Genomic DNA, 69786 nt, shown 5'->3' with positions numbered 1-69786 from the left:
TTTAAAGTTACTTAAAACTGAATCAGGAGATAGGGATGCCATCCCATTTGTGACTTGTCCACCTAAAAGCCTGACTGGTCTAAAATCCTTGCAACTTTGTTTGAAATGCGAATTCACACGTGAGGGATGCAAAACTTCAACCAGAACATCGGAATTGATGCTGACTCAAAACAGAGATCGGTAGAAAAAGATGGGAGTGACCAGGACGACAGAAACTATATTTACGTAGGTGAATAAATAGCTGTTTGAAGTTGGATTGATCTGTTGTAAATCAATTCTCCCCCTCATATAATACTATATTTTCGGTAGAACATGTCTAAGGCCCCGTTTGGATCATTGGAATTGAATTCCATCCTAATAATCATAATTTAGACACAAATTAATTAAGCTAATATAATTGTATGTGGAATATAGTTGTATATTATAGTTGGTGATATGGGAGAGATACTTATATGCTGCACTTCTACTATAGAGAAGCGAGTCCAAGAACGTGCTATAAGAATTGAATTCCATTCTAATAACCATAATCTATAGAATCAATTTCCATCTCCCACCCCATGAATTTAAGATAGGCTTATATCTAAACTTTGGAAAGTTGTGGAATGCCACATTCCAACATAAATTAGCATACTCCATTAAATAGATTCCAATTCCTTCAAAATGAAGGGACCCAAACGGGGCCTAAAGGATTTTCTGCTAGTAGACCTGTCAGAATTATACGCTTTCATATTCAGTGAGGATTAGGATTTACAGAACCTTGTTCTTTCATAATTTAAACCTTGTTCTTGCATTTACAGAACTACTTTTGTCACATTAGCTATATCTGGGACCCAATTGATTTCTTCTTTTTGTTGACGCTTGACACTTTTTTACACCCTCCGTTCCAAATTATCTATGAACCTAGAAAAATCAAAACGAAAAAAGGGAGTACCATTTGAGTAGTGTTTTTGGATTTAATCTTATACTAACCCGCCACTTTGTACCTGAAATAACCTCATATTTGCATATATATATTGTGTTTTGGACCATATTGCAAAATCACAGGAAATGTGACATAAATAGAAGGTTTGTCTACAATTTGGACTTGGGTCCGAACTTTGGATATTGAAAGGCCCAAACATGAACATTGAACTGCAGGTCCGCAGAAGGAGCTGAACTTGCCGGGTCATATCTTCCTCATCCGAACTTTGATTGGGGCGAATTTACAAGAAAAAATGCATGGCTCGACGAGGTCTGCAACTTTCGTATAAAGCGCTCGGGCATTGGAGACCAATAGAGGGTAGGACCATCGGCTTGGCCCATTTTCGGACCTGATCGACCTCCCCCTTTCACCAGGAGGAAGCTCACAACATTCCTAGGATTTTTCTCTAGGTACTTCGCCTCAAAGGCACCCAACCGACACCGACAAGTATAAATACCCAGGACATTCAACAAGGAACATAATCCCGACGAGTTTAGACCTAGCCACCGCCGCCACAAGATGAGAAACAAGGATTAGATAAGATCACCACAACGACCAACGCCAGAGGAAGTTAGGAGGTGCGAAGAAGGCCTCAGGCCTCTGATTGGCCTGAGGAGCCTAAGGTCGATCGGCCTAGGGTGTTCCTGCGCCCTCTCGCCGCCATCTTCGGTGATGACATTCTCCAGAGTTTTCATCACCCCTTTGTGCATCAATCTCTATAAGATGATAGGGTAAAATTCTCTGTTCATCCCTAGGATTGTTTGGATCCTTGATATATAACTGCTACATGTACATTATGCCTATCAGTGCTCTATGTCATTGCAATGGTCTATTTACATATGTGAGCGGTTCATATGTCCTTAGTAGAGTTTGTAGTAATCGTGGTGATTAGCTTAACTTTGCGGATGCTTTGATATAGATATGTGAGTGAGGTTATTGATTATCCCTGTGTAGTGACGGTATGCATGAGGGAAAGGATCGAACGAGCATGTAACTGCTGTGAAGCTAGAGAAGGCAACCTAGGGATGGCAATCGGGCGGGTCTGGACCCGAGACCTGCGGTTTTCAGACCCGATGGGGGCGGGGGCGGGTCCGAAATTCCTCCCGTGGGTCTCGGGTTTGGGACCCAACACATGGCGCGTGCAGGGACGGGTTTATACTTCCCCCGCGGGTAACCCACGGGGCCTCGACTTATACATTTCAGCCCAAAAACTAGCCCAGCCCAACAACAACTTAGGTATATAATCTCCGTTCACACAGTCATCTCCCACTCTCCCCATCTCCCAGCCAGTGCGCACGCCCACACCCCCGGCCCCAAATCCCCATCGCCCCTCGCCCGCGGCGCCGCCGGCCGCTCGCGCCTCGCTCCCTGTCATTGTCTTGCTCAGGTTTCGGAGGGTCCGTCGCGTTTCAGGCACCCGGGGTTTTGGGAGTGGGTGCTCATTGTCACTCGAAATAAGGTTCTGGTTCGGGGCGGGTTTTATTCTCGAGTTTTGAGGGCGGGTCCGCGGAAGCTCCACCTGACTCCAACCCGCCCCGTTGCCATCCTTAAGGCAACCCCTTTTTATGTAGTAGATGCATATTCATATGAACATAAATCCTAGGGAGAGAACGCATATCTATCTTTGTTATCTATCTTGTATCAACCTTTGCTCCTTGTTTAGTTTAGATTAGTTTGTCTCTCTACACAACTCATATTGTCTGGCTCCTTATTTAGTTTAGATTAGTTTGTCTCTCTACACAACTCATATTGCCTGGTTTTATTAGTAAGATTAGTATAAAGTGAGAGCCAGCATTTCATTTGCTCTACGGATTGATAAACCTTGGGGAATACTCTAAGAAAAAATCTACAACTGATCCGTGCGTTTGCTGTTCACCAATTGGCACGCTAACTACCGTCAACACTTTTGCAGAAAAAAATAACAACTATGTTCTACCACTACGAGGGGGCAATGGTGTTGGGTGCATCAAAACCGGAGGAATCTAGGAGCTCCTATTTTCCAAAGCTACATTTTGAGCATCCATTTTTTTTGAGACATGAGCATCCACGTAGACTTAGTGTAAACGAATATTTTAATCCATAATAATGCTACACAACAATCTAAAAAACTCGGACGATTAGATAGGTGTTGCAATAGTTAAATATCGATGTTGCAACTATTATTTGTGCATGTTTCATGAAACATTGTGTTTATATTGCGGTGGGAGTTTTATATCACAGAATCAGATGCCATAGTCATATTTACACATTATTTTTTTATGTTGCAATAGTAACCACTAATATTACATTAGGTAATTTTTAATGTTTCAGCGAAGCATCCGATGGAAAATTTCCCATCAAACATCCGAGCGCTAGCAGTAACGTTTAATCAATTCCAGTGATCCTTATCCATCGGCATATATACTTTGTATATGTCGCTCTAAATCCTAAATCAATCCCCTAACATCCCAAATCTTGTTTAATTAAATTTATATTTCTAAGTGGAATCATCTACTCTTTCTGTCCCAAAAACCAAGTCATTCTAGATTTGTCTTAAGTCAAATTTTGTCACCAAATTTATAGAGAAAAGTATCAATTTTTATGGTATCAAATAAGTATATTGTGAAAAATATATCTCATGATAAACCTAATGTCACTTATTTCATACCATTAATATATGTAATTTTTTCTATAATCTTGATTAAATTTAAAAAATTTTGATTGAGGATCATTCTAAAACGACTTAGTGGATACCTCTGGCTAGCAGCTAAAGTTTAGCAACTTTTAGCTGCTAAACTGCCAAACACCCTTGCTAAAAGTTGCTAAAGTTGAGTTGCTAAAGTTTAGCACTTTAGCAAGTTTTTGGTTGCTAAAACTTGCTAAAAGGTGCGATGGACACCCTTTGCCCCTCATTATTGCTTGTCTGGTTAGCATTCATTAAGGGCAAATAGGTCATTATCCACCTCATTAAATATTGTTTAGCAAAGGTATCCAAACAATCTTGATAAAGTTTAGCAACTTTTAGTTGCTAAAGTTTAGCGAGGTATCAAACATCCCTTAGTTTTTTTTAGTTAGTACGTAGCAATTAGCAAAGGTAAGCCTGTAACGCACTTCCTCACCTGATACGGTAAATCAGGGGAAATTAGAAACTGACGGTGGCATGGTGCAAAGATAAGGGTGGAAAAAAAAGAAAAAAAGAAAAGAAAAGGGGAAGAGTGGCAACTGACAATGAGGACAGACATAAACACACCAGGGTACAGCGACGACTCGTACGAGGAGTCGACTGGCGGAGGAGGCGGGGAGTTCCAAGAAACCGCCACCACCCTCGCGCGAGAAATACTCAGGTCGCCTTCTCCCTCGATTCCATCTCCAGGCCCTCTTCTCCGATCCGATCCGATCGATCGCGGAGCGTTGGGTTTCCTGGTTGCACAGGTTTCTTGGGGGCTTTCTTCGTAAGTTAAATTCTCCCCTCTTTATGGTGCGGGGGAAATTCGCCGGGGGGGGGGGGGGGGGTGGTTGGGTTGTTGATCTGGGGTTCGATCGGAGTCGAAAGCTGCGATCATTGTGTTGTTCGGCCGTTGATCCCCCCTCCCGGAGCTGGAATTTTTTTTTATTTCCCTTCCTTTTATTTGCGGTTCTGTTGGGATCCTTCTTTTTTCTGTTTCTGTTTGTTCTTTTTTCATATGTTTAGGTTTCGGTTTCGGTTTTGATCTTGTAATTTTGGGAAGTCCGTCTCGGGGGAGCGCGATTTGTTTCCCGAGTCTGCCCTTGGATTTGATCAAGAGATGGAAAAGGAAACCCTGTTTCCCCTGTTCTTGAGGTCGAAATTGGCATTTGTTTTTTCAGAATATGCGATTTCTATCTGTCCAAATTGCAGAGTCCATGTGAGCTGGTACTAATTTTTCTACTTTCTGATACCGATCCGTGATCTGATTCCTGATCCGTATCACCTCTTGTCAGTTAGAATTTTAGAACCAAGTGCTACTCTGTGCACATTCGCGCATAGTAACACCAAATTCGTGTTGATTCCTGCAAATGATCACCAGCTACTGCCTAGTGCTGATATCAAGAGTTCGTCCTTGTTGTTTGTTTGTGAGCAGGTAGCATCTGGGAGCTGTGCGAGTGATGGAGGTTTATTTAGGATTCTAGGGGACACCACCATGGCATACTTCCCGGAGGAAGTAGTGGAGCAGATCCTTGGCAATGTAACCTCGCACCGGGACCGCAACGCCGCGTCGCTGGTGTGCCGGGCATGGTACCACATTGAGCGCCGTAGCCGCCGCTCGGTGCTTATAAGCAACTGCTATGCAGTGCACCCAGAGCGTGTACATGTGCGGTTCCCCAGCATGCGCTCGCTGAGCGTGAAAGGCAAACCGCACTTTGCTGACTTCGACCTTGTCCCTGCGGGGTGGGGCGCCATGGCTGATCCATGGGTGGACTCATGTGCCCGTGCGTGCCCTGGCCTTGAGGAGCTCCGGCTGAAGCGGATGGTTGTGACTGATGAGTGCCTCAAGCTGATTGCTGGCTCTTTTACCAACTTTAAATCACTTGTCCTTGTCAGCTGCGAGGGGTTTAGCACTGCCGGGCTTGCTACTATCGCCGCCAATTGCAGGTGACAATTTTGAAAGCTTCAAGATTTTTATGTCACACTTCTTCAATTTGAGAAAGAGCGTATTGAGTACTGTTGTAGTTCATCCAGCTTGGCCATTTAATTACCAGCAATGTGATTCAATTCAGTGTTATCTTTGCAATCTTCTTTGTGCTTAGTTTATTGTTTGTGCACCATCTTATAACGGATCATGTATGCCTTTCGATCTCTTTATACTTGGTTGGATCTTGATATTAATATTTATCTATTGTGTGTTTACTGATTAAGATTTGTTAATGTGAATTGTGAAGACAGTGCAAAATCTACTGAAAAAAGTTCTCTAGAATTCCAGTTGTATTTCATCTGCAGGATTTGAACTTGTTTTTGTGTAATTTTTGGCCGTTTCTTAGCTCTATCTGTATTAGCCTTCTTTCATTGTTGCAGCCATGAAATTTTGTAACTTTCATTTAAGTTTGATAAGTACAGATCTACTGCCTCGCAAAAAAGGTACAGATCTACTGCATGAGTGCTTATATGGTTTTCCATCCCTTGCTTCTATTTCTTTGATTGCATAATTTGCATTTATATAGTATTATTAATTTCCAGGTCTGGCATATTCTGTTGTGTGAAGTTTATTTTCACTGTCATCTTCCTGTTTAGTTTTGCTCAAGATTACTTATGGTTGTCTACTCCTTACATGTTTTACAACTCTTTGCTTCAGGTTTCTTAAGGAACTGGACTTACAAGAGAGTGTTGTGAAACATCGAGGCCATCATTGGCTTAATTGTTTTCCCAAGACTTCTACATCACTAGAATCCTTGAATTTTGCTTGCTTGGCTGGGGAGGTGAATGCTTATGCATTGGAGAGACTTGTTGCAAGGAGTCCGAATCTTAAAAGGTTAAGGTTGAATCGTGCTGTTCCATTTGATGTTTTGTCCAGAATACTTGGTAGCACACCTAAGCTGGAGGATTTAGGAACAGGATCTTTTGCAAGAGGCAATCACCCTGCTGGATATGGCAGTCTATTTGCTGCTTTCGCAAAATGCAGTTCACTAAAGAGTTTATCCGGTTTTTGGGACGCTACGGGCTTATTTCTTCAAAGAATTTTTTCTGTTTGCAAGGACCTTACATGCTTGAATCTCAGTTATGCTCCATCGATTCAAAGTACCAATCTTATCAGTATTATTCGTCGGTGTACGAAACTCCATGTCTTATGGGTAAGTTTTTTTTACTAGTGATGTTTTCTCCCCTTCAAACATGCAGGAGAGTTTTTTTTTTTTTTTTGAAAATGACATGCAGGAGAGTTTACTAGCAGTGTTGCTATGAAGTTTTAGGCTCTCTCATAACTGATTCCTATGATTGGAAAGACGGGTATTTTTGCCATTTGACTCTAATTCCTAAAATTTAAGTGTAGTTGCATTTGTTCTGGAACTATAAAAGTTTTAATTAATTTTAGCTGTCAACATCTAAGCCTAATAAAATTGCATGGTGCATCTCTCTTTTCTCTTGATTAATAAGAATTTCTCTTATGTTCATTATTTTCCCTCAGACATCTCTGATTTTAGGATTATTGTGGTGCCTTGACCTCACCTGTTGTTTTTACATATATAGGTCACCTGATGCAGTTTTTGAGGGTTTAGCTTGGTAGGTCAAATTAGATTTGTCAGCTTACAGAATATTCTGGTGCATCTATTTTTAAGGTTGATTACACGAGTGATAAAATTGGGAAAATTTTGTTCATGTATCTAAACAGTTTTTTTGGCAACAAATGTTCTACTTCTACATGCTTAGATCTGCATACTGTAACAAATTGAAATGGATTTTGTTCAACATCTGGTAATTCTTACAGTTAAGCAGGCCTACGGAGTCCAAAAATAGCATACGTTTTGTTAAACTCTAGCTTGTAGCAATATAGACATGTCACAATCTTACTACCTGCCAATGCAGCAAAATATGTTCATGTATTTTATTATGATGAGATAGCTGGGTAAATGCAAGGGACCTTTAAAATAACAACCTTTTCAACTTCCCTTTTTATGTTTAATAAGGTCACGACTGTTTGTTATATTATATTTTACTGCCCTGCACAAGAAAAAATTTCCCCTCAACAAGGTCAGCATGGTATTGATATCTTTACAAAGGCACTTGATATGATGCAACCTGTATGGATTTGATTCCTGTCACATCTAAGTGCGTTGGACTAGAGTGGCAGTGTGACCTAATAAGTAATACCTTCACTGGGTGACTGCTGCTTAGATTTCATTAAATTGCAATAGCACTTGCACGGTTATGCTCGGAGAAGCCTCATTTCTAGGTTGATTACAACAGCTTCAATTATAACTTCAGCCTTATTGCACTAATTGCCATTGATAGTCCTAATAAGTGGATTATTGTGGTTAAACATTGGTGAACATATATTTGTTTCATTTGGTGACGGCCTTACTGTTTGCCTTTTTACATAGTTGCTTATGCTTAATCCTTGTCTGCAGCTGTTGGACAACATTGGTGATGAAGGATTGAAGGTTGTGGCCATGTCTTGTCCTGATCTCCAAGAGTTGAGGGTATTTCCTGATAATTCAAACGCAACTACTGTGACAGAGGAAGGGTTGGTTGCCATATCTTCAGGCTGTCGGAAGTTACAATCTGTGCTATACTTTTGCAATCGAATGACCAATGCTGCACTGATTACTATAGCAAAGAACTGCCCACAATTGACGTCCTTCAGGCTATGCATTCTCGAGCTCAGTTCAGCAGACGCTGTGACAGGACTGCCATTGGATGAAGGCTTTGGTGCAATAGTCCAGTCCTGCAAAGGCCTTAGGCGTCTCTCCATGTCCGGCCTCCTCACGGACTGCGTGTTCCTGTACATCGGAATGTACGCTGAGAAGCTGGAGATGCTGTCAGTGGCGTTCGCGGGGGGCACTGACGATGGTATGGTCTACGTGCTTAATGGCTGCAAGAACCTCAAGAAGCTGGAGATCAGGGACAGTCCCTTCGGTGACACCGCCCTCCTTGCGGGCGTGGACAGGTATGAGGCGATGCGCTCGCTGTGGATGTCCTCCTGCAACATCACCCTAGGGGCCTGCAAGACCCTTGCAGCGAGCATGCCTAGTGTCAATGTGGAGGTCATTAATGAGGCAGGAGCGAGTATCAACGAGGTGGATGAGGATGCCAGCAATGCGAAGAAGGTGGAGAAGCTGTACCTCTACCGGACGATTGCCGGACCCAGGGGTGACACACCTGGATTCGTCTCGATATTGTAAGTGCTATCTGCTGTGGTGGCTAAAGATGGTTCCTCTCTGAAGCTGGCTTCCGGATGAACTCATCAGTTTTCTGAACCGTTGCTTGCTGTAGTTATGCTACCCTGTTTTGCTAGCGTTGGAAACTTATGCACTCTCTGTTGCGTTAGGTGAAACCTTGGTGCTATCTGGACCATTTGTGAGACCAACTAATATTATGTTTGTGGAAGCTTCTCATGCTGGTTGGCGCTCTTCCAGTATCTGGGTAGTTTGTGATGTTGAACTGTTGGTTGCCTCGAGTTGTTTTTTTTTTTAACTTTGGGAAAGGAGTTGAAAGATTTTTGCTGATGAATAATCTTCTTCTGTGAAGGTAAAGGTTCCCAGATGGTCCTTAAAAATTAGACCCAATTGATACCTGTTGTTTGATGTCCTGAAATCCTCCCTGTTTAATTACAATCACTGAAGCTTGCTAGTACTTCCTTAGTCGTGAATGTAAGGCGTGTTTTGTTAAAAAAATTTTGTCAAACTTTGCAAGTCTGGGCTAAGTATAACTCAAATCAGATTTTTAAAAGTTGTGTCGATAGGTTCACTTTCAAAGTGGTTTTAAGACATGTAGATCTTATAGCAATTGACAATATATTTCAGGAGAAGTAAATGACGAAATTAAATATACCTTTCAAAGTCTTAGAGGTGAAAATATGGAGTACTTTTGAATGTATCTCGTACCAATTCAAATTACGCCTTACGTTGAGGTTAGCAGATGATTGAGCCGCACTCGCCTTTCCCTTCGTTTTACCCCTGTCTGACGTGTGAACAGTGAAGTTTGCAGTTGAACTGAACGATGTGTGCAATTGAGGAAGAGCTCGATTGTCAGTTCACGTTACATTTCTCCTCTTGATGGAGTTGAACTGCCGTTGACTACGAAAGCATGCGTCGATCGATCCTGCATGACGCGGTCAAAACCCATGTGCAGGCAGGCGTTTGGTGCGATCTGGATTCCCATTCCCAGAGAGACGTCGCTTGTTGTTGGTACGCGGATCAGAGGTGGCTCGGGGCATGCTCAAGCTCAGCTGCCCTGCTCCACTTTTACCTTGTCTCCTCTTAAACATGCCTAGCTAAAAACCCTTGTAGCCATCTATAAGTATTCAGCTAGCTGGTTTAACCAAGCTAATTCCAGTTAGCTAGCTAGTTAATGGATTAGCTGGATGGATCAAAACGGGAGCTTACAACCAATCTCATTTGCTATAATTTACTCCCTTCATCCTAAAAAAAGTGCATTCTTAGGATTTTTAGAATAGATTAGCAGTCATGAAAAATTATATGGATGCTCCTAATTAAAGCAGATAATCAACCAGATATTTTAAACTAGTAAAATCTTGAAAAAAGAAAAAAAGTTAAACATTTAAATGTGCACGGTAAAATACATCTTGGGAAAGACAAAAAAATCTGTCAACTAAATACGCATGCACCTTGGTAAAAGAAAATTTTAAGCAATTAAATGTGAATACAATCAAATCTAGCTAGTCCAAAAGCTACATGCACTTTTTCGTAGGACAAATTTTAAACTCTAAATTAAAAACGTTTGATTGGAGGAATCAGTTATTTGATCGGTCCCATAAACCCGTGATTTGACCTCCCAACCTAACTAATTATTTGGATGATCGACGAGATGACGAGACGGTGAGCACTAATTAATTATTAATTAATCAGAATCACACACTGTGCTTCTGCTAATTCTTTTGCTTGTCCTCCTCCTTTAAGGCATTCATGTGCTTGTCTCTTCTGCTTAGGGCCAGCTAGCTGCACCGTGCCCCATATTTGGCACGGAATACAAGAGTCCTGGTCACCAAACTCTGTTTGTTTACAGCTTGCGCGACTAGTATACAATAATGCTCCTTCATTTGCTGGAAGTGTCCTTGGCTGTCTTAATCTCTGCTGGATTAGTGACGATGAGGCCTTCTCATCAAGCGATTAAGGACCACGTGCATGCTAGGTGCATCACTCGTCGCAGGAAAAATTAGTCAATCTTTTGCAAACAGCGAGTGTAAAGGTGAAGGAAGGGGGTGTTTGTTTCTACGGGGCTAAATTTTAACCCTCCATTTTAACCCCCATTTTAGCTCTTGGAGAGCTAAATAGGAGGGCTAAAAGTAAAAGTAAAGTGCTAAACTTTAGCTCCTATTAGCCCTTTAGTCCCTTCAAGGCGTGCTAAAAGGGGCTAAAAGTGATTCAAGGTGACCAAAAGACACTCCCTACCCTCCCCCACTCATTTATTTCGTCCATTAATTAGGGGTAAAGGAGTCTTTTGTACACCCATGGACTAAACTTAACCCATGTATCCAAACAGCAAAAGGGTTAAACTTTAGCCTAGTTTAGGCCATGAAAACAAACATGCCCAAAATAATTTAATGGAGATATTTTTTTGAAATAATTATATTTCTTAGTATTTTCTTTTGTAACGGGATGTCATCACTGCAGAACGCCTTATCCCCCCATCGCTGTTGGCCCAAATAGCATCGGTGGCGGTGCTGATGGCCCTTACTGCTAGGGAGATAAGTAAGCATAGATTACTCAGCACTTGAAGTGGGCTGGCATTGAACAAATCCACCTGAAAGAACGTCAAAAGAAAACCTGATAGAAAGAGGAAGCAATTGGACAAGTTTCGATGAAAATGAAAGTGCTGACCCAAAGCTTTTCCGGTGGAGCTATTTTCCCGTTGGACCCGGCTAACGTACGGCCGGCCGTAAGTTAGGCCGGCCGCACGGCCTGTCTTTTTCGGCCACTAGCGTCATCAGGTTTTTGTCCACTCTCTCTTTTTGGAAAAAAAAAATTGTCGCCGCAGCCAAAAGCACTGGGCAATCCAAAAACAGAAAATAATTGCATGGAAAAATATACAATTTTATTCAGAATGCACGTATGATTAAGCATACACTATATGATTCAAAACTGCAAAAAGATCATACATAAACCTAGCAATTTGATTTATAACAAACATATCTGCCTCTCCCTCAATCAAAAAAGTACATCATAGGCAAAATTGAACATTCATGACTCATTGTGTCGCGCAGGCATCTCACAAAAAAAGAGAACTGCCAGCATATTATATCACAAATGCACATTACTGTACTTCATACATGCATAACTGATGACCTCCTTTCATGACCTGCCATACAATAAGAAAAAAAATGATCACATCAGTTAGTATGTAGCACATAATAAAAGGGCAAACAAAACAAAAAATAAGTTGGATAAGGTGAATAGCTAGCTTGTATATCATAATTAGCAACAGAGGCACTCCAAAAATGAAAAGATCATAGGAAATTGCCTATAGGCAAATGCCTCATTTTACTTGTTTCGTTGCCAAAAAATTATCTAATTAAAAATATTACTTTGCATAACTACTAATATTAGTTTTCATAGGCAAACTAAGTAACTTTTTGGAACCTTATAAGCAAAGATCTAAGAAGTGTGAGCAAATTAGTACATGGACAATAGCATTTCAAGTGAACTCTCATATAACCATACACAAGGTGAAAATGGTGTTTCAATAATGATATGCTGCAAACTGATCTGCTACTGTCAAACTACTGAACTGATCAGAAAACAAACCGGGCATGATACCACTGGATCTGCAAAATACAAAGAACTTAAGAACTGCACAAACAAGCTTAAGACAAGAGCCAAAATCTAAATTACTTCCCGCGTGGTTGAGCAAAATTAATCAACCCCACATGCAGCTACATTTGAAAAACCAGCCACAGATCAAACAAAAGCATGGGACTGTAAGCTGCTATGAGAACATAGATCAAAATGACAGCAAAGAACATGCTACTAAAATAGGTGGCCTACTAATTGAACATTAAGCCTGCAATACTACTGCTAAACAGTCTAGAGAAAATAAGCATAACTCGATTGAATAGTCACACATGTTAACAAGTAACCATTCTCCAATGATTGATCATATACAACAAACAAGTCGTACTTCACATACTACTGTCTAATTCAGATCATATACAACAAACAACTCGAATGGATAAGTTACTTTTTTGTCAAGCAAAAGTTTTCTAATGGCGTATATATCTAGGCAAAGAGACAGGAAATGTACTTTCTCTCACCACATATGTACTTATTTAGAAAAATACAGAACCACAAGGGATAAAGCTTGTGTTTGCTAATATATTGGAATATAATCCATTTGGCTTGTGATCATATCTATAATGTTGTAAAAGAATCAGTTCCAGATCAAATGGTAAACTATAATGGACAAATTTCTTGTTGATTTAGCATAACTTGCATAAAAAATGAACTCTACATTCTAAAGAATGAGCACAACTAGGTGGGTGCCAGAATGGTCAGATTCGCTGATGATGGGGAATAAATTACCATGAGGAGAGGCTAGACAAAGGATGAGGTAGATCAGATCAGGTTGCGTCGTCATGTTTGTGTGAGCCTGCTCTAGCACCAGGAGCAAGAAATTACTGAATCAGTAGAAACAAAAGATGACAGATAATCATAACATAAAAATGCTAAATAAGAAAGCATTATAAGCATTTTAGTTCATACATGTACACATTTTAATAATATCAGTTAAGCATTTTAGATTCCCACTAATAATAGTTTCAGTAAGAAAACGCATCATAAGCTTGTAGCCTTATACTAGACCTTCCCAATGAAAATAATATATGACAATATGATATATCAGTATTGGACTACCGAAAATGAAAATGGACCGATCAGAACTTTTGAATGCTCGTTTTAATATCATAAGCAACACACCATACGCATTTGATTAATGCTTAGTAGACATTTTAATAATATCTACTAAGCATTTTAGAAGTTTAATATCTTTCGTTCTCATGCACTAGTCTATCTGAACACGAAAATGCCAACCTAAGAGGGATAATGCTAACCTGGCACCATGAGACCTAGAACAGTAGGATCGGGAGGACAGCAGAGAGGTCAAGGTTGCCGTGCTCTAGTCTCTGTCGAGGCCCAGCCGCCAACAGCAAGTTAAAACATATGAATAAAAAAATGCAGGGTAAATGTCTGGGAAAAATGTAAATGTGATGCCGCTGCATGTGCCACCTGATGATGATTCTTGCAGGCGCACTGCTTCTGGAGGACCTTGTAGGGCAGTAGCACATTTCTTCTCAATGTTCTTGATATGTTCCCTCAGAGCACATGAGGGGATATGAATCTGTTATGCTACACTTGCTCCTGTAAGAAAATTCAGAGACTTGTCAGAGTCTCCTTCAGTGTAGAAGCTCTGAAAGTTCATCACCAGTTCACCACTGGTGTACACGTGCCAAATCAAATTATAGTATCATGTGTACAAGTTATAACTGTACATGATGAATAGAAGGCCTCTGCTTCCTTTTCCCCAATCTAAAATATTCACTTTCGCAGATACAGAACAATGCTCAACGCATCTAATGGAATAAGGAATAGAACTCAGCTCCTGAAATGAAAATATCACTTATTTTTCAATTTTCGCAACTACAAAAAATGGAACAGGTCTCAAGCATAAGAGCATCAAACCGGATAAAACATTTGTATGGTACTCCCAAAAAAATTGGCACACATTTCATTTTGTAAGTGACTGAACCGACAAGAAAATTCACGTTATATTCTCCATTGAACATAGAGTTCAGTCCTCAAGGCTATACTATATCCAGTCCAACAAACTTAACACATGCGTAACTCCCAAGTCCGCAAAGAGAGGTTGGGGAGAGCTCTTCTGGTCACTAGATGGTATTCAGTCGTGTGGAACCAGCGGCCCCTCAAGGAGGAGGCTAAGGGGTATATATAACCGCACAAATCAGAAACTAGCCGTTAGGGCAGGTCAAACCGATCAGACCGGTTGCTAGACCGATCTAGTTTGAAAAACTAGCCGTTGCCCTAAGACCGGCCTAGCCGATCTGCCAAACTGATCAGGTCGGTTTGGCTGAGTTAGTTGTTTGCTCTCTGATCCCTAGACCGGTCAGATCGGTCTTCCAAACCAGTTAGACCGGTTTGGTTGACTTAGCCCCAAAACACTCAAACACTCACTTACAGTTCATCTACACATACACCCTCGGGTTTAAGAAAAAGATCACAGACAAGCCCTCGGGCGAGGCGGATAAAGGTCGGTGGAAAAGACAGGGTCGTTGTCAATTAGCTAATGTTGCATCCCTCTTGATGGTACAGCATACCTATACTCAAGAATAAATATAAACTCTATATCCTCCACTTGAGCTTGAAAGTTTTCATCAATACCATACTTTTATCAATAGTCATTTGAGGGCTCTTAACCTAGCTATCATATTGAGCACATCCATCTTGAGCTAGTGAATTAGGATTCTCCCTTGTTCATGATAAGATATACTTGAATCCTTAAGTCACTCAATTTTACCAATCACACTAGATTGAATGCATTGCAATACTTCCCTCGGTAAGGTCTAGATATGATACTTCGAAACCTCTCAGATACTAGCCACTTCACCTTAGCAAAACGCACATGGCCCAAGCCTTCGCTTGTCCAAAGCTTGCTTAGTCCCTCGCTCTATTATCTCGCTTGATTTCTTCACCTATTCTTACCACTTTGAGTTTAGCTTTGATTTGACATAAAAAAAATCCCATTTGAAATCCTCTTCAAATGCTTGTTCTTGATTGATAAAGAATATCTCATGATTCGCAAGCTTCCAATAGCAAGACTAATATGTAGCGTATAAACTCATATCTTTTTCTCATATACTCATGAAGTCTTGCAATATCCATTTGTGAATATCACTATTCTTTTATTGATGATCATTTTACTTATCAATCAAGCTATCATATGATTTGGAGACTAATAGATCAACCATCAAGCATATACCCAAGTTTTACTTTACCTTTGCTTGTCATTGATCACACACTTTCATCACGGAATCACACACTTGCTTGCTTTTCTTTGTTTTGAGCCATATAATACACATCTATCTTAAGAGACAATATCATATCATAAATATGATAATAAAATCCTGCTCACAATCTTAAGCAAACAAGTTAGTTCTTTAATCATTTTATCATTCAATTCACCAAAACCCACTTAGGGGCTTAGATGCACTTTCAATATTTAATAAGTAGGAAGAAAAAAATAATCAAACTCAATTATATATTAAATTCAATCAACCTCATTAAAACTATGGATCTAATAATTAATAAGTAGGAAACATATAATCAAACTCAATTCTATATTACATTAAATGAAACTCAATTAAACTATGAATGTAATAATTAATAAATAGGAATAAATATAATCAAAATTAACTCTATATTACATTAAATGAAACTTAATTAAACATTGGATGTTTTAATAAGTAGGAAGAAAAAACAATCAAACTCAATTCTATATTACATTAATTAAAACTATAAAATTAATAGGAAATATATAATCAAACTTAATTCTATATTACATTAAAATGACAAACATAGCATTGTAATGGTTATAATATAACCATAGAATTTTATTTAAAAAATAATCAAGCTCTGATTATTTTCTCTCTCTTCCCTCTGTCGTACATACATCTAAACACCGACACCCTCCTCTCTCTTCTAGGTCTAGATCTAGATCTAGATGACAACCTAGCTAATAATGAAGCTAGAAATGGTGGATAGAAGTTGAAAAGAAGGTTGGAATGGCACAAACTCACCTTATAGAGCCACCTCTTCTAAAGAAATTAAGATCAAAACCTTCCCCCTTGGATTTGGTGTTTTTGGAGCTTTTCCCGAGCTCCTCTCGAGCAAGCTTCAAATGGAAGACTGGCTGAGAAAGAAACTGTCTGGGGTCTTATCTAGGCGGCATCTATGCTGGCAGGCGCTTAGGTTGCCCGCCAGCACAGAACCATCTTTGCTGGCAGGTGCTCGCCCACCGTTCCGGACACAGGGCACCTTTGTGCTGGCGGGTACCAATCCTGTCCGCCATCACACTAATTTCAATATGCCAGCACAAATCGTTTCTGGGGTAGTGATCATCAGTTCTAATGGGGCACATTGGTTACTCAGAAAGAAACCAAAATATGCCGTGCACGCAACATCCATAACACTTCCACTGTACTTTCTCTTGTACGCCATTTATTGCTAGCTTGTCTCTGGCGCCTGGCTAGAACAATAGTACCGCCAGTTACATCGTGTGCACTGTGCTCCGTATTTGGCAATGGATTATATTCTTGATGGTCACCAAACATGGCCCGTTCATTTCTTTAAGACAACCTGGAGATTCCAAGAAGAATATATAGTGCTCTTTATTTCTTTAGTTGCTCCGAGTGTCCTTTAACTTTATCTTATGCATCGGGTCAGTGTGATCATCATCATGTGCATGCTTAAGTCCATCACATATTAACACCAATTAAGTATGTCAATGGACCGGTAAAAAAACAAAAGGAAAATATAAAGAAACTTCCCAAGAAATAGAAAGCAGGTGTGTAGATGCATGAAGAAGAACCCTGAAAAAGTCTACAAGGATTTTGCAGGAGCCTTGAGGTACATCCATCAGTGCAATGCAATTATGCAAAGCAGCGAGAAGGCATTAGCTCTTTCTGTGGGTCCTTGAGTTCTCCATCGATCCGATTCCATGCAAAGCATTTTGTGCGCGTGTGCGTGCAAGCAAGCAACTTTACACGGGCAGCCCACAGCTAGCTTTCTGTTGCACCTTCCACAACGGAAAGCGATCGATCTGCCGCCTCTCGTTCATATGCAACGTCCTTTCCTAGCTCTAGAGCCGACCTTTCTTTCGCCCGTATTGTTCCCTTTTCTCAATCACTTAATTAGACGTTCTGAGTTAGTTGGGTACTAATCTTTGACTGTGATCTTGTGCAAAACATAATTTTCCAATGGTTAAGACAGGTTCTGGTCCCACTACATGATCCTTACCTCCAAAACTACATCTTCTTTATATTTTTTTTTCAAAAATAACTATACTGTTTTCCAAAAGTTTGGTGGGAGTACACATGAGAATAGATGGCCAAAGCTTAACTAAGTGGATCACATATTCACATGCAACCACTGAATAAAAGAAATTAACATTCTTTCATCACGAGCGTAGACACCCCAAGGTTCTTGAGCTGAAGCATGCGAACTTAGTTAATTATTTTGTATTTAGGTTTATATATTGTCATTGACCTGTGGTCTTTAGAGTCCCTATAAGTCCTAACTCAGCATGTGTGCTCGTGTTGTTTGACTAATTATACTTTCACTAGTATACAACGTGGATGTCAACAGCGGAACTGCTACGATAATGTTGACGTAAAATCTGAGCTTCAGGCTTCTACGTTGAACAACATAGAAGATCTGGGAGATCCGCTTAACTTCAGTGCAGGCTCCAAATTGGCTCGTGAAGGTGCAAGGCATGCCAATCAATTTGACTTGTAATTGATAAGGAAAACGTTAAATTCCTGAGCCGATAGGCGGCTAAGCCTTCGACTCATAAATAGGCGTTACTTGAATAAACACCATAAGAGTTAGATTTTCAATGCAATCATATGATGTAAATAAACATAAGCATTAATAGCATGTGCTATCGGCTATATGAGCCGACGGGCTAAGATATGTACAGTATAAAATAACAGGCATAAAAGGAGCCCTTGCTCACCATGCAACTAATAGATTTAATTAATGTCATGAGACGTAGATTGGACTTAACCAAGACAGTACGGCTAAAAGGGCATTAACTTCAATCTAATAATCTAAAAGTCTGGAACATGGCGACAAAGGCCTCTTGCCTACCACTTACAAGCCGATTAAGCTAACGGATCTAATTAATGTCATGAGACGTATATTGGACTTAACCAACGCAATACGACTGAGAGGGTATTAACTTCGACCCACTAACTTAACAGACTAGTTTGTGGCAGCAAGGCCTCCCACGCTCGAGCATCGGCTCGGTGACGTCATCCCGCTACCAAGAAATATGGATAAGACCCAATTGAAGGATCGGCTCTCATTGGTAGCGTTTTGACGTTAAGGAACAAAAAACTAGCAATGCGAGGGGCTGGAGTAAAGATCTATCGAACCTAGCATATATAAAGCAAGTAAAGCATGCAGGATCTAACCAGCCGATACGATCAGATAACTGGTGAACGCTTAAACAAGATCAAGAAATTGATAAAGACAACCTAACCAGATCTAAATTGTTCAATAACTGCGAGCCGCTTGATAAAACTAAGAGATTGATATGATGAAACTTAATAAAATCAAACAACTCGATAACTATGAGTAACGTCGAAGACAAATAGAATATTGGACAAATCCTAAAAAGTTCTATTTGCAATCTAAGCAACTTGATAACTAGCCACACGATAAGAGATCAGAATACTGGACGAGGCCTAGAAAGTTCTGATACAGATAACTTAATGACCGGGTGACGGTACTTACAAGCTTGCCTGAGATCGAAGCCGATGCAGCCCTGTGTACAAGAAGAAACTCACTGGTTTCTATTCTACTACTCCTAGGGTTTGACGGCATGATGCCAAAAGATTGTATTGATTGATTGATAATTCGATACATAGCTCATGGGCTTATATTTATATCATGAAGCAAACTAAAATCCTAGTCGATTATGACATGAACTAGTACAAATGAATCTATAACTACTAAAGATAAATCTCCACGCTTTCCCTTATTTGGTGAAGTCAACTTTGCTTCGGATCGAATTATCCTCGGTCTTCTATCAGCTTCTGGAATCCGGTCAACCGTGGCTATCTTTGGTCAATACAGGGCCGTTAACAGATTTTCCTCTACAAGTCCATCGACTATGAGAACCTTATCCTCATCGGTTGACTCTGGTCAAAAATCGGTATCAGCAGATAACTTTGTCAAATCTCAAGATATGCTGGTTTAGTCTTGTAGAGGTTCTCGCACTGGTAAGAATTTCATGGGTGCCTTTGATATATATAAAATCAATTAGGTTATTCTTTTCAATTTAACCACCATTCGGATGTAACGAGAAATTGCTTCAGTAGTTCACTACTGCAGATCTGCGGTACGTGCTATCTGGGAAGCTCTCCTATGTACTCCCTCTATCCATAAGTATTTCTAAATTTCTTATGAGTCAAACTTTTTTTAACTTTGACCTCGATACGAAAAGGCTCATAAAGATTACTAGAGTACAAATGATGTTACTAGATTTATCATGAAACAACCTCTTTTATAATATGTAACTCTTTCTTTTTGAAATAATTTATGTTTACAAATATTAGTGGTCAAAGTTGCATGCATACATATGAAAGATCATGTCAGTGTCCTAAAGTGCTTATATTTGTGGATGGGAGAGTACGCTCGATACTCAGGGCACTCACGGATTGTAAGGAAATGCTCCACCTCGATGGATACAGGTAGGCGCAACAAAATGATTAAAGTTGCCTAAAATTATGTGCCATGAAATTGGAGATACAGCCACAGCTGTCCCGAACTTCCGATGGAACCGACAGAAAGAGCACAGGATCCGTATATATGGGGACCCTAGCGGTCGAACCACGCGTTGCCAGCGATCGGAGGGTTCCACCAGCCCTTTCTCCTTCCTTATCTTCTTTCTCCTCCCTTCTCCGCGATTCTTTTCTTCCTTCGAATCCTTCTGCAGCTCCGAACCACCCCGCCGCTGCCAGCCTCAACCACTGCCCACGGCCGGCGGCGAGCTTGCCGCCGGCCTCGACCCTACCCTTCATAACCAGCTGTCTTCCTCGCCTCCGCCGCCGGCCCTTCCCACCGGAGATCCGCCACCACCCGGCCAGCGGCGCCATTGCCGCCCACAACCCGCCGCTGCTCTGCCGCCCATAACATGCACTACGCCCACAATCAGAGGAAGACGACGCGCTCAGGTGGATAAGGTCAGGCTACCGCCTGTCCTGATGCGACACGTGTCCATTCGCGGTTAGCGGCACGCGCGCGTCAAATAAGATTTTCGGTATATATGTCGTCAAGAAAGGGATTTCTGGCCTACTACTCATCGTGTCAGCCCCCGTACGTGTGCTGGATACTAGAGCCCATGCATGCTAGATGCATGAGTATAGTATGCGAAAACTGAAGGCAGTGGCAATCAAAAGAATAATCTTCTTCTTGTTTTCTTAGTAATTTTCCCTTTGACTCGTCCTCATCGGTGCATGGTTCCCGCTGTTACAAGCTGATTACACGTAGGTTACAACGATGAACAGTGGAGGCTGGAGCCGGAGTTTCACTTGGCGTGCAGTGCAGGTGCAGCCCTGCAATGTGAAGGCAACGACAAAAGGGAACGCCTCGAGAGTTGCAAGCCGCGGACGGCCATAAATCCGAATCTGACGCCGACACGGACGCGTGGCCCGCGTCCGGCCACCGCGTCCGCACATGCATGGTCCACATATGCGTAGGCGTGGCTCCATGCATTCTTCCTTCCTTGCATGAGAGATACTGCGCTCCGCCGTCAGATCGGGCATTTCGCGCCGTCAGTATCATCACGTCGTCCCCATTCACATCCTGTCGTCACTGACGACAGTGCCTCCTACATGTGCTGCGCCCCTCAACTCTGACCGGCTAGTTCTTGAGACGAATCGGCGCTTCCCCGTGCTCCTCACACACTCCGTCACAGAAGAATTGCTGAGGTACATCATCGACTTCTTCACTGACTCCATGCGTGCAGGACAGGCAGGAATCGCTTCGAGCTGTGGACGACGAATTATGGGGTTGTCTGACGACGAATCTGCAGCCGTTGTTGATCGGTCACCTCATTTGACATCCAAACCACCCGGCTAATAACTGCATGTTGGTACGCGCATCACGACGAACACGATCGGCCTGCAGCTCTGAGCAGGGCTTAGTACGTAGTAGTCGATCTGCAAGGGTGTGGCCCAAGGGATGGCCGGCCTTTTTTTCAGAAGCAGAGCTAGCTCTCGCTCCTTGCCATGCATCACATAGCTGGCTAGCTGGCTGGAGTTCCAATGGTTGCTAGGGCATGCATATAGCCATATAGGTTGACAAGCTACCAAAAAGATGCCGTGCACGCAACATCCATTGCTGTTGTCCCATTAACAAGTACTAGACATTCTACTCTACTTGCAACTATACATAGCAATAGCAACACCGGCCTTGTAAAGTTCGATGCCACTAAAATTTAAACCACTTCCCTCGTTGCTATCGAAATTCTTCAATTCCTTCACTGCCACTACTTCAATTTTTCATTCCCTTGTATGCCGCTGTAGTCAATGACCGCTAAGTCGCTTCTCGCTGACTGCCCACATTTTGAACTGTTATTTGTCACTGTTTTCGGTCGCTGAATTACCCCTCTTCCAATGACAGAGGGCCCCACATTTGATAGGCCTTATCTCCTGCCGAGGGGAGCGGCCAGCAGAGGGGGCCGGGACCTGCGCGAGCGGCGAGCGTGCGGAGCGGCCAGCAGAGGGGAGCCTGGGCAGGACGCAGGCGGGCGGGCGCGGCCTGGGCGCCAGGCCGAGCGCCGCCGGCACGCGTGGCCAGGCAGGCGCGGCTTGGGCGCCGAGCTGGCCATCCGCGCCGCTTAGATAGCAGAAGACATCCGCGGCCGCGCGCGCGCACACGACGACGACCGCCTGGCCGCGCGCCGCGCTGGCCCTCGTTGCAGGCCTTCAAAATGTGTGCATTTTAAACGGGGCTGAGGGAATTTGCTCAGAAAGAAACCGTTTGTCCTTTCTCTTGTAAGGCATTTGTGCATGCTACTACCTTAGCTTGCCTGTCTCTGCTGACACTTAGCATCGTCTGCACTGTGCTCCGTATTTGGAATGGAATATATTCTTGGTCACCGAACCAGCATTATATTGTTTGCTTATTGAGACAACCTGGTGATGTCCAACCACCAAATAATGCGCTTTGTGTTTCGATTCACTTGCTCCGATCGAGTGTCGTTAACTTTGTCTTACGCCTCCGATTACTTGCGCGGCGGCCTCATCAGGAGCATGTGCGTGCGCTAGCTAGGTCCATCACGCGTAATGACACAACACGATAGTAGTTCACTTATGTTATTGAAGTGCATGGAGGAAAAAATACAACAATGGGGTCCATAAACTATACCCAATTAACAAGAAAAACAACAGATTAATTTCCACAATTTTATGATATGAAGTTATCACAATTTTATGAAATGCAGATAGAGCATCAGTTTATTTGTGTGGCCCTTGTATCTCGATCGTCTATGCAAAACTGCCGAGCATTTGTGTGTGTGGGCAAGCAACTTTACACGGGCAAATGCATGCATGCATGCAGCGCTAGCCGCTAGGTGCGCCGCCGCCCAGCTTTCCGTTACACCTGCCGCCGCGGAAAGCGATGGACCCGCGGCCGCTCTCAGCTCGACCGGTCGATCGCTAGGTAGTACGTACTAGCTCATTCGCTGCAAGCTTTGTCAATGCTTTTTGTCAGCTCATGCATGGCCAATGCAGCGTCCTTTTCTAGTTTAATTTCTCGAGCAGACATCTTTTTTCGCCCGTCTTGCTCATTGTTGAGACCTTTCTTATTAATCCTCTCTAGTCTCTATTATTATACGTCCTGCTGGCCGGCTTTAGTTGGGTCCATTGCCTACATTTGACCACGTAGCCTTGTGCATGCATAATTCAATTTCCCAAGGATTGAGACAGGAACGGTCGGGCGTCCAATGTATAGGATAGCAGGATTGGTGACCCTTCGTTGTCAAACGATTTTCGGATAAAATAAGTAGAGTTTGAAACCATTAGTAATATAATTGTAGTTTCGCTCACCGTTGGAAAATTGAGTTATAGTCCCGGTTGGAAAGATACATGTCTCGAAAATTCAACAAGAACTAATCATTCGGGACTAAAGGTCCCCATCTTCAGTCCTAGGACTAAAGCCTACATTTTTATCCCGGTTGGTAATACCAACGGGACAAAAGACTTCCAACAAAAATAAAAAAAAATTGCGGGCCAGTCACTTGGCCCCCGTCGTGACTGCTCATGCTGCTGCACTTGCAGCTTCGCCACGACCACCACCTTCTCGAGCTCCAACTCCACCACAGAGACAACGCACGAGTTCGATTTGATTCACAACGCGACCAGCACAATCAGAAATGAATCATTCACAAACAAATCTGGATCGTCCACAAACGAATCATTCACCAGCTTCTTGTATCCACAAACAGGAGCTTCTCACCAGCCGGCTGGAGCTCATGGAGGCGGCAGAGGAGATCCCCGCCCACGTCGTGCCGTGCCGCGCTGGGGCGGCGGCTCGCCTACCCGCATCGGCCTGGCACGGCGCTCGCCCTCCCGTGGCGCGCCAGGCGCCCACGCGTGCGGGGCCGCCCGCGCCGCGCGCAGCGGCCATCTCACCCGAGGAGCAGTTAGGGAGGAGAGAGGAGGTTGCGAAGGGAGAGGAGACGAAGTGGCTGATGGGGTGGGGAAGATAAGGCCGATGGTGAGGTGTGGGGAGGAGATACAGATAGGCTAGTTGGGAGAGATAAAAAAAAGTCGAAGGGAAATAAAGAAAAAGAGGGGATGTAAACCCTTTTAGGCTAGTTGGGAGAGATAAAAAAAGTCGAAGGGAAATAAAAAAAGGGGATGTAGTCCCGGTTGGTGGCGTCAACCGGGACTAAAAGGGTGATAAAAAAAAGTCGAAGGGAAATAAAGAAAAAGAGGGGATGTAAACCCTTTTAGGCTAGTTGGGAGAGATAAAAAAAGTCGAAGGGAAATAAAAAAAGGGGATGTAGTCCCGGTTGACGCCACCAAACGGGACTAATTTCATTTATACCGGCTGGTGGCTTCAACCGGGACTAAAATCTCTACTTTTGTCTCGGTTGGAGCTACCAATGGGGACTAAAAGGGTCCCATGGACTACGAATTTTAGACTAGGACTAATATTTTTTAGTCCCGGATCAAAAAACAACCGAGACGTTTGTCTCTAAATGGAAAGTCGTTTCTCTAGTGGTGGCTCAGTGCTGTGGGTTGAGTTGGATACATGCTGCAACCAAATGATAAAAAAAAGTATGCTCCCTGCTATGGGCAAGATGGCCGCGAGCCCGCGACAAAAATGCTGAGAGTCGCCAAAAATTAGTGGCCTGAAAACTGGACGTTGCGACTTGGAAGTTGGGTCGGTCTTTGAGCACGTGCACCATCCAGCTTAGCTAAACTGGTCCCAAACCGACTGGAAGATCTCAAAGATCGGTCCGTACGCCAAGAAAGGGGCGTTCATCGACGGTACTTGTACATATGCGTTCGTACGTACGTACGACAGTGCCACACATACGTACGTACGTGCTACAGGAGCAGATAGGACACCGTGTACCGTACACGTGTACGCGTACGATTCGATAGTGCCAGCTTGTCAGCTCGATCGACGATCGTCGACTCGCGCTAGCCGGCCAGCCCGCGCTGGTCTGCTGGAGCAGCCGAAAAAGTTGGATCCATCTCGTACGGATGGAGAATTGGGGGTGGATGGATGGATCCGCAGCCCATGGCCCATGCAGCTCTTCAATCCCGTCGGTGCTTTGTTATTGGCTGGACACATTTGCATCCCGTGGGAGTTAAATAATTAAAGCATACAGTGTATGTCGTCTTTTCTCATATATAGTATTATCGTAACTCGTAAATGTAATACCCAGTGAACTAAATGAAATAGAATTAGTTATAGTTTTTCTAGGCACATTCATGTGTCTTGGGGCCTGTTTTCTTCCACTTGCTAAACTTTAGATGCTAAAAGTTGCTAAACTTTAGCATCTAAAGTTTAGCCAAACCTATTTTCTTCCACTTGCTAAAAGGCATTGAATGAGAAGAATAAAGACATGTTTGCCCCTAATGATTGATACCCTTCTTTCTCTCTCATCCCACTTTTCTCCCTCCTCCCTGGATCCCTCTTTCCTGGTTGAACTGCAGCTCCTTGGCGCCAGGTCCTTGGCGCCATTTCTTCCTGGCGCCATGCACCATTCGTTCCTGCCCATTCCTTGCTTCCACTCCTTGCGCCATTTCTACGTTGCGTCGATCAATAAAATGGAATGCCACGGTGCTGGCATCCATTTTTTTTATTGAAGCCAAAAATTATTGTGCATCCCAAAAATTACATTATTAAAAAAAATAAAGGATCCTATGACCTATTGAACAATCCATCGGCTATCCAATCCCGAAACTGGTTCATGCTTTGATCTTCATCTCCATGTTGGGTAGCACCTTCATTTGCTTGAGATGATGCTCCTTCAGAAGGTGTAGCATAGTTTTCCTCATGATCCGCACTCTCAAAATCAACATCACCAATAGCACTCTCTCTAATGAAATTATGAATTGCCATGCAAGCAATAATTATTTGACTTTGCTTTGCCATTGGATAAGCTGGTAAATCGCGCAGAATATGCCATTTGTTCTTCAACACTCCAAATGACCTCTCGATGACATTTCTTAATGATGAATGTGCATAATTGAAATGCTCCTTTTTACCTCTTGGAATTTGTCCGGCTCGAAATTCTGGTAGATGATATTTCGTACCCTTGTACGGGGCAAGATACCCAGTACGGTTTGCGTATCCAGAGTCGACAAGATAAAACTTCCCTGCACATCAAAAGTACTCATGTTACATATATGCAGAAACATTCGTACTACGTGAAGATGGGGCATAGAGGAAGTAAGTACCTTTAGGGGGTGTGGAAATTTATCGCCATACTTGTCCAATGCATCTTTGAAGACTCTCATGTCGTGAACCGATCCAGGCCATCCCGCGACGACAAAAGTAAATCTCATGTCGAAGTCACATATGGCTAACATATTTTGGCTAGTGTACCCATGCCGTCCCGTATGTTGGACAGCCTTATCTGCTGGCACAACAACAGGCACGTGTGTCCCATTTATAGCCCCAATGCAATTGTCAAAGTATGGAGAGAACCGTGGTGATCTCAACTTCGGATGCACAGTACTAAATGTTGTGTCAACTGGTCTAATGATATCCCCTGCGTTCATGGATGAAGAAAAGGCGGCAGGGGCTGCGCCTCGTCCCAATCTCCCCCGAAGATGTTGCCGGATAGGAGGACTTGCATCTGAAAATGTAAGATCACCAACAATCAGAACCACCAAGCTTGCAAATCATCAACAACAACCACCAATTCAGTAGGTCGTACCTGAAGGTGGTGAAGGTGAAGCAGTAGCTCGCCTTCCCCGGCCACGGCGGCCACCACGTGCGGTGGCACCCCTTCCCCGGCCGATTGGCACACCACCATCGGTCTGACGGGGAGGTTGAAACGAGCCGAGACGACCACCATCGCCGCATCCTCTTCCAGACTCCAGAATGTCAGTGTACTCATCGAGGTAGGGGAATGACTCGTCCTGGGAGTTCAGATCAAGATCCTGCATGTTAACCCTCCAAACCGAGAGAGATGGAGCTGCCCGAGCGCGCGACGGGCCTTGGGACAGGAACTCCAACTCCTCTGGATCGGGAATGGCAGCAGGATTAGGGAACGAAGGGGCCGCCGAGGATGAAGCACCCTACGATACCCAATCACGGTATCCGGCCATTGCTCGGAGCTGTTGCGGTGGGGATGGGGTAAGGGGAGTTGGCGACGGTGTTGGGGATTTACCAAGGGGATGTTGGCGGTTGCGGTGAGGATGGGGATGGAGCAGGGGCGGCGAGTATGTTGGATCCGGGAGTTGCGGCGGCGAGGATGGCGATCCGGGGTGGGAGTGGGGGGAGGGGGACGATGGGATGGCGGATCCGGAGTGGGAGTGGGGGGAGGGGGAAGATAGGGCGGCCTCCAGGAGCCGGCGGCGGCCTTCCTGTGCTCCTGGGGGCGGCGGTGGGACTGGACTCCGGGGAGCCGGCAGCGGTGGGGCTAGACTCCAGGAGCCAGTGGCGGCCGATTGTATGGGCGGCGGCGGTGGATGCGTTGCGGCGGCGGCGGTGGATGCGTCGCGGCTAGGGCGGCGGTGGGGTTGGACCCCAGGAGCCGGCGGCGGTCGATGCGTGACGGCGGCAGCGGGGGTGGATGCGGTTGCGGCGGCGGCGGTCGATGCGGGGCAGGACGGGGGTGGATGCGAAGAGCAGAGGAGAGGAGGGCGTGCGCTGGTGAGTGCGGGAGGGGTATGCGGGTGGGGTGTGTGCGGGAGTGCAGGATTGCCAGACAATAATGAGGGGTAGAAGGTGTCCAGCCCACCTTTTAGCAAGTTTTAGCAACCCAAAACTTGCTAAAGATCTAAACTTTAGCAACTCAACTTTAGCAAGTTTTAGCAAGAGTGTTTTCCAATTTAGCAGCTCAAAGTTGCTAAACTTTAGCATCTAAAGTTTAGCAAGGTGGAAGAAAACAGGCCCTTGGTATGTTTTCTTTGGCGGGTTCCTTGTTATCTATTTATTACTATTCCCTGTATTATTTGAGATTGCAAGGCTAAGGGTGTGTTTGGATCCCCGGGCTAAACTTTAGTCCCTGTCACATCGAATATTTAGATACTAATTAGGAGTATTAAACATAGACTATTTACAAAACCCACTGCACAGATGGAGGCTAAACGGCGAGACGAATCTATTAAGACTAATTAGTCCATGATTTGACAATATGCTGCTACAGTAACCATTTGCTAATGATGGATTACTTAGCCTTAATGGATTCGTCTCGCCGTTTAGCCTCCATCTGTGTAATTAGTTTTATAGTTAACTCATATTTAGTCCTCATAATTAACCTTCAATATTTGATGTGACACGAACTAAACTTTAGCTCCAGGATCCAAACACCCCTTAAGTCTTCTTCCATTTCGTTAGAACAAGGCTTTTACTAGCTACATCTATTAATATATAAATTTCTCGATACAAAGTTGTTTTTCATATCTATGGTAAATAAACACTTGCCCAACGATATAGTAACCTCGTATAATAAATGAAGTATTAATGCAGTCAAAGGTTTATTAAGAGGAAAAGTAAGGCTTTATCAAAAAATGAAGAACTATTTTTTAATAAAAATACCCTACTTAATTAATCATTCAAGTGTATTTCGATGTATAGCTGTGAAACTATAGTTAATTGGCTAAGTACTCTAGTCCACGTACTAACAAAGAAGTAAGAGGGGATTTTGGTAGGGGTTATTACAGTGTAATGGCAAAGACAGACCCAAAGGGGTAGACACTGATCCAAAGCCTAAACAGTTTTGTTCATTGAAAAGGTACTCCACCCTATCTCTATCTTACTATTACTAATTGGAGGCTCCTTTTGAAGCCTCCAGGTGAAGCCACCTAGGATTTTCTAGGTGGACACTCTAGAAAAAGAGAAATCCTAGAAATTCTCACAAAAAAAGCAAAACATCCAACCATCAATCGATAGATTCAAATCATCATAGCCATTGGATCTATTATATTTTCTAAAAATATTACCCACCTATGCCATTATGAAAATAGCCTAAAGTAACCCCCTAAATCTATATATAAATTACCCATCATATAAAATAAATTAAAGTAACCCCCTAATCTTCATCCAAATTACCCACTTATGCTATTATAAACAATATTTAAAATAACCCCCTAATTTGCAATTGAATTGCCTACCACTATTACTTTAAAAACTTAAAGTAACCTCTTAAATTTGAATCTATATTACACACATGCCATTATTAAAAATAACATGAAGTAACCCTACATTTGAATCAAATAACCTTAATTTAAAATATACAGCAATATATGATTCTAAATCATCTATATCTTTCACTATTAGTATACGATATAATAATTAAGATCCATATGTATGATGTGTGTCATAAAGTAATGAGAATATAGATTTCTATGCTAAAATTGTATCTCAAACTTAGGGTTCATTAAACAAATTCAAGCACATACCTGCTATGCAAAGTGAAAAATTAAAGATTATAAATATGGATGAAAATATTATAGAGTAATTACTAACTAAAATCTATCATAATTGGATGAAGATATTAAGTATATATACATAAGTATTGCGTTCGAATATTTAACAAATGAGAGGTAGCTTATGGTAATAGTTTTGTAGCAATGTAGTCTCATTTTTTTTCCATTGGAGACTCCGCGTTAGTTCCCACGAGATAGGCTAGAGAAAAGAGACAAATTATCATAAAAATTAAAAACATCAAACACCAATCCTGTAAACTTTAATAATCATAGCCTTTGATCTATTATATTTTCTAAAAAGTTACCCACCACTATCATTGTGAAAATATTCAAAATGAGCTCTAAACCTATATCTAAATTACCGAGATTAGCTATTATAAAAAATAATCCAAAGTAATCCCATAATCTTCATCCAATTTACTAATACACATCATTATAAAGCATAACTTAAAATTTCATTCTAAAATTTTATCTATGTTACCCACGTTTGTCATTACTAAAAATAACCTAAAGTAAAAACCTAAATATTAATCTAATTATCTTCATGTGCATCATACATAAATGTCAAAAAGTAAACTAATATATGATTCTAAATTACCTATTTATGTCATTGTTAATATAAAATACTAAGTTAAAGTATATACACATGATGACCATTTATACATGTATGTGAGGAATCCATGAAAAATATTGATTTGTATGCTGAACATAATATATGGAGGATTACAGATGTGATACAAAATGAAAAAAGTACGAATATGGATGAAAACGTGCATAGAGTAATTATTAATTAAAAATCAATCACAACTGCATAAAGATAGGTACATATCTATATAAGTATTATGTTGAAGTATTGAAAAAAAAGAGAGTAGTAGGTAAAATTTTTTGATTATTAGCTAGAAGTTTAATTTCTAAATAATTTTTAAATACAATAGCTTTTAAAAACCCGTGCGGGAGCACAGGTTGATGGACTAGTTCATTTTAATTTAAAAGTCATAATTTTACTGTTCGATACATGCTTTAACCAATGATTATACTAAAAAGTATGAATTATATGGCACAAAATTGATACCATTATATTTATTCTTATTTGAAATCATTTTCTAAAAGTTACGATTTCAATTAGTAAAATACAATGGAAACAAGTTATGGTTAAAAATCGATTGCGGACTATCAAAGAACGTCATTTTTTCAGGAAAAATTGCGTCCTATGAGCATCTTTTAAGGCTCAAATTGCGAGAGATGGTGGAGTCAAATGTCGTAAAGTCAACAACATAGCCCGTGCAACTTAAATATTTGTTATTGGCCACATGACACTAGTGTGCGCATGTATAGTATCAACACCTTATTGGACGAGTATTTTACACGGCCCATGGCACCTAAAGTGTGAAATCTTTGATCCCTGCCCATGACAGCTGTGTCAGATACAAGTAACTAACATTAGTCAAACTTTTTTTTTAATGAACGGCACCAAGATGGTGCCTATTTTATTGATAAAGTAGAGAGGTGTACAAGCCGGCTAGCCGGCAGGAGAAACAAAACCAACAAAAGGTGATTACTCGCATGCTAAAAGGAGCGCTAAGTCCTTTGCCCCCGCTAAGATCCACGATCCGGCTTCGGACTTGATCTTTGCAAACAGTGAAATAGGTGAGGCCTCGCAGTGACGGAAAACTCGCGAATTTCTCTCCTTCCACAGCTCCCAGATGATTAGTAGCGTGAGGCTTTGTAGCGCTTTCCGCGGTGGTGACCATTGTCCACCATTCCAGAGTTGTGTCGCACGGTCTCCATTCTGAGGGGTGGATGCTTGGAATGCCTGTCCATTGAGCTGCAAGAATTCAAATTCTTCTGGCGTAGCGGTATGTGGCGAGCATGTGGTTGGCCGTTTCCCCTGCTCAGCGGCAGAGGGGGCAAGACGGGCTGTGCGCCCAACCACGCTGAGCGAGGCGGTTCGAAGACCAGACTTGGCTCTAGGTGATTAGTGATGCGAAGAACTTGTACTTTGGAGGCGCCCAAGTTTACCAGATGGTGTTTATCTGCAGCGTCTTGGTGCAGCCGATGAATTGGGCCTTGTAGGAGGAGGCCACGGTGTAGGTTCCGCAGCTAGTGAGCTTCCACCGTATCTGATCGTCTACTTCCGGTTTCGGATCATACTTCAAAGTTCGATGAATTCGTTTAGGTGGGCAACTGTGATTCCGCTGGTCATGTTGAGGTCTGTGATCCATGTGTTTTGGTGTAATGCCTCTACAACTTTCCTTCTTTTGTTTTTAGAGCGGGCGAAAAGGTTGGTGCAACGTCTTTTGGCCGGCGACCTTCGAGCCACCCGGAGTGCCAGAAGCTTGTCTTTTTTCTGTTGCCTAAAGTTATCGATGTACACGCAGCGAAGAGGAGTTGGTCAGTGTCGTCGCACAGAGTTTCTGTTGCGACCCCAGCCCTGTCATCGTTTGCCCACTCATACCAGAGCCATCTCAGCCGTAGCGCTCGCGCAAAGTGCATTAGTCAAACTTAAACCCCATGCCGATCTGCATCAATCGACATCGATCGGTGACACCCGTGGAAGTAGCCGTTTGATGACAGGCAGGTCGTCACAGGTAGGTTAAACGTCCAATGTAGCTCCCCGGCCATGCTCATGCTCAAATTGCGGGTCAACTAACTCGCCTGTCGTCGTCCAATAATGCAACCGAAGCAGTGGTAAGTAAAAGAATCTCAGTATGTTGCATACATTAGTAATAAACATGATGACGCCTGCGCTTGATCGTGACGGTTTGTGTTAATTAATTTAATAAACGAAGCTAATGAGTCAATGGTGTTTCATCGCAAATTGTTATCGATTTTAAAACCAGCCTCGTGCCTAGCCTCACCGGCCGAACATATTCTGCATCTGAAATTGGCAGGATTGAGTGAGATGAGCTATGGCAGAGACCGTCATCACTTACGTATGCATGATTAGCCCAAAAAAAAAATTCATTTTTCTGCTTTTAGAAAACAAGGGGATATTGGACTTGCGAATTGGGCGACCTTCAAAAGTCTCGTCTAGTAAAAGTTCAGATGGTGAGATGTGTATTGGTTTGTTTTACTATTCACTAATCTTTCCGATGAGATGATTGCCTACAAGCTGTGATCGATGGTAATGGCATGTCCCACGCACCAAGAATCTGATACGGGCATCTCCAAAGGGGTAGTTCTGAGCTACCACAAGCATTAGATGTACAATAGAAAAAAGCAAGCGGCTGCCGCTTCACTCCGCGCCTATCTCGCACGTCTGTCGATGCCCCTTCCCCTCACATGCACCCTTCCCGAGCTTCTGCTAGGATCTGTGCAGGACCTTCTCTTCTCCAGGTCAGCCAGCTTGTTCGGCAGATTCTTGGAGAAGCCCTAAGGGCAGTCCCAATGGGAGAAACCAACCTAGTTTCCATAGTTTAGGATATTGTATCAAGAAATCATCCTTCACAATGCAACTTTTTTATCTAGAGTCTAAATAAAAATCCAACCAATCATTCTCCCTTCTAGTACCAGATCCTCTGTGCATCATGTAAAGGAGCTCGAGTGATGGGTAGCAGCGGTGCAAGCGCAAAGGATCCGGCAATAAGTAAGAAGAAACTACTTGGGTCTCCCCAATGCAGATTCGCTGGTTTCTTGGCTCATTGGTGCGCGTGAGGACTTGGTTTCCTCTCTAAGAAATGGTTTCTCTCTCTCTCCATAATAAATCTACTGCCACATCAGCAAATTGCTTAGTTGGCATGACAATTAAGAGGGATAGAAACTATCATCAATGTCCCATTGGGACTGCCCTAATCATATGATTCATGCAATTTTTGCAAGAACCTTTACAGGCCATCGACCGGGCTTGGGTTCATGTGCTCTCACCAACTTTCCAGCTTCCAACCTTCTCCTGTCTCCCCTGCTGCGCATCCCATCTTTCCGTAGTTATTCCCTGTGGATGGATGGGTGGTCCCCCTCCTTCTGCACCGGTGGGGCCCACGAACAGAGGGGCGTGGGTAAAAATGGAAGGAAGCGCCGAAGCGGTTCCAGTGTCAGGAACTCAGGATACTGTATGTAGCTGCTTCACTGGTCAAAAAAATGGGAAGCTTGCAATATTTTAGTGTTAGTGGAAGTTATATTTTATATTGGTAGCCAGCCTAATTAAGGAGGTCAGTTTGTTAGAGCAACACTGTAGCAATGCTGATCACTGGAGCTGATTTTCTCTCTCCTTTCCCTCCCTCTCACGCTACAGTATCGCGTCAGTAGGAAGAGCCGGAGCCCCTAAAGCCCGACCAAACTGGCCCTAAGCTTGCACTCCAGTGGATGGCAAGCTTTGATAGTTCATTCATAGGGAACGGATAGAGTTATTACAAGGGTATAAATTATCTGTTCCAATTTTTCATTTCTTTTACTTGTATAAAGAAAACACACTGTTATTGGGTGCATGGTATATATTTAACACCACCTACAAAATCACAACTAAATTGTGTAACCTTTTCATGCTGGGTTCAGCAAAAAAGTTGCGAAACCATTTTTTAGGTAAAGCAGATGCTCAAAACAAAAGCATACGTATCGCTGAAACAAAAGCATGTGTGTTAATTACACTTTTCAATACCTTCGTAGGTCAAGAGCACAAAAAAGAAAGGAAAAAAAAACTGAAAAAAACTCGTCGTCCAAAAGAAGTATAGACATCCATTTATTCTCTATGTTGAATCATTTGAGAAGTAGTCAAACAGTGATGTTGCAACAACCATTGAAAAAGAAAATCGAAACCACACTTCAACTATTTCCCTAAACCGGTAAGGCAAGGGCGCTTCTCCATCTTAAAACCCACCTAAGACCCAAGGGTGTCCACTCTCTCCAAGACACTGAAGTTGCGTATGTTTTGTGCCCTTTGACCATAAGCTCAACCATGAATTCCCCCCTCCTCACCAAGAAACATGAATTTCACGACAAAAGCACCTCGGCCACCCTCTAATGCTCGAAACATACGGTAAATCCCCATCCCCCCCCCCCCCACCCCCACCCCACCACGAAATGTCTTACAACCATGAAAATACCCTAAGTAGGATTAAGTTTCACATCAATTTGATGGATATATTTGAAACAACTATATTGTCGACATCCTTACGGTATTTTGATCTTCAAACGTATTACGTGATAGGTAAAAAAGCAAGTAGATTATGTAGCCTATCACGATTTATATACTCCTTCGGAAGTGTAATCCTCGATACAATTTTACATCCTTTTAACTCACACTTAGTCATGAATTTCCCGATGAAGCGAACATAACATACGATAAATTGCCCCTCACAAAATGTTTGGCAACTATATATGGAGAAATTGAATGGTTGTTCATTGCATTGCCATTCCACGGATGTTGACATGCATATGGCAACTGCAAACAACAATGGCACCGCCTCCTCTTGGAACGATAATGATCCTGATGATGGAAGGAGTCGACGCAATTAGGTTTTATCAGCACATGATCTTTATGTGCTTCCGGGAAACCATGACCGGGTTTCCGGATGAAATCAACGCCTCAAAGGTCCATCAGTCCATGGAAGCAGCTGAGCTCACACTGACAGAGTGGCTGAGCCTTTAGTCACCTACCCTCCCCCAAAAAAAATGCTGACACATAGTATTATCAAATTACCAAAAAGCCCATCCGAGACGAAGCCAGGCCAGTAAAATAGCGCGTATAGTAGAGAATAGTTGGCGCGCTGATTCAGCGCAATTTCGCACTCCACGCGCCAACTCGACCCCCTCCAATTTCCCATTTGCCCCTCCCCTCCCACCCTCCTCTCCCGCCGCCATGCCGCCGCCGCCGCCGGAGTCCGCGGACCCCGGCCTCGAGGAGTGCCTCCGGCTGCTGGAGGCGGTGCCGGCCGCCGCGGCGTCCTCCCCGGCCTTCCGCCGCCACTGGCCGTCCATCTCCGCCTCGCTCGCCGCGCTGTCTGCCGCCCTCGCCAGCCCCGCGTTCCCCCCCAGCGCGCCGCTGCTCGCGCCCCTCGCGGCCGCGCTCGGCGCGCTGATGTCCGCCGCCACGGACGCGCCGAGGCTCGGCCACCTCCACACCGTCTCGCTGCTGTCTTCCCTCAGCCGCCTCGCTCGCCCAGCTCGCCGCCGACGCGCGCCTCCTCGCCACGCCGGCGCCACCCCCCTCCGCCGGCGCCGCCGCCGGAGCTGATTCCGGCGCGGACGCGCTGATCTCCCGGCTCCGCCTGGGCTCCGCGGCGTCCCGCGCCACCGCGCTGGAGGAGCTGGCGGGCACCGCGGCGGCGCTCCCGGCGCCCTCCGCCGCCGCGGCCGTCTCCGCGGTGGCGGCGCTGCTCGACTCCGCCGGCGGGGACCTCCTCCCGTCCTCCCGCGAGCGCGCCGTCTCCGTTCTCGCCGCCTTCGCGTCCTCGGAGTCCGCGTGCCGGTTCCTGGCGCAGGAGTCCGGCGCCGTGGTGCCCCACCTTTGCCGCGCGCTGGAGTCCGGCGGCGCGGGCGCGGAGCACGCGTGCGCGGCGCTGCTCCCGCTGACGGCGGCCTCGCGGGACGCCTCGGCCGCCGTGGCCGCGCGCGGCGGGGTGGCGGCGCTCCTCGCGGCCTGCGCGGGCGGGACGCCCGCCGCGCAGGCCGCGGCGGCCGGGGTGCTCCGCAACCTCGCGGCCTTCCCGGACCTCCTCCCGTGGTTCCGCGACGAGGGCGCGCTGCCGCTGCTGCTCCAGCTGGTCTCCCTCGGCACCCCGCGCGCGCAGGAGCTGGCGCTCGGGTGCCTACAGAACCTCACCGCCGGCGACGGCGACGAGGGCCAGAGGCTCAAGGTCGAGGCCTTCCAGGAGGGCGCGCTCGCTTGCGTCAAGGACTTCCTCGACGCCGCCGCGGCGACAAGCCGGGCCTCGCGCCGGCGCTGGGGCTCCTCCGCAACATGGCCTCCTTCCGTTACATCGCCGAGATCGCCGTGTCCGCCCAATTCGCCGCGCACGTCGCCGCCGCGCTGGGCAGCGACCGGTCCCCCACCCGCACCGAGGCCGCCCTGGCGCTCGCCGAGCTCTGCGGCAACTCCGCCGGCAAGTCGAGGCACGAGGTGGAGGACGCCGTCCCGCGGCTGGTGTGGATGCTGGAGGCCAAGGCCGTGTCCGAGCGCGACGCCGCGGCGCGCGCGCTGGCGGCGCTCCTCGCCGCGTCGGGCGCGTGCCGGAAGCTGTTCCGGAAGGACGAGCGTGGCATCGCGAACGCCGTCCAGCTCCTCGACCCGGCGGGCGCACGGGGCGTCGACCGGCGGTACCCCGTGACGGTGCTGCTGGCGGTGGCACAGTCCCGGCGGTGCCGGAAGCAGATGGTGGCCGCCGGCGCGTGCGGGTTCCTGCAGGGCCTGATGACGGCGGAGGTCGACGGCGCCAAGAAGCTCGCCGAGTGCCTGGGAAAGGGGAAGATGCTCGGCGTGTTCCCGCGGACGTGACGCCGGCGCAGCTCTCGCGACGATCTATCGATCGAGCCTTCTCCCAGGCTCTGTATGTATGTGCCTTGACCAACTCCCTGCCGCATCGATTTTCTTCGATCTGCTTCTTGCTCTGCGTGTGTGCGTGATGCTTGTGATGGTGATGATCTTGTAAATGTCGGCGTGCGTCTTGCTGTTCGATAGCGTAGAGGTGCTAGATTTACGAGTGCTTTAGCGTGCTGGAAACAATAAGAACACTGAAAAAAGATCTTGTATGTAATGTAATCTCTGATCTGAAGGAATTCAGCTTCAGTTTAACGACTGATGAGAGTCACTGTTTCTGTGCTCGACATCCAGTTTCTGCTCCGTGTTCACTGATCTGAACAAATTGATTCGAGCAAGCTTCCCAGTTTCTCTAGGATGTCAAATCAGATCAGCTGTGGTACCTTCGATTCATCCCCAGATTTCTTCAGGCCAGGGGCTGCGCATGAATCTGCCGTCACTGTCTCGGCACTATGGAAGCTGAGAAACTGCCCGCACCGACAATTACGGATCAGAATCAGTGGCCGCCGTGGTTAGCGCCTCCTCGTCTTGACGGTGGTCAGCACTAGATCCCTGCACTGCATCGTCCTTGATTAGTTCTTGATCATGGATGGTGGTGGAGGGTACAGCACACAGAGGTACAGGTCTGACCGGGCCATCGCCGGATAAATTCGATGCGTGCGTGGAGGCGGGCAGCGCCTTGAATAAAAAGGGATCGGGCCATCGGGGGGTGCTGTACGAGTCGTACTGCAGGTTGGTGAAGGCTGCAAATGATCCTGCCGAGACGAGACGGGACGAGACCCGGAGCGGATGCCCAAATGGCAGGGCTGGCTCCTCAACACGCGCCCCATCATGTTTGGCCTTAGTTGCTCAACTTTGGGGTGTTAAAATTACTGTAGCATTTCGTTTGTATTTGTGAATTATTGTTTAAATATTGACTAATTAGGCTCAAAAGATTCGTCTCGCAAAGTACAACAAAACTGTGCAATTAGTTTTTGATTTCGTCTACCTTCAGTACTCCATGCATGTACCGCAAGTTTGATATGATGGAGAATCTTCTTTTTGCATAGTGTTAAAGTTGGGATTTTGGAGTGAACTCGCGCTTTTGTTTCGCGCTTGGGTTGTTTCCTGAATCCTGATGACGGTGAGTCAAGCGGTTGGTGTCTGTGTCTGTGCGCTGGTGGCGCACGTGTTCGGCCGGCGGCGGCGTCCATGCTGCCTCGGCGCAGCCAGCCTGCAGTGCTCTGCCGCCACCGTGTGCTGCAGGCCCAGCTCTCCACATGGATGATGGGCCCTCGCGTGCGAGTGAGCTGGATGGGACATGGCCCAGCTCTTCCTTCGTCTGCTGCGCGCGTCCGATTTGTCTGTCCTATCGGAGGTCCAAAAATGTAAAATCTACAGCACAGTGTATCGATCAATATAGTAGAATAGAAAAAGTTTCAAAATAATAATAGTAATAAAAACTATATCCCCTCAAAAGAATAATAACCACAACAATAATAAATCCCTCATGGTTTTTTTTTTGAGAGGGTCCTCATGGTTTGCAGAGCAGTGAGGAGGAACGCTCAAGGCTCCAATGGGCTGTCATCTGGTTGTACATAGATGAATGGGACTAGCAATTCATGGGCCGTCTGGAGTGGGCCGCATACGTCGGATTGGGCTGCTAGGATTGAAGATGAGAGCTCTTACAAAAGGGTGGTGGATAGGGAGCCCTGCTCCGGAGAACCTGTATGGCTTCCGGAAGCCCAATTCTTACTTGGCTTCCAGTATTTGAGATGTGTGCGTGTACCTCTTTACCGTTGGATCCTGCCTTTCTCCTTCAACCCTGACTACTACAGTTCCTCCCAACCGGCCGCCGCTTCTTCTCCAGCCCTGCGTCCGCCGCTGCAGCTCCTCCGACCTCCACGCCCGCGCCGTCACCTGCGCCCGCCGCGACTCCTCCGACCTCCGCGCCCGCGCCGTCACCTGCGCCCGCCGCGGATCCTCCGTCGCGCACGCGCCGCTGCTCCTCCCGCCCGCCGCCGCCTGCACTCGCCGCGCGCTGCTGCCTGTGCCGGCGCCGCGCGCGCCCGGCTCCTCCCGCATGCACCCGCTGCTCCTTCCCGCCCACCGCTGCTGTCGGCCTCCGCCACGCCGCCGCCTGCCCCTGCGCCAGGGGCGCCACCGGTGCTGCCGCCGCCGCCGCCGCCGCCGGCACCGAAGAAGATACCGTTGAAAAATAATGGGTCGGAAATGTCGGGTTAGGTTTAGAAAATTGTTGAATCCTATTTTTTTCAAGATGTTCAAATAGGTGGTACAAAATGTTGAACGTGGTATTTTTTTTTCCAAAATATTAACCTATTTTTTAGAGAAATGTTGAATATTCAAGTTTACATGTTGATTTGATTTTTTTGAATGTTGAATATATCTTCTAATCTTTTGGGCTGGTGGGCCTGAAAAGCTACCACTCCTATCTGGCTAGGAGCCCTCACCCTGCTCCCCCACCCTATCATTGTCAACAACGCTCTTTTATGAATCATAGAAGTTGAATATAAAATATAAGTTGATGGCGCCAAACAGCCCACACATGCATCAAGCATGAACAATATTTTCATTATTGCACACAAAAGTTCAATTGTGTAAAATCAAATCTCCCCCAAGTTACATTACTAAGACCATGCATGACCTGGATTCTCGTAAAATCTCCCCCAACTTTTATTTGATATCCTTCCTCCCCTAAGGCACATCATTTTTAATTTCGTAATGTTGTTCCTTCCATCCTTATCCTCTAATACCCTAGCAATTATCAAGCGATCATTGATTCATGGGTGTTTCTAGCTTCCAAAGCAATTGACCCTCATGTGATGGATCGAACAATGCAAGCTGAGTCATCACTCTCTTTAACTTGCACCAATAGCTTTAGTCGAGTGCATGCATCATATAATGAGATTCAGACGCGATATGTAGGATATGCCCATACTTGCCAACTTGAGCAGGAAGATCTTGCAAGAGCCGATCGATGCACGCACGAACCAAGCGACTTAGGGACCTACATTCCTCTTGTTCATACATGCATCAATGCATGCTTTGATCCTGGAAAAGCGAGGCCCAGTTAAATAGTGCATCAGCTGGCCTACAACTTACGCTACTTAGATGTTCATCAGGCACGCACGCATGCATTTGATTTGACAACCAGTTTCATCCGTATATTTCTTTTGGAATTAATTTTTTAGAATGTACTCCCTACATCCAAAATTGTAGATCATTTTGGTATTTCGAGATTCGTAACTTTTATTATGTATCTAGACATAATTGTGTATCTAGATGCATAGCAAAATCTAAGAATTTAGAAATACCAAAATACCTAAAGAGGGAGTGACTTGCATCTATCTAATTATTTGTGCACCATGCCCTGTAAACATTTGGATGAACTCTTCAATAATTCAATTGTTAATAGTAGTGATCTCGACTTGTACCACTGGAATAATACAATACATGAAAGTAGATCAGTGGACTGTCTGTCAATTTGTTTTTAAAAAAAATATGTACACTTGAATATAATTCTTTGTATGCATGTGTAGTGGTGCAGAAAGATTTCCTGTCATAAACTCAGGTGATCTCAAAAGATCAGTAGCAGCTTTAGCGTCTGAGCATATCTTTCTAGAGCCATGAGTCATGTGGAATGGTGAAACATACACTCAGTCACAGAGAGAGAGGCAAGGTGTACTGAGACTATTTTAATTTCAGTGTGTGTATGCAATGCAAGTGGAGTACTTTCAGAGAGAGAGAGAGAGTGAGAGAGGGGTACTAAGAGTATTTTAATTCCTAGGCATGTGTTGCATAGCTGTGGCTTCACTTTGCAAGTTGCAGCCCCATCTGATTCCCTCAACATGGCTGCATGGGGAGCAATCAGCTGGTGGTGTTTATATCTGCAGAGAAGGACGATCCGCTTGCCAACCACCTTCCATGGGTTATCTGTCTCGGACCTCCTGTACTACCTATACATAGTGGTCCTGATGAAATAATGTACTTCCAATCCTCTACTAGTCTAATTTAGGATGTGTTTGGTAGAGTTCCCAGAGCAGCTTCTAGGCTGAATCTAGAGGAGTTCTGTCAAATAGTTTTTCTAGTAGAAGCGATTCTGCGCTGATCCTCTGACATGAATTAAGGGGTTGGGAGTAAAAAAAAACTAGCTTCTCCTGATTCACTTGTAGCACAAAAACTCTTTTTCCATAAAGTTTATTATAGAGAATCACTTTCAGAGCCTACCGAATAGGACCTTAGATTCCAGATTTCCAGTAACTACATGAATATTTTGAGGGTTTATTATTGTGAATTGTGAGAACTTGATCTCCCTTGGTTGCATTGATCACAGAAGGGGGTAATTTGATTAGGATGGAAGGCCGTAGTTGGAATCCATGCATGTCTTGATACCGCATTTTTTGCTGTTCTTGCTTTAGGCCTTTGGTGGAAAGCTATCTACTTTTCCAAATAAGATTTTGTAACCGATTGGGAAATTAATCAATGCTTTATGCCTTTGGGGGAAAGCTAGCTATCTTCGGTAAGGGATTGGGGAATAAATCAGCATTATTGAGCTTCTTCACCTTTGGCCATGCATCTTGTCTGGCAACAATCATAGGATTTATCCCAGAGCCTGCTAACATTTTCTTTTTTGGATACCATCTCTCTCTTGAATGCAATTTATGGTGAATAGGATATTGATTATCTTATTCTGTGATGCTTATGTTTGTTAAAATGACGATGTAAAAACTAGTCTACAAGAAAAAAAATTAGCTCTATCATGGTCGGAGTGCTCATGCCCATGATCAAAGTGCTGAGCTCTTTCCTGCCATCCTTTTCTCTATGCTTGCTCAGCACCACCAGTGGGGAAAACTGCCGTGTCCGACTGCAGCACCGTTCCCCGTAGCCTGATCAGGCTCTGAAGAATGTTATTGGCTTATTAGGCTTTGGTTGGCATAAAGGGACTCCTCAGTAGCTTTCCCCCCTTTTATTGGGATATGGCAAGTACATAAAAGCATCTGTTCTAGACCCCTATCAAAAACGATCACTGAATTGTGAAACATTCAGCTATGTGAAAGTAATACATTTTTTCTTCATCTCACGCTGGTTTAGCACATCTATGTTACAGGCAATTAAACTATGCATAATTTGGTTGGCTAAAGAGGACATGTTGGAATTGGAAGGTATTTACCCAGAGGAATGGTTAAGTTCTTTAGAAGGACTATCAATCCTTAGCAGCCTAGTTAGTTGACTTTGCACAAGAGCGAATATGTGTAGCAACATGTTTGTCTAGTGTGAAAGAACAACTACCAGGAGTTGTGTCCTTGGATAAACTCCATTAACTATCTTTCACCTTTTATTCGGCTTGTACGTTACATTTTTATGTTCTAAAATAGTTTATAATATAAGAATAGTTAGAGCTTCTATGCTTTTCTTTGAGAAAGTAGCTTCTATTATTTTGATCAAACCGAAATTAGATTAACAATTTTTTTGTCTTCAAACAAGAATTAAAGATTAATCTACTACTCACTCTGTCATTTTTATATGACATTACCACAACAAATAACCTTATTTTGGAAATGTTGCAAATTAGTTACAAATTGCATCTAATATTTGTCCAACAATTCTCAACTATATCTGTCTCCAAGAAATCAGACATGAATTAAATAACCCCTGCCACCCTTATCAACAGAAATTAAACTTGTCTAATTTTTTTGTCTCCAAGAAATAAAACATGACTTAAATAATTAATTTCTAAAGTACATATTAATAGAGTTACAATATTGTGCAAGCTAGTATTAATTGTGAGTTTTGACCACAAGTTAGATGATGCAGTACTCATATAGTCAATGTAGATAATCTAAAATAACAAATGAAATTTATGGCCGTCCAAATTTGTGGCAGCGTAGTACAGAACTCCTATAAGACTCGGTTTCGCCAATTTGCCATCAAACGGTCAGCACATTTCTGACCAGCTCGTTGAACCTCCTATGTGCAACACCTGCCCTGCTCTCTCTCTCTCTCTCTCTCGGATGGTTCTGAACTTGAGCTGAATTTATTAGCAGTGGCAGTTGCACTGCTTCCCACGACGGTGAGCATAGTTTAGTGGCTTCAGTACAGGCTCCACTTGGGCGAGGACGAGGAGGCGGGTGCCGCGCCTGTGGCCTCGCCATGTGCTCCCTCCCCCTCCTTCCACTCCTCCCTCCTCGGTATCTACATGCCAAGATCTCTCTCTGTGATGTGAAGTGCTGAGCAGAGGGCGCCGCTGCCATTTGCGTCTGCTCCTCGTAACCCCTGTCTCGCTTTGCCCTTCGTCTCGCCAACTATAAAGCCGGGGGTCCTTTGATGGGTGACCTTTTTGTATCTATGTGCAGGGTCAACTTCTTCAGGTCTCTTGGCTGAAACCACCTTCCTGGCTCACATTGTAAGTGCTCTTGAGGCAAGTGACTAGCTAATGTTCTTGATCCACTGTTCTTGGATGCTCATCTTGGTTCTTGGTTTTGCTGGCCCCTTCCTGCCGATCTGCTCATCTTTGCTGCATCTCTGCATACCTTTGCTACATTTCAGAGTGTGACAGCAGAGATCCAGAACATGCTTGGTCTCATCTATTGATGAAATAACTGAGATTGTTTAATCAGTTAATGTACTGTCACAACCCTTTGATACGATTTTTCAAACTTTTTGTGATGAGCTCCAGTTGAGCTGACTCTCCTCAGTTCAGTACCAATATTCCAGCATGTCTTGATCATTTCTAAGCTATTTGATTCAGAGTCCTGTAGTTTTTTTTCTGTACACTGCGTTGATCTGGTTACTTGTATCGGTGTTGAATGCTAATGGTTGATGGACATTCCTCTGCATTTCTCTACTACTCAGAACTTGTAAAGATGGGGTGTGGCCCATCAATCCCCAATAAGTACACGATAGGCGGCAAGGGGCGAAAGCGCCGGAGCATCATTCAGGAGGTTGCCGTGTTCGTGCCTACTGTCCGCATACCGGTGGCTTCTGACATAGTCCATCCGCTCAGGGGGATAGTTTCTAAGGATCTCGTTGATCGCCTTTCCACACTCCGTGCTCATGTGGTGGAACTAGCCGAAGAAATCTGTATGTTCATCTCTTGCTTTTGCTGCTTACTGACTGGATTTGCTAGGATACTGACAGTAATTTTTATTTCTTCTGTTGGATTGGTGACTTTATGTGAAGATTGTGCGGATGTATCAGCTGTTTCAGAATTGCAACACGCGCTGGAGGAGTACTTGCCAGTAGTTCTTGGTCTAACAGTGAAAGGTTTGGACTCGTGCTTATTCACTTTGTTGTTGTAGTTTTCGTGGCTACTCAATGATTTATAATGAAATTGTTATTGGTCCGAACAGAGAGCCGCCTTGAACCATCCGTACAATTCAGATGGAAGACCTTAGATGATGATCAGGTGAGAGTTTGTAACCTCTGCTGTTTAATTACTGTTATTTGGATACCTTTATAGATTGAATTGCAATTTACAAGAGGATGTTTCGTATTCAGGAGTGTTGTTTGGCCAGCGCGTGGTATGAGGTGCTGTCGGTCGTACACATGATGGCGATGCTTGCATTGTTTGAGGCCAATTTAACACTCATTCCGAAGAACGCTCAAGCTGGCAGTGAAAGGAAGGTATCAGAAGGTCTGTTGATCCTTTTTCAGTACATGCCTTACTACTACTATTTTTTCATATTTTCCGTTATGTTTTTTGTGGCCAATCTTGATAATGGAATAAATTGAAGAAAATAGTTTTGATCACACTGGCAGTATTGAATTACGGATTTGGCGGATTGATTATTTGGAACAATACTACAATCATGCATTTGGTAGCTATATAAGGAGCACTGCATCTCTTCATGAATACTTTGTCACATATGGTAAAATAGGGGAAATAAATGATACATTTTGTGATTACTTCTGCAGATGCAAAGAAGGATGTTGTCAATGCATTGCTCAGGGCATCAGGATGCTTAGACTACTCCGTACGTCGCATACTTGTTCAAATACCTGCACAAGTCAAGTATGCCCTCACCCTGCAATGCATATAGCCATCAGAAATTAACACCTCTGAATGTTCCTCCAAGCAAGTATTTACTGTACCTTACCTTTTCAATTGCAGGAAGAGCTTTCCTAGTTACTTGCAGGAAGGTATGCTTGAGGCCATCTCAATTCAAGCATTGGCTCAGGTATACTTGTTATCTTTGTATATTTTTGAATTTTGATGTTACGGTGCTGAAATTAATAATTAACTTGTCCTGTCCCAACTGCAACAGTGTGTAGAAATACAGCTTGGCCTGGCTTCTGAATGTGAAAAGGCAACATTGTCAGTAAAGAGGAGGCTAGCCTGTGAGCAAGTCAGTTATTTTTCTCAGGTCAGTGTTGCCTAACAAAGTCGATATCCAATGAACATTTTCTTCAGTTATTTCAGCATCTAATGGCTTTCTACTTTCTAATTTTTGCTCAGGCTCACTATTGTCTGTCGGGATGCGATACAAGTGACTCATACGGAAAGAAACTTCTGTTGTTCCTGAAGTGGAAATGCATGGAGGCTAAGGTTGTCTGAAGATACAATATAATTTTTTTCAGAGTCCCAAAGACTATTTCTGTGGTTAAGTTGTCCTTTTTTGATCTTGCAAATCAGGCTGTAGCATATTACTACCATGGTCTCGTACTTGACAAGGGCGGTGAAACGGCCAACCATATCAGCGCAGTTTGCTGCCTCTCTGCAGCTGAAGACCTGCTCTCAGACAGCAAGAGGGCTTGTTTGAGTTTCTGCTTGGCAAATCCTGTCACAAGGTCTGATACCACTCCAAGGGGATCATCAGCTTAAATTGAATCAAAATGTATGTGCTGACAAGTTCTGTTCAAATTCAATTGTTTGTAGGGTACCACCTCCCTGGGGTGTCATGAAGAACATGCACAAGAAAATTCCAGATGTCGCGTACAAGAAGTTCCAAGTGTACGGGCATCTGTTCGAGCAAGACAAGAACAGGTAAATCCCCTGGTTTCATTATCAATTCTACATCTAAAATGATAAATTTCAAAGTTGGAAATTTGTTGTTGGATGCTAACCGTTCCTGATCTTGCATGAACACCCAGTAGATAATCATATTTCTTTGGCTCTAGTGGTGATTTCATTAGTTTCCTTGTGCAGCGCACTTCAATCGATTCCTGATCTACCAGAGTTTGCACTGTCGCTGAGACCAGAAGGCTACGAGTTACCAAGCACTGATTCAATCTGGGAGAATGTTAATGGCCAACCCCAGATTCAGAGCCTCAAGGAGCATCTGAATGATGACGAAGACGAAGTAGATACTAAATGATACTAGCCACACATCCAAATGCTTCCTCCCAGTGTACCGTGAAAAGTAGCTGAAGTTGTAGTCTAGGCATCAAAATGAGTCCTAAGTGATTTGGATCCAACAGTGAGTACAACCAAAAAAGGGATCAAAATCTGTATCAATCTGTATAATCGCAAGTATTTACCATCCGATATAGTAAAGTTTTCATGTGTAATACAATCATAAATAATAGGAAAGAATAGTTTGTTTTCTTACTGTCATCTCCTCAGATAGTTTTTATTTTGCCAACTGAAGAACAGAGCATCACAAAGAAAAAACTACGGTACACATTTCAATACAACAATAATTGTCCCTTTTCCTTGGTGTGCTCACTGGTCATGTGCATGAAAGTTAGAACTTGATCTGACAGTAATAGATAATTAAAGGTCAGTCTCCAGTGTTTACTAATCCAGTTGTCATATAAGGTTATTCTTGTACACTTCATGATCCTTCCAAATGAGTCTGAAGGCATGAATAATCAATGTGAACAGATACTCTAGGGTCTCGATCAAATCAAAATTACTTCATTTCACTTTGCATATAATATTACATGGAGGAAAAAAAGGGGGAAATGGTCCATTCAAACATTTTGACTCGAACACACGTGTCATTGGCAGCTCTATTGATTTGTTGAAAACCTGTGATTACTTAAGTACCAAATGTGTCTACTGGTCCGGCACTAATTTTTACCTCTCCTATTTTTTTTATAAGCAGTCACACCGAAACGTTGTGGGGTCTACTATATGGACCATCATTGATGATTGAAAGTCAGCCTAGTGTGTGGAAATTCTTTCGAGTAAGAGTTTATTTTCCTTTGGTTTCCATAGTTTTTATTTAGGTCAAAGGTTGAACCTGGAAGCAAATACACTTTTTACCAGGTTACCAGCGTATAATTTCAATTGGGTACTTCAAAGTGTAGGAGCTCTCTCACAAGACAGCACATCCAACTCAACTAATGAACAGTTGGTGAGAATTTCCAGGGAGAAGTTGATTATGTTTTAGCTAGTGCCTAGTATTCACTAACAAATAAAATGGTTTATATTGCTATGCTGCTGCAACATTGTCGATTGTAATAGTTCTTTTTGGTAAAACTTTAAATAGTCTTTCATAAATTAATTGAGAAATATATCATTAGCTAACTTGTATATATGTCGTTCCAAAGCATCACTTGTCTCGTTCTCAACAAAAACGAGAATCATCTTTTGCAATGAATCCAAATCATTTATTTCATTCAGAAAAGGTATATATCTTTCTACGCAAGATACTATGTGCTGTAGTCAGCATGCCGACCTTCAGTAAATAATTAGACAGAGCTACACCCTACTTGGAGAAAATGGGTGTTGTCATATACTTGTTTGGCACTATGGCACACAATCCTTCAAAAGATGGCAAGATTAGTATTTACATAGGAAGTGGAAGAGAGAGGCTCAACCGCACCAGGAAGATTCAACATTCCCGGTCAGAAAAAATCATCCCCTGATTGTTCAAATAACTTATCACGGCCAAGTTGTACTAAAGAAACTTCAGCAATGGCGGCTCCATCAGAGGCTAAAAGATCAGCTGTTCTCCTCAGCCTCACTGGCCTTGTTGCTCTTGCAACACTATCCAGTGGCAACAATGAAGGTATCAGCACCCATCATCACATTGTATGTGCTTTACAAAGAAAAGAGTTTGAGCACTGAAAAATGGTATAAGTTTGTGGTGAAAACTCAGTGGCTATTGTTTGCACTGCAAAACTTGTGCTAATGTTTTGCAGGAAGCTAAGTGACGTTGTGCTGACTGGCAATCTCAAGAACCATGTGTACCTGGAGCTTCAGTATAATGAACTTAGTGGCTCTATCCCTACTTCTCTTGGCAACAATAAAACATTGGGATAATTGTATGTGCTTGCTTCAAAATTTGGCACCAGAGCAAAGCTGCTAATCACTAGAGAAAATTACACTAATACCCATAAGTCAATTATTGATTATTGCAGAAACTATACTGCTATCAGATGTAGAACCTTTAGAGATTTAAAACTCAAAGTATATAATTTTAAGGCATACATTCATTTGAAAAGGAAATATTATTGTAGGTAGACAATAGCCAAAATAGGCGAAGGTTCCCATTCAAACATTCTGACTCTTGGGTTAGTTGAAAAGTATGCACACTATGGTAGAAGATCCTGTAGAGCACTTGTTAGGATTGACAAATGATTACCAAGAGGTAATTCAGTCAACAGATACACATTTTTCAATAGAAATTTTGTTGGGATCCGAAAGCTGAGCATTGTCGCTCCCAAAATTTATGCGAATCGCTGAATCGCCATATGTCTTGTTTGAATCTAGATTAAAAAATAATTGTATTTTAATAACTTGGAATTTGACCCAACAAAATTCTCTACTGTGCTACATCCACATTAATAATTCTAGAGAAACAATCTTATTTCCTATGACAATTAGTACAATCTAGACACCATGCATGCAGGTTGTTGCTACCACACAGGCACAAGGTCAAAGTTTACTTGGTCAGAGTAATACCAAATTAAATCTAATCCAGGACTTGCTTTGCAAATCATTCATCAAAAGAGTATAATATCCGGTCAATGAAGGAGAATAGATTTATCAGACCAGACAAGGGAAGATTCACAAGACACCTCCCTTCCCTTCATTTATTCAAACAACTGCCTATAAAAAAGCCCCCCTCACTATTTCAGTGTGCCAAGCAGTTCTCAGGTTCGCAGCAATGGCTGCTCATCAGTTTGCGGTGGCAACAGCAGTCCTCAGTTGCCTTCTTGCTCTTGCAACATTTGCAAGCTGCAACACTGAAGGTAAGTTGCATATCAAAATTCCGATCATATTGCAGGCATCATTGTCAAGTTTAGTCTTTTTCCTGAAACATGCTGTTGAGACTTGAAGGTGACATACTGTACAAGCAAAGGTTGGCATGGAAGGACCCAAACAATGTGCTCCAGAGCTGGGATCCGACTCTTGTCGACCCCTGCACCTGGTTTCATGTCACTTGCAACAACGATAACTCCGTCATCCGTGTGTACGTCTCTCTATCTCCTTTGCCCCTTATCACTATTATGAAGAGAATTTAGGATAGGCCCAACGGATCAGAAACTCTGCAAGTGCTGCTGTTCAACATCTGAATATATAGTTTTCTCCTTGGAAAGCATCAATCGTTTCTTCCTGAGTCGTGCACGCACTTATGGAATCTGTATGACTGCTATTTGTACATTCTGTTCAAGAAACCAGAACATCTGATGATTCGTCAACAGTGTATCTGATAGTGTAAGTTTATCTGCAAACCATGTTTATACTGAAGTGCAAGTACCTATTTCTTGCTTTTTGCAGGGATTTGGGGAACGCAGGCATCTCAGGCCCTCTGATTCCAGATCTGGGAGGACTGCAGAACCTCCAGTACCTGTAAGAATTGAATAACTTGTTGCTATCACTGCAAGCATCGAGAATTACACTCTGAACGGTTTTTCTGAAATTTGGTTTACCGATGTTTGCAGCGAGTTGTATGACAACAGCCTGAACGGTACAATACCAGCAACATTGGGAAACCTGACTAAACTCATCAGCTTGGATCTTTATGAAAACCAGCTTACTGGAGAGATACCGGCTACGCTTGGCGCCATCAGCAACCTGCGATATCTGTATGCAAATTCTGTAATCATTTCATACGCTTCATTAGACTCTCGTGAATCCTGGCTATTTGCTGAACTTCCAATTGCGCTAATAATGTTCTGCAGGAGGTTGCACGAGAACAACCTGACTGGGGCTATACCAACTTCTTTGGGCAATCTGACGAGCCTTCAGGAATTGAAACTTCAGAAGAATGAACTCAGCGGCTCTATTCCATCCTCCTTTGGAAACCTCAAAACAGTGTTGATCCTGTATGTCATATAGTTCCTAAATTCACAGATGATGTTCTGAATAGTCAAAAAAATGCTTGCGAGTTTGGTTTAATTATTCTCGAGGGTACTTTTGACTCTTCTTTGCACAGGAAGTTGAACGATAACATGCTGTCCGGCATGGTTCCACTGGAAGTCCTCTCTCTTCTCATTTCTGGGAATTTGACGGAGATGTGAGTGGTTTAGTTATATTAGTTACTTCTTTATCTCTTCTACGTGGTACATTATGTTACGATATATTTTCGTTGACTCGCACTGACACAAGAAAAATCGTCTTCATCCAGAAATATTGCAGAGAACGACTTGACAGGCACAGTGAGATCATCAGGATTCAGAGGTACTAATGTGAATCTAAACTGCAGCTTTAGTAGATTTACATTTTCGTTTTCCTTTGTACATTCATATAATACATAGTGATGTTTACAAGTATTACACATTTGCATTATCACAGTGACGGCGATTATCCAGGACAAGCTGAAGAATGCATGATGAGTCCCTGGATCGTGACATTGTTTTCCTTCATGCGTGTTGGAAATAAACAAATAAATCCAATGACAGGGATCAATATAGACATCTTGCAGTAGGGATTCTTCTGCTCAATAAAACTTATTTGTCTGGGGTTTCATCTCTTGTAGCAGTATGAATGAATGAATGAGATGGAAAATCTCTAGTTCCCTAAAAAGAACTGAGTTTTCAAAGGAAGAAAATACTTTTCTCCTTATGCAAAATATAATAATATTTTACTTCATTATAGAACAACGGTCAGTGTTTCTTGTGGACAACTTCTTTGGCAAGAAGTACCACCACAGGCCTAAAGGGCCAGCCTCTTCTGGTGCCGCCAGTTAGTTAGAGATAGACTTTGAGTTTGTTACAAATAGAGTCCTAATCTATTAAGGTTTGAGTTTGTTACAGCTTAGAGATAGAATCCTAGTCTGTTAAGGTTTGTTTTAGCCGACTCATTATATAAGAGTCTTAGGCGCCAGGAGATTAGTCAAGCAGAAGACAGATCTGATCTCAGAGCCTCCTAGGGAGGGGGAGTAAGACTCTGCCAATTTGCCATTGTAACTCATATCCAGTCAATTAGCCATATCATCTTTGGTATCAGCTGGGACCTTGGTTTCTGTATGCTGCCAATTGCAGATCCACCACGCCCCAGAACCCCCTGCGCACCGCCAACCCCATCGCTTCCACGACAACAATGGGCGATTCCTTCGTCACCCAGGCTGTCTTCTATGTTGCCGTCGCCAAGATGATCACCAAGATGAACGAGATCAGTATGAAGCTTGACAAAGAATTGGGATCTGTCCACCAGGAGCAAGGGCGTCTTGCCTCCTCCATCACCAATGTCCAGAATCAGGTTCTGGAGAAGAACGGATGCTTTGACGCTACTGGTTCCTCCTCCAGGGGAGACGGGAAGTATGGGCCGCCGCCACCGCCTATGCATAAGCTCCGCTTCCCCAAGTATGATGGCTCCGACGACCCCCTGGGCTAGCTTCACAAGTGCGAGCAATTCTTTCGCTCCTAGGGCATGCTGGAAGATCAGAAGGTCTGTACGACGATGTTCTATTTGGAGGGCACCGCGGGACAGTGTTACTACCGCTTGGAGAAGAATCGCGGCGTCCCTACTTGGCCGCCTTTCGTTGAGGGCGTCAACAAGAGGTTTGGGCTGCCGGTGCGCGGCAACCCCCTCGGCGAGCTGGCCCATCTTTGCCGCACGGGCTCCATCGACGACTACTAGGAGCAGTTCCTTAAACTCCTGGCATGCTGTGAGGGCGTCACCGAGCAGCAGCGGATCGCCATCTTCTCCGCCGGCCTCCTTCAACCCATGAGCATTGATGTGGAGATGCACAAGCCTGAGACATTGGAGGACGCCATGGCGCTAGCGTGTGCCTATGAGCGCCGCACCTAGGTGGTCAACGAGGGTGCTCGCTCCCTGGTGCACGCGTCGCGCCCCTCTTCCCGCACTAGTTCGTTCACCTCAGCCCCGGCCAAGCCTCCTTCTACACCGCCGTCTTCTTTGATGGCGTCTTCATCACCAGGCGCTCCTGTCAAGCTAGTGGCACCACCAGGCGCCCATTTCACTCGCCTCTCATCGGAGGAGATGGCGCAACGGTGCCTTGAGGGTCTGTGTTTCAAATGTCTAGAGAAATTTTCAAGGGAACACGCCAAGCAGTGCTCGATGAAGGGCATCTACTGGATGGAGCTGGACAGCGACAACGATGCTTCGGATGGCACAGGGGAAGATGAGCCGACCATCTCCCTCAATGCCATCACTGGCATCCAAACGAGGTCCACCTTGCAGCTCGCCACCGTTGTCCAGGCCGTGGGCCTCACTGCCTTGGTGGATCCGGGATCCACCCACTTGTTCATCACTGCGGACACTGCCACCCGGCTTGGACTCACTCCAGAGGCGCGGCAAAGCCTCACCGTCGGCGTTGCCAACGGTGACCGCATTCCTTCCACTGGCGTCTGCTGGAACATCGTCATCCACATCGGCCAGGAGGAGTTCTATGTCAACCTATTTGTCATTTTGCTCGACAGCTACGAGCTCGTCCTGGGGTGTGACTGGCTTCGCACCTTGGGCTCCATCCTCTGGGACTTCACACGGCTGTCCATGGCTTTTTGGCGCCACGACCATTGCGTCAAGTGGTTCAGGGTCAATGGCCAGCCTTCCCCACAGCTAGTTGTCACTCAGTCATCGGATCTGCTTGGGCTGCTGTTGGAGGAGTTTGTTGTTTTATTCGCCACGCTATCAGGGTTGCCATTGATGCACGCCTTCAGCTACCCATTCATCTTCTTCTAGGTACTTCTCTAGTGGTGGTGCGCCCCTATCGCTACCCACAGCTTCTGAAGGATGAGATTGAAGCCCAATGCTAGGCCATGCTCGAGCAAGGGATCATCCGCCCTAGCACGTCAGCGTTCTCCTCGCCGGTACTGTTGGTGTGCAATTGGGATGCCATGTGGCACTTCTGTGTTGACTACCGCACCCTCAACCTCAAGACCGTCCGCGGCAAGTTCCCAATTCCGGTGGTGGAGGAGCTCCTAGATGAGCTCAAGGGCGATGTTTTCTTCACCAAGCTCGACCTCTCAGCGGCTATCACCAAGTGCGGATGCATCCCAATGATGTGGCGAAGACGGCGTTCTGCATCCACCACGGCCACTTCAAGTTCCTAGTCATGCCGTTTGTCCTCACCAATGTGCCATCCATGTTCCAGGCGTTGATGAACGAGGTTCTCCGTCCGTTCCTCCGCTGCTGCGTTCTTGCCTTCTTCGATGACATCCTGATTTACAACAGCTCCTGGACCGATAACCTATAGCATGTTCGCGCTATGTTCTCCATCCTAAGCGAGCATGGCCTCGTCCTCAAGTGATCCAAGTGCCTTTTTGGGGAACGTCGGGTGCATTATTTGGGCCATGTCATCACCGACGCCGCTTGTGGCCATGGATACTAAAAAAATTGTGGCTGTCCAGGCTTGGCCCCGTCCTCAGTCTGTCAAGGTGCTGCAGGGTTTTCTTAGCCTCACCGGGTACTATTGCCGGTTCATCACTAACTACAGCCTCATTGCTGCCCCATTGATTGCTCTTCTGAAGAAGGATGCTTTTTTGTGGAGTTCGGAGGCAACAGCAGCTTTTGAGGCCCTTAAGGCCGCCCTCACAATGGGTCTTGTACTGCAGCTTCCAGATTTTGATTGGCCCTTTATTGTGGACTGTGACACATTTGGATCTGTTTTTGGAGCTGTGTTGCATCAAGGCACAGGGCCTATAGCTTTTTTCAGCAAGACGGTAGCCCCTCAGCATGCTAAACTCGCAGCCTATGAACGGGAGTTAATTGGATTGGTTCAGGCAGTAAGGCATTGGTGGCCATATCTTTGGGTCCGGGAGTTCATCATTCGCACAGATCACTGCAGCTTGAAGCATCTCCTTGACCAGCGCCTATCCACAATTCCGCAGCACACATGGGTCAGCAAGCTCTTTGGCTACAGCTTCCAGGTGGAATATAAACCCGGGAAACAAAACGCTGCCGCTGATGCTTTATCTCACCGGGATGAACAGGAGGTAACTGGCCATGTACACGCCATCTCTCGCCTAGAGTTTGTTCTATTCGACGAATTCAGGGAGGAGGCGTCCTCTTTGCCGGAGATCCAGGCCAAGAAGCAGGAGATTGCAGATGGGACAGCAGGGGTGACATGGTCTGTTGTGGATGGATTTGTCATGCATCGGGGCATAATTTTTGTTCCTGATTCTTCTTCCCTGTGGCCGCAACTCCTTGCTGCTGCCCATGGCGCCAGCCACGAAGGGACACAGAAAACTCTCCATCAGCTACGTGCTTCCTTCTACAGTCCGCATGCGCCCAAGTTGGTTCGCGACTATGTCCGGGGCTGTGCTATCTGCCAGCGGAACAAGACTGAACATCTCCACCCAGCGAGATTGCTGCAGCCAATGGACGTTCCCCAGTCCGTTTGGAGCGATATTGCTATGGATTTTGTTGAGGGGTTTCCCAAGGTCGGCGGCCGGTCTGTTGTCCTTATAGTGGCCGACAGACTCTCCAAGATGGCACACTTCATCGCTTTGGGCCATCCCTACACAGCCCTCATGATGGCTCAAATATTTTTTGATGGCATAGTTCGCCTCCACGGTCTGCCATGCTCCATTGTCAGTGACTGTGATCTCGTTTTCACCAGTACATTGTGGACGGAGTTATTCACCATTGCCAGCGTTAAATTGCGCCTCAGCTTTGCTTTCAGGCTGCAGACAGATGGATAATCTAAAGTCACCAACCGTGTTCTAGGGGTGTATCTTTGCTGCTTGGCAGGGGATCATCCTCGCAGCTGGCTGTGTTGGTTGCCTTGGGCTGAGTATTATTACACCACCTCCTATCAGTCTGCCCTGCACGCCTTGGGCTGAGTATTGTTACAACACCTTCTATCAGTCTGGCCTGCAATGCACTCCTTTCCGCGTGGTGTTTGGCCATGATCCACCCTCACTGTTATCCTACCAGCCAGGTTTAGCACATGTGGTAGCATTGGACCGACAGCTTGTGCATCGTGATGAATTTTTGGCGGAGATACGGGAGCGTCTTCTGCAGGCTCAGGATTATATGAAGGCCACACATGATAAAGCTCACAGGGTGCTGGAATTTGCAGTGGGCGATTGGGCCTGGTTGCGCCTACACCACTGTTCAGCCACGGGAATTACTGACAAGGCCAATGCAAAGCTTGCTCCTTGCTTCTACGGTCCGTTTCAGGTGGTTGAACGAATTGGGCAAGTGGCATATCGTCTTCGCTTGCCACTGAAGGCTCAGATTCATGACGTTTTTCATGTGGCCTACCTGAAGAAACATTAGGGACCTGTTCCTGATCATATTATTGTGCTGCCACCGGTTGTTCATGGCTGGGCTATTCCTATTCCAGATAAGGTGGTGCGTGCTAAGCCTACAGCCAATTCCTGGGATATTCTGGTGCAAAGGCGGGCCGCGGTCCTGCTGATGCTACGTGGGAGCCGTTGGACAAGTTCAAGGAAAGCTACCCTGATTTCAAGCTCGAGGACGAGCTTTTCTGTCAGGGGTGTGGAAGTGTTGTGGACAACTTCTTTGGCAAGAAGTTCCACTGCAGGCCTAAAGGGCCCACCTCTTCTGGTGCCGCCAGTTAGTTAGAGATAAACTTTGAGTTTGTTATAGATAGAGTCCTAATCTATGAAGATTTGAGTTTGTTACAGCTTAGAGATAGAGTTCTAGTTTGTTAGGTTTGTTCTAGCCAACTCATTATATAAGAGTCTTAGGCGCCAGGAGATTAGTCAAGCATAAGACAGATCTGATCTCAGAGCCTCCTAGGGAGGGTGAGTAAGACTCTCCCAATCTATCATTGTAACTCATATCCAGTCAATTAGCCATATCAGTGTTGCAGCCAAGAATTCAAGTGGCCGAGGAAAACGTCTAACATAAGAGATAAGGATATGCAGTCTGATGTGAGGTTGAACTTATATAACTGACCACTGAAAATAAACAAGTAAATTTCAGAAAACTATATATCATCTTTTTGTAATATGCTAGAAAAAGAATGGTGTGCTTCTAATTTCTGACACAACTCAAGTCTTAAGATTTCAACATTAGAGGTCCTTATGTGTATGAAAAAAAACATTTGCAAGTATTTACAACACTCTAACAGTGTATCTTACTTGTTGAGGTACGTCCAAAAAAATGACAATCAAGTCAGCTTACTTACACCCTTAGAAACATGCTTTTATTTATCCATCATTAGTGCAAAACAAGAACAAACAAACAAATAATTTCCCCCATTCAAATATTTTTACTCCAAAAGGATACACATGTGGTTGGAAGCTTCTGTGAAAAAGCTTCCTTTTTGCAGCCTGTGGTAACCTAGCTAGGCCTAGGTTATCATGGTACAGCCCTATAGGCTGAGTTTGTTTTTTTTCAAACAGCAAAACTATCTAGTGAGTGCAAGAGAAAAGCTTGACCACATCAGGAAGACTGAATGCTCTGGGTCAACAAAAGCATTCTCAGATTGTTCAGTTCAATAAACCAGCAATAGCTTTCGGACAGCACAATTCAGAGAAGCAGCACTCAGGAAACTTCAGCAACGTCGACTCAGTTTGCAGTCCTTGCAAGTTGCAACAGTCCAGGGAGACCAGGACTTGCACATCTTTTCCTCACAAGAGAACATTGACGGCTATGCTGGAGACATGTATAATCACACAAGAAAAGCTTCAAATCCATTCCGTGACCCCAAGCGATCATTATAAAAGCTACCCATCAAACTTTCCATTGCTCCATATAGGTTTTCAGGTTGCAGCGATGGCGGTTCAGTTTGCAGCATCAGCAACATTTCTCACTAGCCTTCTTGCTCTTGCAACTACTCTTGCAACCTGCAATACTGAAGGTATCCTTCATGACAATTTCTGATCATTCGATAGGCAACGGTATTATGATTAGTCTTTTCTGAGCCATGCTTTTGAGACTTGAAGGTGACATACTGTACAAGCAAAGGCAAGTATGGAGGGACGCGAACAATGTGCTGGAGAGCTGGGATCCTACCCTTGTCAATCCCTGCACCTGGTTGCACATCACTTGCAACAACGACAACTCTGTCATCAGAGTGTATGAACTGCATATCACTCTGTTTTCATTCCCTGTCATTTTTATGAACTGCATAATCTTAGGGTGGGCTTGAGACAGCACTAACGGTAACTGTTTTTATTTGAGATGTGCATGCATAGTTGATAGTTCTCATCTCAAAATATGTTGCATCATTCACCGAAGTGACCAGGATGACAGTGCATACATATTTGTATATTTATAGAAAGATTCAGGAACTCTGATGTACCTTATGGTATGTTTTTGTCTTATCTTGTGCATGTCCCATTAACCGTCTGTTCTTGCTTTTTGCAGGGATTTGGGGAACGCAGGCCTCTCAGGCTCTCTGATTCCTGATCTGGGTGGACTGAAGAACCTCCGTTTTCTGTAAGAATTGCATAATTTGTAACTACATTGATTTCTTTGTGCCTCCTTTTACAAGAATTTCACATGATTCCTTGAGATGGCTGCGAACTATAACAATTTTCTGAACTGAGAAAAGCGTTGATGTTCTGCAGGATGTTGTTTGAGAACAACCTGACAGGATCTATACCATCATCCCTTGGCAATCTGAAAAGCCTTATGAACTTGGAGCTTCAGAAGAATGCGCTCAGTGGTGCTATTCCGGCCTCCTTGGGCAACATCAAAACACTGCAGTTCTTGTATAATCTTGTTCCTAAATTTACACAAATATGCATTCAATAGATAGCAAACATTGTAGATAAAATTATCACCACATGCACACACTTTCATTCCACGAAGAACTAACTTCAAGCCTACAAAAACATTGAAATTTTAAGTTTTTTGAAGTATAGGTACTAATTTTCTGGATAGTCATCTCCTTATGGGTAGTATTGACTCTTCTTTATAGGCGGCTGAACGGGAATATGCTGACTGGAAAATTGCCACAAGAAATCCTCTCACTTGTCGCTGTTGGGAACTTGTCTGAACTGTGAGTACTGTTGTCAGATTCAGATTTCGCTACTACTTCTACGTGGATAAAATATAACACTGTGAGATGATGTTCTCTCTATAATGGCTTGCACTGACACAAGAGAAAAACGCAGAAATATTGCAAATAACAAACTGGATGGCACAGTTCGATCATCCCGACCAAGAGGTACTAATTTGCAAGCCATGTGCATCGTCTTTGGTAGATTAAGCCTTTTGTTATCTTTTATTCTTACGGGGGCTATAAAATGGTTTTTGTAACAGTGACTGCGATTATCCAGGACAAGCTGAAGACTGCTACCTGAGTTGACCGAGACATTGTTATTATCTATGCACTTGCTAGGAAAAAATGAATAAATCCAGCGACAATTTTAACCTAGTGAATATAACTTTATTTGATGCTATGAGCTGGGACATCTATAGTTTCTATAAATGGAAATAAACAGAAGATGTTTAAATTTTCCTGAATGAGGAAAAAATAATTGTAACTTCTCGACAGAGATTTTCAGATGCAGAGCCAAAAATTTGAGACGCACCAACTATTAATCTCAGAAAATAAAAAGGAAGCTGAATCCTGATGACGACAACCTTAAGCCCGTGGACCCTTTAACTTATTAACTACAACATCAGTTTGGATTACAATGAAAAGAATCAATTTGCATGATTCATCTCATGGGAATCTGAACTATAGCTGCATGCAAATTTTGCCCAACTATATTGGGCCATGATGGGCTTTGAAAGCTAGCCTATGGTTTGGATCTTTCAGGAAAGATCCTAAGACCTGTCCTAACATATCGGATGGGTATTGTCCTTCCCTCTTTTGTTCTTCGCTAAGCAGTGGCTGTATTTTTTCTTCAAAACGAATCAGTGACTACTATAATCCTGATATCATGTGTGCAAGCTGAGTCCAAGATGAAGAACACCCTTTTCACTCACATGTTTCAGATGGATGAACAAATCGATGTCTGCAGTTTCTGAAACATATATAGCTGTTCCATTCCATGTGTGTTTCCTGAAGATGAGCTTAGTGATACCTTATTTTATAACAGAAAAGTTGGACATCGGTCCTCTAGGTTACCAACCAGGTGCTTACACCTCGATTGAAGGTTCTGTACAGACTACTTTTTTTTTGAGGGTCACGGTGGGGGGGGGGGGGGGGGGGCGCGGGGGTGGAGCGCCCCACCTGATAAATTCATTCATTCAAGGGCCTTTTGCAGGCCAAACAGCATTTTACAGAGGATTTCAGCAAGGAAAGCATGGGGTCAGGAGGTGATCTTTGTTGAGTGGCAACTACATGGAACCAAAGTAAGTACACCAAGTATCTGCTACAGAGCTATCTGCAGGCCTAAAGCGCTCTCTCCACAGACGTGTTTCATCACGGCACCGGAACCAGAAGCTAGTCTCCAATGTTGGGAGCAACGTGTTGGAAGACCAGATCGTTGCGCGTTTTCCATAGCATCCAGGCGACGAGAATGACAAAGGTTGAGTGGAGGCGCTCGGGTGCTATTGTCGGACAGTGAACAGTCCACAGGTTCTTGACTGAAACTCCTTCAGTTGAGGCACCGAGCGATGCCCAGACCTGCGAGGCAAATGTGCAAGTGAACATAACGTGGTCGCAGTCCTCGAGCTCTCCGCATAGTTCACACGCCGGGTTCTCCAGAATGTGCTTTCTGAAGAGGTTTGCTCGGCAATTTATGCGTTCTTGAACTAGCAGCCAGGCGAAGAATTGGACTCGCGGGGGTGCTCGACTGCGCCAGACAAACTTGCTGAAGGGACTTGGGTGGGATCCTTCTGTCGTCATGATCGCAGTGTAAACGGTGCTTGAGTGCAGCATCGTTGCCTCAGATCTTTTCAGGTTGCTGTATCTCTGGTCTTCTCCTTCTCTGAGCGCCACTCGGTGAAGTAAGAGTTTCAGATGCTCAAGTTCAGAGGCTGCTGCATGCGTTAGACGAGGAACTAAATGCCGGTTCATCCTCTCACTGACAATCTGGGTGACAGACACATCTTGTGTGCATGGGTGTACAGATGTGGGTATATTTCAGCAAGGCGACCAACTGATAGCCATTGATCCTGCCAGAAATGGGTTGCCATTCCATTGTGTACTTCCGAGCTGGTGAGGGTGCGGTATAGAGGTAGCAGACTACATAACGCTGCCCAGTGCATTCCAGTTACATCTCCCATCAGTGACACTAGATCCACCTGCTCTCGAACCCATCGTGCCCATGATGAGCCTTCAGGCCTGTATAGGCGATGGACAAGTTTCAGGAGCAGGCTTATGTTCTTTGTGCTCAGGTCTTTGATGCCCAGTCCTCCCTGATCCTTGGATTGACACGCTCGTTCCCAAGCGACGAGGCACTGAGCACCACTGACTTCATCTGTGCCCGACCAGAGGAAGCTTCTTCGTCGCCGATCCAAAGCATCTCGCACACCAGGTGGGAAGAGGAGTACTGACATTGCATAGGTGAGCTGACTATCCATGACGCTATTGATCAAGACCGCTCGCCCCATGGGATTTAGTAGACTGGCTCGCCAGCTGCTGAGCAGACGGTCGGCTCTTGCAATAAGGGGGCTGAATGCAGATAGGTTGAGCTAGCTTCTCATGCGACAGTGGTAAACCCAAATATACCTGAGGGAAGGAGCCAAGCTGGCATCCCATGATCTGCTGCAAGGCACTTGCTGTTGCTCCATTCACATGCATAAGCACCATGGTACTCTTATTGAAGTTGATGTGCAGACCGGTGAACTCTGAGAATCGATCCAGCACATGTTTCAGGGCAGAGACTCCTTCTTGACTTGCATGTAGAAGAATAAGGGTGTCGTCTGCGTATTGTAGTACGGGGCATGGTAGAGCAGCAGCTGCAGGATGTCTGATTCGTCGATCCTGCTTGATCATTTGCTGTAAAACATCCGCGACCAGGAGAAAGAGGTATGGGGACAGAGGATCTCCCTGTCGGAGGCCGCGCTCGCAGGGGAACCAGGGGCCGGCCACGCCATTGATCAGAACAGCCAGTTTTGAGCTCTCCAGCAACGAGTTAATCCAGCAGTTCCAGGTTGAAGGGAAGCCTCTCGCTTCATGACGGCACTGAGACAGTGCCAGTTCACTGAATCAAACGCTTTACGAAATCCAGTTTCAGTACCATTGTCGGTAGCTTGCATTTATGACAGCACTGAACGAGCTCAGTTGCATAAATGAAGTTTTCAGATATCAGCCGCCCTCGGATGAAACCCGTTTGATCTTGATCAACCAGCTTCGGTATTTGTACTTGGAGCCGAGTGGTAAGCATCTTGGAGACAATTTTCAAGGAGCAATTCTGCAAACAAATTGGACGATAGTCACATGGCGTCTCTGCTGCTGTGTGCTTGGGGATCATGACAACGTAGGCCCTGTTGATGCGCTCGAGCTCTGCGGATCCAAGCTGGAACGCCCGGGCCAAGTCCATGATCGCAGGCGCGACGGTTTGCCACGCCGCCGCGTAGAAGGACGGGCCGAATCCGTCCGGTCCTGGCGAGCTGGACTTGTTCATGGAGCGGATGGCGGCTTGGGCATCTTTTTTTTTTATGAAACAGGGGATGATCATCCCCTGCTGGATATATATTAATAGAAAAGAACAACAGTTGTAGAAGTACAAATCAAGAAACAAAGAAGGAGAGAAAGTAAATCAGAAGGATTACAATGAGTGCTCTAGCCATTCAAATATTGATTGTTTCCAGGCCTCTTTTACTCGCAGAACAACTTGAGTAAAAACAGTCCGAAACCTCATCATAGCATCTTGGACCGAAGGAGTAATATTTCTGAAAATCCAATCATTTCTCACCATCCAAATACACCAGCTCATGAGAACAATGATTTCCATAAAGAACGGAACTTGCAGCTGAGTTTTAAAGCTGGTGAGGATTGTGTATGGTTCATCTGTCAGATTAGCAAATAGACTAATATTGATCCAACACTCTTGGGCAAAAGGGCATTGCAGCAAAAGATGGAACAAGGTTTCCTCATTATCATGCTGACACAAGACACAAGAATAAGAAGGCAGAACCATGTGTTTTCTTCTAAGTACATTTCTGGTACTTAGCCGGTCATTGAGTAGAAGCTAGAAAAAAAATTTGTGCTTACTTTGGCATTTAGATTTCCAAAGCCATCGGAAAACTGGGTGCACCTGTCGATATCCAGACAGTACATGATAGGCTTTTGATGAGGAGAAGTGAGAATTGCCCCAGATATATGTCCAACAGTCATGATCTTCAGTAAATTGGATTCCATTCAGATCTGTACCCAATTGAAGTAGCTGATCCATAGCTTGGGTCGATAAAGGCAAATTGAAAAGCTGATGCAAGTTATGCAGGTCATAAGCTTTCCTAACAGATATGTCAACCTTTCTAGTGAAAGAGTATAAGTGCGGATATTCTTGTGCAGGGATCTTATTATTCCACAAATCATGCCAGAGAAGACATGTCTGGCCATTATGCACAATTACAGATGCTAGACCTTTGAATTTGTCCAAGAGTTTCACAACATCTTTTCACCAAAAGGAACCTTTTCGAACTTGTTCTGGTAATCTGCCAGAAGCATAATATTTCTCCCAAATTAGGTGTACCCATGGAATGTCTGATTTGTTCAGGAACTTATGGAGGTACTTAAGAAGAAGAGCTTCATTTTGAGTCCTCAAATTTAACACTCCAAGGCCGCCCTCTTTCTTTGGCAAACAAACAAGATCCAAGGCAGCCTTTGGAGGTTGCCTATTATTTACATCAGAGTTTCTCCAGAGGCAACATTTTCTATATTTGTCCACTTGTTTATACACTGTCTTATGAAGCAGAAAAGTGCACATATGAAACATTGGCATGGCTGTAAAAATTGAATTTGTCAACTGGAGTCGTCCTGCATCTGATAGAAATTTTGATGTGGATACCAATCGCCGTTCACATCTAGTTACCATAGGCAGAAACTCCTCAATCTTTGGCTTAGTAAGACCAAGAGGGAGCCCTAAATAAGTAAAGGGAAGTTTGCCAATAGCACATCCAAAAGTCTGTGATAGGAATTGTAATCTTTTCTCTGTGATATTAATGGGTACCATCATTGATTTACAGAAATTGACCTTTAGACCAGTGGACAATGCCAAGTTGTGGAGGAGCTGCTTCAAATGTAACAATTGGTTAGGGCATCCCTCCATGATTATTAGGGTATCATCGGCATACTGTAAAATAGGGAAATCAGTACTGTATGTCAATGGAATTGGGAGTGTGAGGTGGCCTTGTTCTTTGGAGTCATTTACAACGGTTTGGAGTAGGTCAGCCCCTAAGACAAAAAGAAGGGGTGAAAGGGGATCCCCTTGCTGGACTCCTCTCTTGCAGGTAAATCTTTTCCCAGGGACGCCATTCAAAAGACTTGAAGAAGTACCAGAAGCAAAGATTTGTTCCATCCAATGAATCCATTTGTCTCCAAAGCTCTTCTGCTTCATGATTGTCAACATGGCCTGGTGCTCAATTTTATCGAATGCTTTTTCAAAATCTAGCTTGAGGATGACTATCTCCTTTCTAGACTTATGACATAAGTGGAGGTATTCAAATGCCCAAGCAAGACAATCTTGTATTGTTCTGGTCCTGATGAAACCATATTGATTTACATGTACAAGTGATTGAATCACAGTTTGCAATCTATTGGCCAGTAGCTTGGTCAGAAGTTTCATTGAAGTGTTCAAAAGGGATATAGGTCTGTAGTCAGATACATGTTCTGCCCCTTCCACTTTAGGTATCAAAGTGATTAGTGATCCATTTATACTCCATAAAGAAACATTATCAGAATAGAAAGTGTCACAGAGAGCATAAAAGTCTTGCCTGATGATCGGCCAACACCTCTTTATGAAATTTGTATTAAACCCATCCGGACCTGGAGCTTTGTCATTTGGCATAGACTTGATAATAGAATCTATCTCATCATGAGAAAAGGGTTCCTCCAGGCAGCGCAGGTCCTCAACTTGGTGCAGTAATTGTTCTAGATCAAAAACCACAGAGTTGTACTCAGAAGTACCTAATCTTTCTTTGTATGCATCCCACTGAATTACTTCCTTTTCCCAATGATTATATTTTGGGGATCCTGTTATGTCTGCTAGGGATCTAATATAGCTTTTACCATGCTTGATGGAAGCATTCGCATGAAAGAATTTTGTTGATTCATCACCAAACTTGACCCATTTAATTGATCCTCTTTGTTTCCAATAGATATTTTTCTGCTTGAGTAAGTTTTGTAACTGTTCCTGCAACAGAACCTTGAAATTCCATTCAATAAGAGTCAAGTCTCTATATTCCTCAATTAATTCCATAAAAGAGAGGGACAACTTCACATTGGATAGGAGGGACTTTAGATTTGAAAGTTGGGACTGCCATGCTCTTAGCACCCTCCTAAGATTCTTGAACTTCTGAGTAATAATTTTTGCTCTATCAGTTTCCTGAACTGGAACCGACCAACCATGTGAAACTATGTTCATGAACTGATCATGTTCAAGCCAATAGTTTTCGAATCTAAAAAGCTTGCCCTTCAGAATATCAGAAGCAATGTTGATTACACAAGGAGAATGGTCTGAAGTTTCCATCACCAAAGGATAGACCATTGTGTTTGGATGATTAAGAACCCAAGAATTAGATGAGAAAAACCAGTCTAACCTTTCCAACAGAGGTGCTTGTTGTTTATTTGACCATATAAAGCGCTTTGATTTCAGAGGAATCTCCTCTAAGCCAAGTTTGTTAATTGCCTCATTGAATCGGAACATGTCATTGTAATTACCCCCAGGCTTGTTTCTATTAGATGGCTCTCTTATGAGGTTGAAATCACCCACCACCAACCAGTCAAAATCATCTGGCATCCTTATATTTTCAAACCATTGAATGAACGCAATTTTCCCCTCCACAGAACAAGGCCCATAAACATTTGTTAAGATCCATTCCCATTCAGTAAGATTAGAAGAGAGCTTCACTGAAATAGCATATTGATTCATGAACACCAGTTCTCCATGGAACATAGAAGATTTCCAGATTATTGCAAGACCACCAGAGGCCCCTTGTGAGGGCAAAAACTCAAACTTGTCAAAAGAGGAGGGGCAAAATTTTTTGATGAAGAGACTGTCAAAAGCTTCTCTCTTTGTTTCCTGGATGCAAATGATGTCACAATTACTCTCAGAAATTTTATCTTTAACTGAATGCCACTTCTTGTCAGAATTAATGCCTCTGACATTCCAGCACAAAACCTTCCAGAATCTTTTGTTATAACTAGAGTTCATTAAAAGATATAAAGCAAGAGTTCAACAACCATAGTACTGTATGGATAACATCAGTACAAAGACAGAAAAGAAACTTTCTTCCAGAGGGATAAAAGCCCATAGCTAATAGCAAAATAAAAGTTGTGTATTCCTGAGAAGCAAAATAAAGTATCTAATCCTCCTTCCAAGATTACTACTTTCTAGGCTTTTTCTTCTGATCCTTTGTGACATTATCAGCTTCATTCTTGTCAGCTTTTTTCTTGGCTGGCTTCCTTCCACCAGGGGGGATTCCAGGCTTTGATTTCTTGTTCAGAGCAACTATTGATAACTTCGAAGATTCAATTTTACAGAAGGACTCACCCAGGTTACGAATCACTGTCTGTGTCAGAAGCGGTGGCTTTACCGAGCAACCAATGCAATTTCTGTCCTTACATCCTGAGGCTTTAAATCCATTGTTGTGCTTGGCAATCCTGCTACTTCTCCGAAGTTCATCATTAGAAAGAGTATTGCCAACAGCATCCTGAGTTACCTTATCCACCATGGAGGCCTGTTGAAGTAGGAACTTGGACCATGGGCCAGAAGAAGCAGCAACCTTCTTAAGCAACCCCTGAACCGGCGTAGCTGGAGAAGACTGAGTGCTGTTGGGTGAGTCAGCTGAAGGTAACCCAGGCCCAGCACTTTGAGATTTAGTTGTGGCAATGAAAGGAGAAGTGGAGGAACTCGTAATGAGGGATTTATCAGAACCTTCAAATATGATACCCTTGCCTTTGTTATCAACTGTGGCAGTACCTGTTGCTTTGGCACAGGCTGTTGCTGCAGAATAAGGGCACTTCATAGGAATCAAAAAATTCAGGGACTGATCAGGCTCCAGGTACTGCATAGCTGGAGATGATAAGAAATTCTTGGCCCACTTAAAATTTCCAGGGGTAATTAGTTGAGCCATAAAGAACGAGGCCCAAGAAATAGGAACCTCCACCTTGGGTTCATCAGATGCAGAAGAAAAATGTCTTGCCCACTGTCTATAAAATTCAGCATTTGGCTGATTGGAAGGAGGGCGATACAAGGATTGCATGTGAGCAAAAACTGGATCTTGACTAGGCTGCATAACTTCCACGTAACCCAAGTGCATAAAATTATTATTCTCCTCTGCCAACTGTATATCCTGATCCTGATTACCTCCCATCAGATCATTCTCATTTATTTCATCTTGCACCATCTGAACAGGTTGGCCATCAGCTTGGGGAATGAAAACCTCAACATGCACAGGATGCTCCATCACCTGATTAGCAATAGGGAATTCATTATCAGAGTTATCTGACCCTTCAATCACTTGATGATTTACTGCATCATTGGCTGCCTCCTCTATTTCCTCATCTGAAGGAGCCATATTATCAATTCCTCCCAAATCATCACCAATGGCCATATTCAAATCAAAATCTGGGTTATCCCCGCGGCTTGGGCTTCTTGGTCAGTGAACGAGACCGTCAGAGCAGAGCCGTCGACGCGATCCATGCCCGAGTACAGCATCGCCAAATCTACTGCCGTCTGGTTTGCCGCGCGCGCACTGAGCAGGGTGCGCAGGTGCCCCGTCAGCGCCGCTGTCTTCTCTTGGTGGGAACACAGCAGCTCCCCGTCGACCAGTAGTGATCGGATATTGTTCCCGCGCATGCGCTGTGTGGCTTGCGCATGGAAGAACTTTGTGTTCGCGTCTCCCTCGCGCATTGCACGGTATTTCCCTCCTTGTTTCCAGTAGGCTGCCTGTTCGCGCAAGAACAGCGCCAGACGGTCTTGGCATGCCCGGCGTAGAACCTGCTCTCCTGCAGAGAGATAGCGGTATTCCTCGAGCACATCTAGTAGGTAAATAACAAATTTGCAGTTGGAAGGGAGTGAAGGTGGGGATCGCTTACGCCGAGACCAAACCTTGGACGCGTACCTGACTGCCTTCAACGAGTGTGCAAGGGCCGCCGCCGCGTCAGGCCGTTCGCCAGGAACCCAGTTAGCGAGAACCGAGGGGAGGTAATCGGGGTTCTTTAACCAAGCATTTTCAAAGCGAAACATGTTGCGCTTGGGTATGGAGGTGGACGTATGGAGTTGGATTGGAGTATGGTCGGATGTGGGTTTTGGCAGAGAACTGAGAGAGGAGTTGGGGAAGGTGCTTCTCATTTGTACATTGAAGAGGACACGGTCCAGACGAGCAAGCGTGGGTGATCCTCGATGGTTCGACCAAGTGAAAAGTCGATCGAGGAGAGGGAGGTCGATTAGGCCAAGATGATCTATGGTGTCGTTGAAAGCGGTGCAGAGCGAGGTGTGCGAAGTGCCATTACTGTTTTCCTCCCGCCCTCTCGTGAGATTGAAGTCTCCTGCAAGCGCCCAGTTCCCGTGTATATGGGTGGCGAGTTCCTGAAGACCGTGCAGGAAGGCAGGGGTGTCCCGGTGATCAGAGGGGGCGTAGACATTGGTAACAGCGAAGGAGTAGCTCGAGGCAGTGGAGGATAAGAAAGTCGTTAGAGTGTGGCGTCGTGCAAGAAACGAGCAGAGAGTAAACATCGACGGTATCCCACGCCGTGATCATGCCCCCCCCTAGTGTCGCTTGCATCGACACATTGGAAGGAAGTGAGAGAAGGGGGAAGGAAAGAACGTGCCCTGAGGGAATCCAACGAACGGAGCTTGGATTCCTGGAGACAAACAATGTTAGACCGGGAGGAAGCAATGGCATCCCGGACGATAGTGCATTTTTGCTTATCGCCCAAACCACGCACATTCCAGGAGAGCAACAGGAAAGAAACATTACTGAAATTCATTGGGACAGTACAGCAACACCGAAACTACAGGTAGCAGAGACGATGAGAACATTACAGCTTAACCACGAGAAGGTAACCAGTTCAGGTACAGGAAGGGAAGAACTTGACAAACTAAAGTAGCAGGAGCGAAGAGGAGTAGCGCAGGATACAGCTGCTCTTCTGACGGTAAGCAAAAGAGCTTTGGACCCCCGGTGCAGCTTGGGATCAGACATTGGTAGCATTCAGCACCGTGTCCAGTTTGTTGCTGGTGGTGGCACCAATGGCGAGCACGCTGTCAAGGGCCCTAGCAGTGTCACGGCCAAGTCCCACAGCGGTTGCCAGCTTCGCCAAGTCCACCCCAGCGATTGGTTTCTTCCTCTTGTTCATCAGCTTCTTCTGGGTGACGTGGGCTTGCACCGCCGTGGAACAGAGCGCGAGGCTATCGTGCAGGGCCCTTAGCTGAGCGGCTTTGGTTGTGGCGTCAACAAAGTTTCCCTTCTCTTTGGCAGCAAGGAGGGCGCTGTGCCGCGTGCGCATTTTGGCGTTCGGGGCGCGACGGGCGGGCGCACGCGTCGCGGAGTGCGCGGCGGGTGCTGAAGGAGCAGGGGTTTTAGCGGGCAGTGGTGGTGGTTCCTCTGTGGAGGTAGGTGAGTTTGGAGGGGCGGCTGGTTCGCTGCAGGGAGTGGCAGGGGTGTGCCAAGTGAGGAGCAAGGCAGGTTGAGCGCGAAGGCGGGTAGGGGCGAGAGGCAGGTGATTGGCACGTGGGAGGTGAATCACAATTGGGAAGGATGGTAGTGGCGGCAGGGGGAAAGCATTGACGAAGCCGAAGCAAAGAATAGACGCGCCCAGGAACGCCGCGGGGTGCAGTGGCGGTGGTTGTTGCGCGGCAGGAGGCTGGGCATCAGGTGCAGGCTGTGGCGAGGGTTCGCGGTGAGCAGGCGGTTGGGGCGGCGGGAAGTTGTGGCGCTGTTGCGGGCCTGGTGTCGGCGGCGGCGGCGGCGGCGAGAGGCCGAAGAAAGGAATCCAGTTACCCGCTGCATCCAGTTGTTGCCCGCGCGGCCAGAACGCGAGTCCACCCAGGCGGAGCACGACGCCGCGCCCGCTTGGAGTGTGGACGCCGATTCGACCAGGCAGGCGCGGGTGCTGGAGCTCCAGCACGACCCGCATGCAGGAGCGATCAAAACCGGGGATGCAGAACGGGTCGACCTCGACCACAGTGCCGACACACCGAAGGATGTCGCGCACCTGCGCGATCGACCAGTGTTCCTCTGGTAAATTCCAGAGCGCGACATGGCCGAGCCAAGCTGGTTCGCGAACGAAACGGTCGTCCGTGTCCTCCGCGCGTTCCAGCCTGACACACGCGCCGTTGAGGTGGATCGGCTGCGCCCCCATCGCCATCTCCCGCGCAGCCGGCGAGCCGAAGTGGAGCAACGCCACCCCGTGGGAGGACGGTAGGAGCTG

The 69786-nt window shown here is 44.8% G+C and overlaps 5 protein-coding genes across 11 annotated transcripts; all 5 read left to right on the top strand.

The window, feature by feature from the left end:
• The first annotated feature begins 4161 nt into the window (after positions 1-4161).
• LOC101773755 (transport inhibitor response 1-like protein Os11g0515500) lies at positions 4162-9119 on the top strand. Of its 2 annotated transcripts, none has more exons than XM_004979286.4 (4): positions 4162-4284; positions 5041-5552; positions 6250-6745; positions 8018-9119. In XM_004979286.4, exons 2-4 carry the CDS (start codon positions 5101-5103, stop codon positions 8789-8791), a joined length of 1722 nt encoding a protein of 573 aa, XP_004979343.1. In that variant the 5' UTR covers positions 4162-4284; positions 5041-5100; the 3' UTR covers positions 8792-9119. The 2 variants fall into 2 exon arrangements, with proteins under 2 accessions (XP_004979343.1, XP_004979344.1); XM_004979287.4 differs by having other exon boundaries at positions 4213-4392.
• Positions 9120-35338: 26219 nt separating this feature from the next.
• On the top strand, positions 35339-36973 carry LOC101774425. The gene is made up of 4 exons (XM_022829515.1): positions 35339-35588; positions 35626-35813; positions 35961-36407; positions 36467-36973. The coding sequence occupies exons 1-4, from the start codon at positions 35339-35341 to the stop codon at positions 36971-36973; spliced, it is 1392 nt and encodes a 463-aa protein (XP_022685250.1).
• A 5986-nt stretch (positions 36974-42959) lies between these two features.
• Positions 42960-46562, top strand: LOC101774826. 6 transcript variants are annotated; one of them, XM_022828960.1, is made up of 13 exons: positions 42960-43270; positions 43369-43418; positions 43868-44095; positions 44195-44278; positions 44365-44420; positions 44513-44648; positions 44930-45026; positions 45126-45192; positions 45280-45378; positions 45471-45560; positions 45648-45802; positions 45891-45998; positions 46161-46562. In XM_022828960.1, the coding sequence occupies exons 3-13, from the start codon at positions 43879-43881 to the stop codon at positions 46327-46329; spliced, it is 1278 nt and encodes a 425-aa protein (XP_022684695.1). In that variant the 5' UTR covers positions 42960-43270; positions 43369-43418; positions 43868-43878; the 3' UTR covers positions 46330-46562. The 6 variants fall into 6 exon arrangements, with proteins under 6 accessions (XP_022684695.1, XP_022684697.1, XP_004979345.1 ...); XM_022828962.1 differs by having other exon boundaries at positions 43369-43433; XM_004979288.3 differs by having other exon boundaries at positions 42960-43281.
• A 2476-nt stretch (positions 46563-49038) lies between these two features.
• LOC101775232 (leucine-rich repeat protein 1) lies at positions 49039-50874 on the top strand. Its single transcript, XM_004979289.3, has 8 exons — positions 49039-49156; positions 49245-49377; positions 49686-49757; positions 49850-49993; positions 50090-50233; positions 50344-50424; positions 50536-50588; positions 50703-50874. Exons 1-8 carry the CDS (start codon positions 49072-49074, stop codon positions 50738-50740), a joined length of 750 nt encoding a protein of 249 aa, XP_004979346.1. The 5' UTR covers positions 49039-49071; the 3' UTR covers positions 50741-50874.
• A 6137-nt stretch (positions 50875-57011) lies between these two features.
• Positions 57012-58831, top strand: LOC105915021 (leucine-rich repeat protein 1). The gene is made up of 7 exons (XM_012848402.2): positions 57012-57147; positions 57233-57365; positions 57657-57728; positions 57860-58003; positions 58213-58293; positions 58409-58461; positions 58557-58831. Exons 1-7 carry the CDS (start codon positions 57063-57065, stop codon positions 58595-58597), a joined length of 609 nt encoding a protein of 202 aa, XP_012703856.1. The 5' UTR covers positions 57012-57062; the 3' UTR covers positions 58598-58831.
• The last annotated feature ends 10955 nt before the right edge of the window (positions 58832-69786 follow it).

This window comes from Setaria italica, chromosome VIII (genome assembly GCF_000263155.2).
Source record: "Setaria italica strain Yugu1 chromosome VIII, Setaria_italica_v2.0, whole genome shotgun sequence".
Taxonomy (NCBI): domain Eukaryota; kingdom Viridiplantae; phylum Streptophyta; class Magnoliopsida; order Poales; family Poaceae; genus Setaria; species Setaria italica.
The sequence above is the reverse complement of the archived record's forward strand: the minus strand, read 5'-3'. Positions and strand labels throughout refer to the sequence as shown.

What these genes read in the sequence shown, in the direction of transcription:
- LOC101773755 (XM_004979286.4), top strand. Translation starts at nt 5,101, where the DNA reads ATGGCATACTTCCCGGAGGAAGTAGTGGAGCAGATCCTTGGCAATGTA. An exon ending in ACTATCGCCGCCAATTGCAG is followed by an intron (nt 5,553 to 6,249) that starts GTGACAATTTTG and finishes TCTTTGCTTCAG; the next exon opens with GTTTCTTAAGGAACTGGACT. An exon ending in CGAAACTCCATGTCTTATGG is followed by an intron (nt 6,746 to 8,017) that starts GTAAGTTTTTTT and finishes CCTTGTCTGCAG; the next exon opens with CTGTTGGACAACATTGGTGA.
- LOC101774826 (XM_022828960.1), top strand. Translation starts at nt 43,879, where the DNA reads ATGGGGTGTGGCCCATCAATCCCCAATAAGTACACGATAGGCGGCAAG. An exon ending in TGAAAGGAAGGTATCAGAAG is followed by an intron (nt 44,649 to 44,929) that starts GTCTGTTGATCC and finishes TTACTTCTGCAG; the next exon opens with ATGCAAAGAAGGATGTTGTC. An exon ending in TTGGCAAATCCTGTCACAAG is followed by an intron (nt 45,803 to 45,890) that starts GTCTGATACCAC and finishes AATTGTTTGTAG; the next exon opens with GGTACCACCTCCCTGGGGTG.
- LOC101774425 (XM_022829515.1), top strand. Translation starts at nt 35,339, where the DNA reads ATGCCGCCGCCGCCGCCGGAGTCCGCGGACCCCGGCCTCGAGGAGTGC. An exon ending in CACGGACGCGCCGAGGCTCG is followed by an intron (nt 35,589 to 35,625) that starts GCCACCTCCACA and finishes GTCTTCCCTCAG; the next exon opens with CCGCCTCGCTCGCCCAGCTC. An exon ending in GCACCGCGGCGGCGCTCCCG is followed by an intron (nt 35,814 to 35,960) that starts GCGCCCTCCGCC and finishes TTCCTGGCGCAG; the next exon opens with GAGTCCGGCGCCGTGGTGCC.
- LOC105915021 (XM_012848402.2), top strand. Translation starts at nt 57,063, where the DNA reads ATGGCGGTTCAGTTTGCAGCATCAGCAACATTTCTCACTAGCCTTCTT. An exon ending in TGCAACCTGCAATACTGAAG is followed by an intron (nt 57,148 to 57,232) that starts GTATCCTTCATG and finishes TGAGACTTGAAG; the next exon opens with GTGACATACTGTACAAGCAA. An exon ending in GTTGGGAACTTGTCTGAACT is followed by an intron (nt 58,294 to 58,408) that starts GTGAGTACTGTT and finishes AGAAAAACGCAG; the next exon opens with AAATATTGCAAATAACAAAC.
- LOC101775232 (XM_004979289.3), top strand. Translation starts at nt 49,072, where the DNA reads ATGGCTGCTCATCAGTTTGCGGTGGCAACAGCAGTCCTCAGTTGCCTT. An exon ending in ATCAGCAACCTGCGATATCT is followed by an intron (nt 49,994 to 50,089) that starts GTATGCAAATTC and finishes AATGTTCTGCAG; the next exon opens with GAGGTTGCACGAGAACAACC. An exon ending in GAGATCATCAGGATTCAGAG is followed by an intron (nt 50,589 to 50,702) that starts GTACTAATGTGA and finishes GCATTATCACAG; the next exon opens with TGACGGCGATTATCCAGGAC.